Raw genomic sequence first — 72,089 nt, forward strand, 5'->3', positions numbered from 1 at the left:
CAGGGTGACTTGGATAGGTTGGGTGAGTGGGCAAATTCATGGCAGATGCAATTTAATGTGGATAAATGTGAAGTTATCCACTTTGGTGGTAAAAATAGGAAAACAGATTATTATCTGAATGGTGGCTGATTAGGAAAAGGGGAGGTGCAACGAGACCTGGGTGTCATTATACACCAGTCATTGAAAGTGGGCATGCAGGTACAGCAGGCGGTGAAAAAGGTGAATGGTATGCTGGCATTTATAGCGAGAGGATTCGAGTACAGGAGCAGGGAGGTACTACTGCAGTTGTACAAGGCCTTGGTGAGACCACACCTGGAGTATTGTGTGCAGTTTTGGTCCCCTAATCTGAGGAAAGACATCCTTGCCATAGAGGGAGTACAAAGAAGGTTCACCAGATTGATTCCTGGGATGGCAGGACTTTCATATGAAGAAAGACTGGATGAACTGGGCTTGTACTCGTTGGAATTTAGAAGATTGAGGGGAGATCTGATTGAAACGTATAAGATCCTAAAGGGATTGGACAGGCTAGATGCAGGAAGATTGTTCCCGATGTTGGGGAAGTCCAGAACAAGGGGCCACAGTTTGAGGATAGAGGGGAAGCCTTTTAGGACCGAGATGAGGAAAAACTTCTTCACACAGAGAGTGGTGAATCTCTGCCACAGGAAACAGTTGAGGCCAGTTCATTGGCTATATTTAAGAGGGAGTTAGATATGGCCCTTGTGGCTACGGGGGTCAGGGGGTATGGAGGGAAGGCTGGGGCGGGGTTCTGAGTTGGATGATCAGCCATGATCATAATAAATGGCGGTGCAGGCTCGAAGGGCCGAATGGCCTACTCCTGCACCTATTTTCTATGTTTCTATGTTTCTATTAAGACAGAGATGTAATGTAAAGATTTTTACTCCTCATGTACGTGAAGGATGAAAGAAATAAAGTCAATTCAATTCAAAGTGAAATGATCAGCAGCTACTACACACAGTGGTCACAGTACCTCCTGTACCTAATAAAGTGGTCACTGAGTGTATGTTCATGGTCTTCTGCTGCTGCAGCCCATCCTCTTCAAGGTCTGACGTGTTGTGCATTCAGAGATGCTCCTCTGCACACCACTGTCATAATGTGTGGTTATTTGAGTTACTGTCATCTTTCTGTCAGCTTGAACCAGTCTGGCCGTTCTCCTCTGACCTCTCTCATTAACAAGGTGTTTTCACCCACAGAACTGTCACTCGCTGGATGTTTGCAGCATTGCATTGGAACTGCTGTATCAGACCATGATGCAACTGGTCAAGATGCTTTATAGGAGTTCGGCAGAGTGTTCAGTGACATCAACTTTAAAGTCAGCATCTTTAAATTCCTCAGTGTTACTATTTCGGAGGACTTGTTCTGGGCCCAGCACATAAGTGCAATTGTGAAGAAAGCACGGCTGCACCTCTACTTCCTTAGGAGTTTGTGAAGATTCAGCATGACATCTAAAGCTTTGACAAACTTCTATAGGTGTGTGGTGGAGAGTATATTGACTGGCTGCATCACAGCCTGGTATGGGAACACCAATGCCTCTGAATGGAAAATCCTACTAAAAGTAGTGGACGTGTCCCAGTCCACCATGGGTAAAGCCCTCCCCACCACTGAGCACATCTACACAAAGTGCTGTCACAGGAAAGCAGCATCCATCATCAGGGATTCCCACTACCCAGGACATGCTCTCTTTTCATTGCTGCCATCAGGAAGACGGTACAGGAGCCTCTGGACTCACACCACCAGGTTCAGGAACAGTTACTACCCCTCAACCATCAGGCTCTTGAACCGAAGGGGATAACTTCACTCAACTTCACTTACCCTATCACTGAAATGTTCCTAATCCTATGTGCTCACTTTCAAGGACTCTTCCTCTCATATTCTTGATATTTATTGCTTATTTATTTATTATTATTGTCTTTCTTTTTCTATTTGAACAGTTTGGTGTCTTTGACACACTGATTGAATGCACAATTTTTTGTGTGGTCTTTCATTAATTCTATTATGGTTATTATTCTATTATGGATTTATTGAGTATGCCTGCAAGAAAATGAATCTCAGGCTTGTAAATGATGACATACACATACTTTGATAATAATTTGATAATAACTTTGTCCTTTGACGTGCCAAACCTCCTTAACCTAAGAAAGAAAGACACTGGTGCACTTTCCTTATGACTGCATCTATGTGCTGGGCCAACACGGGATAGCGTAGCAGTTAGCAAAACACTGTCTCACTACTTTTCTCTCTTTATTATTTATATTTCTTACTGCAACTTATAGTATTTGTATGTATCGCAATGTACTACAGTCGCCAAACATTAGATTTCACATATATTGGTGATAATAAACCTGATTCTGATTTTGATTACAGTGGCTTCAATTCCCACTAGATCCCAGTGGATGGTAGGGCACTGAGGAATGTGGTAGAGCAAAGGGATCTAGGACTATAGGTCCATAATTCATTGAAACTTATTTCACAGGTAGAAAGAGAGCTTTTGACACATTGGCCTTCATAAATCAAAGTACTGAGCTGTTACGTTGAAGTTGCATAAGACGTTGGTGAGGCCTAATTTAGATTAAATTAGATTAGATTATGAAGACACGCAGTCCTCTTTTATTGTCATTTAGTAATGCATACATTAAGAAATGATACAATATTCCTCCGGTGTGATATCACAAAAACACAGGACTGAAAAACAGAAACACTGAAACACAGACTGAAAAACTAACAAAAACCACATAACTATAACATATAGTTACAACAGTACCACAATACCATAACTTGATGAAGAACAGGCCATAGCACAGTAAAAAAGTTCAAAATCTCTTAAAAGTCCCACATCTCACGCAAACGGGAGAAGGAAGAAAACTCTCCCTGCCATGCCTGACCACAGTCCGACTCTGAGTTGTCCAAAAACTTCGAGCTCTGACACTGAGTACCGAGCACCATCTCTATCTGAACACTTCAACCTCAGCCTCGGTTGCCAGCAGCAGGCAAAGCCAGGGATTTTGGGGCCTTCCCTCTGGAGATTCTTGATCGCACAGTTGCAGCATTTCAGAAATTTCTCCAGATGTTCCTCTGCTTCTCACGTCTGTCTTCATCAAATCAGAATTGTGCACGGCATTTTACTTACAAATATGATACCATTTCACCAGAGAGGCTACACGCGCTGCGTCGCGTCGCCATCTTCTCCTTCTGCCTCCAATACTTTGGAGTATTGTATGCAGTTCTACCTACAGGAAAGATGTAAATAGGGTTGAAAGAGTACGGAGAAAACATACAAGGACTTTGCTGTGTCTGGAGGACCTGAGTCATAGATTAAATAGGTTAGGAATTTATTCCTTGGGATGTAGAAGATTGAGCGGAGAGTTGATAGAGGTGTACAAAATTATGAGGGGTATAGTTAGGATAAATGCAAGTGGGCTTTTTCCACTGAGATTGGATGGGACTACAACCGGGGGTCTTGGGTTAAGGGTGAAAGGTGAAATGTTTAAGGGGAACATGAGAGAAACTTCTTCACTCAGAATGGTGCATGCAAGATCGACTTCAATGTTTAAGAGAAGTTTGGATAGGTACATGGATGTCAGGGGTATGGAGGGATATAGTCCGGGTGCAGGTTGATAGGACGAGCAGCTTAAATGGTTTGGTACAGACTAGATCAGCTGAAGGGGCTGTTTCTGTGCTGTACTTTACTCTGACTTTATGACACTGTCTGTCCATTCTGCCCCATACCATGTGAGTTTCCTCCAACATTCTAAAGGACATGTGAGTTAGTAGTTTAATTGGTCACATGGATATAAATGGGCAGTGTGAGCTCGTTGGGCTGGAAGAGCCTGTAATGAATAATGAAAATGAATCAATAGATAGATAAATAACAAGAATTGGATGACACGGGGCTTGTTGAGCTGGAAGGGCCTGTTTCAGCATTTGGAAGACCGGTCATATGGATTTCCCGGCTGCTAAAGGGCACATTTCAGCAAGGGAGATTAGGCTGAGTACAGGGCTACGGTAGGGAACTTTGTCACATGGTGTGAGCAGAATCATCTGCAGCTTAATGTGAAAAAGACTAAGGAGCTGGTGGTAGACCTGAGGAGACTTAAGGCACCGGTGACCCCTGTTTCCATCCAGAGGGTCAGTGTGGACATGGTGGAGGATTACAAATACCTGGGGATACGAATTGACAATAAACTGGACTGGTCAAAGAACACTGAGGTTGCCTAGAAGAAGGGTCAGAGCTGTCTCTACTTCCTGAGGAGACTGAGGTCCTTTAACATCTGTCGGACGATGCTGAGGATGTTCTACGAGTCTGTGGTGGCCAGTGCGATCATGTTTGCTGTTGTGTGCTGGGGCAGCAGGCTGAGGGTAGCAGACACCAACAGAATCAACAAACTCATTCGTAAGGCCAGTGATGTTGTGGGGATGGAACTGGACTCTCTGACAGTGGTGTCTGAAAAGAGGATGCTGTCTAAGTTGCATGCCATCTTGGACAATGTCTCCCATCCACTACATAATGTATTGGTGGGCACAGGAGACTCATTCAGCCAGAGACTCATTCCACGGAGATGCAACACAGAGCATCATAGGAAGTCATTCCTGCCTGTGGCCATCAAACTTTACAACTCCTCCCTTGGAGGGTCAGATACCCTGAGCCAATAGGCTGGTCCTGGACTTATTTCCTGGCATAATTTACATATTACTGTTTAATTATTTATGGTGCAACTGTAACAAAACCAATTTCCCCCGGGATCAATAAAGTATGACTATGACTATGACTATTTTGCTGCCATCTGTGAACTCAGTTCGTGAATGTGTTTAAAGACGGTTGTTCAGATACAACCCTGCCGTAACTTGGCGATGATCTGTACTTCCATACTGAATTTATGTATTTTTATACACTTGTCTTCTTCTAAATTTTGGATTCTATTTGCTTATTAGATTAGATTATGAGGACATGCAGTCCTCTTTTATTGTCATTTAGTAATGCATGCATTAAGAAATGATACAATGTTTTTCCAGAATGATATCACAGAAACACATGACAAACCGAATGAAAAACTGACAAAAACCACATAATTATAACATATAGTTACAACAGTGCAAAGCAAAACCGTAATTTATTAAGAACAGACTATGGGTACGGTAAAAAAATCCCAAAGTCTTTCGAAAGTCCCATCATCTCACGCAGATGGTAAACCTCCAGTGCTGCAAACTTGCCGATGCAGCACCCTGGAAGCATCTGACCACAGTCCGACTCCGAGTCCATCCAAAAGCTCCAAGCCTCCGACCAGCTCTCCGACGCTGAGCACCGAGCACCATCTCTGCAGAGCGCTTTGACCCCAGCCCTGGCAACAGGCAATAGGCAAAGCCGAGGATTTGGGGCATTCCCCTCCGGAGATTCTCGATCGCACAGTAGCAGCGGCAGGAAAGTGGGCATTTCAGAAGTTTCTCCAGGTGTTCCTCTGTGCTTCTCACGGCTGTCTCCATCAAATCAGGATTGTGCACGGCCCCCTATACGATATATATTATATATTGAGATACAGTTCAATATAGTCCCTTACAGCCCTTCAAGCTACGTCACCCAGCAATCCCCCGCTCTAAAGCTAGCCTAATCACAGGACAATTTACTATGACCAATAAATTTAACAACCAGTACATTCTTGGATTGTGGGAGGAAACCGGAGCACCTGGAGGAAACCTATGTGGTTTTGGGGAAAATGTGCAAACTGATTACAGACAGTGGTGGGAATTGAACCCAGATCACCGGTACTGTAATGTGGTGTGCAAACCACTACATTAGTGTGCCACCCATAATGGTAGAATCACAACGTTATAATAGAAATCGGCAATATGCACAAAAATAGAGTGGGCGTTGGAATGTTATTTTAGGAAAATCTTACTTTAGTGTGAATATTTGGAGAACTTCCCAAAAGTCCCCGCAGCAGGCTGGTCCTGACATTTAATTATGGGGGTAGGGCTGTGTGGTTTTGTTTCAGAGGATGTGTTTAATTATCCACTTTGCCACACATTTGTTCTCAGGGTGGAGGAGCTGCGTTTTAATTGTAAGGTAAAAAGAACTGTTTGTTCACAAGAACACAGATGAATAACTTTACCAGAAGCAAGATTTCCTGAAGATTTGCAAAGAAAAGTTAACTGTGCAAACTCTTCTTTGATGTTATGCTTCGTAACTTTTGTTGGTTCTGGTCCTGTACTCGCTGGAGTTTTGAAGAATATGGGGTAAATCTCATTGAAACCTATTGAATACTGAAAGGCTGGATAGAGCAGACATGGAGAGGATGTTTCTTATAGAGGGGGAGTCTAAGACCAGAGGGAACAGCCTCTAAATTGAAAGAGGTGCCTTTAGAACAGGGATGAGGAGGAATTTCTTCAGCCAAAGAATTGAATTGAATTGAATTTAATGATTTTTATTGTCATTATACATGGGTACAATGAAACTCTGTTTGGCTTCCTCTCAGGTAATTAAATAAAGTGGTAGATAAAAACAAGACAGTAATAGAAAAACAGTATTAAATAGATCAGTAGCAGAAAATAAGTAGCAGCAGCACCAGAATATCACAGCAATGCACAAAGTGCCGTTAGTGCAAGTATTTGAGTCCTTGTGTGTGCATGTGTGTGCTCACAGTTTCAGTCATTGTTCTGTGGGAGTGGTGTGATGGAGGCCACAGCTCTGGTATAGAAGCTGTTCCTCAGTCTATTTGTTCTGGCTTTTAGTGTCCTGAACATTTTGCTGGGCGACAGCGGGTCAAACAGGGAGTGGCCAGGGTGTGTGATGTCTCTGGTTGTGCTGCTTGCTTTCCTCCTGAGTCTGCTGGAATAGATGGTGTCCAGTCCTGGGAGCTCCATCCTGACAATCCGCTGGGCCGCCTTCACCACACGATGCAGGTCTTGTCGCTCAGTGGCTGTGCAGCTGGCATACCACACTGTGGCGCTGTTGGTCAGGATGGTTTCAGTTGAGCTTCTGTAGAAGTTAAGCTGCAGCTTTTGTGGGAGTTTGGCCTGTTTCAGCTTTCTGAGGAAGAAGAGTCTTTGTTGTGCCTTTTTTACAAGCAGCGAGGTGTTGGTGGTCCATGTCAGCTGTTTTGACAACATAACTCCAAGGAACTTTAGGTTTTCCACACTTTCCACTACCTCTCCATGTACATGGAGGGGGGTGTGTACTCTGTCCTTCGATCTCCTGAAGTCAACGATCATCTCTTTTGTTTTAGAAGTGTTAAGGACCAGGTCGTTGCCCTTACACCACTCGGTCAGATGATCCACCTCAAGCCTGTAGGCTGTTTCATCCTCGTCCGAGATCAGGCCAACCACTGTGGTATCGTCCGCAAATTTAATTATGGAGTTGGAGGTGTAGATGGGGGTGCAGCCATGTGTGAAGAGTGTGTAGAGCATAGGGCTCAGCACACAGCCCTGCGGGGTGCCTGTTTTTAAGATGAGAGTGGTGGAGGTGTGCTGACCAATTCTGACTTGCTGTGGTCGGTCTGTGAGAAAGCCAATGACCCATGAGCATAGGCAGGAACCAAGGCCAAGAGTGTTCAGTTTGCTGACCAGTTTATGGGGGATGATTGTGTTAAGTGCAGAACTGAAGTCCGCAAATAACATCCTCACGTAAGCGTTCAGTTCCTCTAAGTGAGTCAGAGCAATATGGAGGGCTGTTGTGATTGCATCCTCTGTGGAGCGGTTTGCCCGGTAGGCAAACTGGTGTTTGTCCGGATCAGGTGGGACTATAGCCTTAATGTGTGAGCGCACAAGTCCCTCAAAGCAGTTCATGGCTATGGGTGTCAGCGCTACAGGGCAATAGTCATTCAGGCACTTCACAGCTGATTTTTGGGGCACAGGGATGATGGAGGAGGTTTTAAGGCATGTTGGAACAACAGCTCGTTGCAGTGAGAGGTTAAGTATACTTGTAAACACTTCAGCAAGCTGGTCGGCACATGCTTCCAGTACCCGGCCGGGCACTCTGTCTGGGCCAAAGGGTGACAGGTCTGTGAGATTCATTGCTACAGCTGGTTATGGAGGCCGAAGCATTGGCTTTACTTAAAGCAGACATTGATAGTAAAGGCACCAAAGGTTAAGTGGAGAGGCGGGAGAATGGGGCTGAGGGAGATAATAAATCGGCCAAGGTGGAATGGCAAAGCAGATAAAATGGGCTGAGTGGCCTAATTTTGTCTTATGTCTTATCGTCTTCTGGTCTTATAATGAGCCAGGCCACTTATTCACTTCCTCTCTAAGACTGCCCGTTGCTGTGTATGTACATTTTTCAAAGCATTAAGTTCAACGTTCGAAGCAAATTTATTATCAGAATACGTTTATGTTATGGCGGCCGGTGGTGTAGTGGCATCGGCACTGAACTTCGCGGCGAGTGGTCCGGTGTTTGAATCTGGCCAGCTCCTTGCAAACTCTCCATCCGTGCTGGATTGAACATCGACATAGCAACTCAGCCTCATAAAAAAATGGACAAAATGCTAAAGAAACGGCAAGGTTTCCACCCAATGCTCCTCAAGGCACGGAGAGGAATAATGCTTATGTCACCATATATGTACTGTCCTGAGATTCATTTTCTTGCAGACATTCACAGCAGCACAAAGAAATACAGTAAGAAACTGCATACACACGAAGACTGTTAAACGACCAATGAGCAAAAGACAAACTGTGCAAATATAAAATAATTTTTAAAAAACAGATAGACAAGACTGACACAGGAATTGTAGAATCCTGGAAAATGAGTCCATAGGGTTGTGGGGTCAGTTCTGTGCTGAGGTGAGTGAAGGTATCCACACTGGTTCAGGGTCCTGATGGTTGAAGGGTAGTAACTATTCCTGAACCTGGTGGAGTGGGACCTAAGGCTCCTGTACCTCCTTTCTGATGGCAGCAGTGAGAAGAGAGCATGGCTTGGCTGGTGGGAGTCCCTGATGATGGATACTGCTTCCTTGTGGCAGTGCTCCTTGTAGTTATGCTCAATGATGCCTGTGATGGACAGAGCTCAGCATTTCGCAGTGGTTGGCCAGACTATGGTTGGAGTTTTCAAGAAGATGTGAGCAATGACACTGCCTGTTTTTTTTTTCCCCAGTTGCATAGCCAGTGTAATTTTACAAAATATCTTAATATCAGACGTGATCAGTTATCACTAGCATATAGCAAAGATTGTGATGAAGTATCCATCTAGTGCACTTCCACCAATGTGTTCAGAAATTAAGTGTCACCCCCTGAAGAGTCATCCAGATCCTGATCGACGGTGTGGATCTGTTGCTCTTCATCCTTGTTTGCCTCAAAAATGTGATATTGGGCAAGAACATAAGACAGAGGAACTAAACATGGTAATGCAGTCTTCAGTCCTGTTCCACCATTGAATAAGATTAAGCCTGATCTTATTTTGGCCACAACTCTAAGGCCATAAGACATAGGAGCAGAATTAAGCACTTGGCCCATCAAGTCTGCTCCGCCATTTCTTCATGGCTGATCCATTTCCCTCTCAACCCCATTCTCCTGGTTTCTCCCTGTAACCTTTCATGCCATGACTAAGCAAGAATCTATTAACCTCTGCTTTAAGTACACCCAATGACTTGGCCTCTACAGTCACCTGTGGCAACAAATTCCACAGATCCACCACTCTTTGGCTAAAGGAATCCTTCCTCATCTCCGTTCTAAACAGTCTAATCTGAGGCTGTGCCCTCTGATCCTAGACACCCCCTCCATAGGAAACATCCCCTCCACATCCACTCTACCCAGGCCTTTCAACATTCAATCAATTTCAATAGGATCCCTCCCCATTCTTCTAAATTCCTGTATCTCTAAATAAATAAATATGAGGCGTGTTTGAAGTCTCTGGGCTTGTAACTGCTGAAGAATGATGAGGGATCTCATTGAAACCCATCGAATTTTGAAAGGCTTAGGTAGAATGGACATGGAGAGGATGGTTCTTTTAGTGCGAGAGTCTAAGACCAGAGGACACAACCTCAGGATACAAGCATGTCTCTTTAGAACAGAGAGGAGGAGGAATATCTTTCGTCAGACGGAGGTGAATCAGTGGAATTCGTTGCCACAGACGGCTGTGGAGAGCAAGTCATTGGGTATATTTAAAGTGGAGGTTGACAGGTTCTTGATAGGTTACAAGGAAACGGCAGGAGAATGAAGTTGAGGAGGATAATAAATCAGCCATGATAGAATGACAGAGCAGCCTCAATGGGCTGAATAACCTAATTCTTCTCCTAAATTATATGGTCTTGAATTCCCTCCCTCTAATTCTCTGCCTCACACATTGCTCCTGCAGGAAGTTCTTCAAACCTCACCTCACTGATTAAACATTCAGTCATCTGCCCTGAAGTCTCTCCCTCTCTGTGGCATGTGTCATATTTTGCAATGATTTTGTTCAATGATGCTCTTGTTAGTTTCCATGGGTTACTTCATTACTTTTAAGGAATCTTTTAAAACTAGCTGCCGATGTTTCAAGAAGGAGCAAACATTTTACTAGTTTAACCATAAGACCATAAGACATTGGAGCAGGTTGAGAAAAACACTTCTCTGTTCTCCAATAACTTTCATGTTTATAAGGGAAGAAAAACAATTATGTTTTTAGAATCAGAATCAGGTTTATTATCATCGACATTTGTCATGAAGTTTGTTGCTTTGTGGTACTGCTGTTAGCACGTGGCCAAGTGGTTAAGGCATTGGACTAGCGATCTGAAGGTCGTGAGTTCGAGCCCCAGCCGAGGCACGTGTTGTTCCCTTGAGCAAGGCACTTAACCACACAGTGCTCTGCGATGACACCGGTGCCAAGCTGTATTGGCCCTTGCCCTTCCCTTGGACAACATCGGAGTCGTGGAGAGGGGCATGGGCAACTGCCGGTCTTCCATACAACCTTGCCCAGGCCTGCGCCCTGGAGAGTGAAGACTTTCCAGGCGCAGATCCATGGTCTCGCAAAACTAATGGATACCTTGTTAGCCATGGCAGAATTAAAATATTGCAATGCTCTGGGGTGTGGGAGGGTCGACAGCCCGTCCCTGCATTTCTAATGACCAATGCTGTTTATTGTTCTGGTGTTAAAATGCTTTTCTGGGATTATGGTGGGAAGTTCCAGTTCATTTATTGTTAAATTTTAGCTTGAGTTAGACAGTTATTCACTTGTGTATTTGTGGGTCACCCTAATCGGGTATAAGACTGAGCTGTTCTCTCTCCAGGTCATGGTGTTCAGTCTGTTTTTGTGTTAATCACAAAAAAACTGTTGTTCAGTTTAACGAGCTTCCTCTTTGTCATTATGAATTAAATGCTCGCCGCATTGGTGTCAGGAGTGGGGTCTGAAATTGACAACGAGATTGAAGCTACAACATCGAATAGAGTGCCTTAAGACCTGGGGAATAAGACGAGGGACTGAGCAGTATGCCTCCCCTGCACGCCGGGCTCGTGAAGACGCTACCCGGCAGAGGACCTGGGATCTGAGTATTGTGCTTTCCCAAGGAGCCTAGACAGCGCAAGTGTCTCCAGGCTCCCCAATCCGGGGGACACGGCAGAGCACATCACCAGCCTACGTCATGACCTGCACCAGGGAACCCAAGATCCCATACTCATGAGAGGATGGGCACCATGACAGATGCCGCTGGAGCAAAAGGGAGACCAATGGGCCTCGACCATTAGCACCACAAAATCCACCCTGAAGCTCTTCAGATACAATGGTACCAGCCGCCTGGAGCCTCATCTGGCGCAAGTCAAACTTGCCGCTTGGCGTAACGGGTGGAGCCCCTTCGCGACAGCAGTGCACCTTCTCCTGGCACTGGAGGGGGATGACCTGTGGGCCCTCCTCACCCTGAGCAGTGTCACTACAGGGCCCTTGTAGTGTCACTGGAGCGGCGTTTCGAGCAGAGGCCGTTGGCGCTAGTAGTGCAGCAGAGAGCGGGGTATGGGAGAAAACTTGGGTGCGCTCACAGCAGATCTCCATCACTGTGCTCGGCAAGGCTACCCCCCATTTTCCTCCCACGGCCCAGGATGAGCTTGCCCTCCACGCTTTTGTAAAGTTGCTGACACCGGAGCGCTGTTGGCAGCTTGTTGGCCTGACATCATCATTATCACTGGCCGAGGCGGAGAGGGCAGAAGTCCCAGCATGCCGCGAGCCCGGGCCTGTGTCACCGAGGCAGAGGAGGGTACATATGAGGAGGAGCCCATGAGACAGGTCCGATCAGACTGCGTCGCAGGCCGCAAAATGAGCTCTGCTACTGGTGTGTTTTGCAGGCCATCTTTTTCCCGGGACACCACGCCACAGCTCGGTGCAGCACACCCCACAGCGACCCGATGGAACCAGGGGCAAGCAGGAGTGGCGGCTCCTTAGGTGACAGCCGGCGGCAACCTCCCCACCGTGGACACAGCGAGCCAGTGAGTGACCCTGTGCTGGCCCGGGTACAGGGATGGCTGAGTGTGTGACGATGGCCGGAGTGGGCAGTGAGTATACTGGCCGTGGGGATTGCTGGAGGGGTGTGATGGGCTGCTGTTCCAGTGGTGGCAGTCACCCGATGGTGACAGACATCTCCTGCAGCGGGGTTCTGCGCCATGCTGCTGCGGCCGGTGTCTGGGTGTGTGGGGCCCGGCCATTTCGGGGTTACAGACTTTGGGCAGGCTGCGTGAACCCTTCTACTGGCCTGGGTACGGGCAGGATGTGGAGCTGTTCATGCACTGCTGCAATGCTTGCAAGTCCCAGAAGGGGACCAGGCTGCCAGTTTAGGATGCCAATGCAGCAGAGGCCCCAGTATGGGCCTACTGGCCCTCCCGGAAGAAGGGACTATTCTCCAGGCTGGGAAGCCACTGGGAGACGTGCTGTACTGCACCTCTGATGTGGTATAGTGGGTGAGATGGTCTGAGTGGCAGCAGACAGTCGTGCTGTGCTGGGACTGGCTGGGCCCATGTCAACCCTTGGCCACCTCCGACCCAGTGAGGCTGAAGGAAGAAAGTAGCACTCTGGGTGCCCTGTCTCTTGTCTCAGCAAACTGAGCCTCCCCCTGTGCGGGGAGTCCTCCAGAAACCCCCAGCGCCCCAGCCGGCAGCGTTGACCACCACCAGGACTTTTGGACTTTGTTATGGATTCTGGTTGCAATGAACGGCTGACTTCTCATGTGGGTGCAGTGTGAGGGTCCGGAGGGGGGCCTGGTTGACAGCCTGCCCCTGTGCTGTTTATTGTTCTTGTGTTAAAGTGCTCTTGTGGGATTACGGTGGGAAGTTCAAGTTCACTTATTGTTCCATTTTATCTTGGGTTATACAGTTATGTACTTGAGTACTTGTAGGTCACCCTAACTGTAACCAGGGTGCGTGATGATCACCTACGCAGTCTGTATGAGACTGAGCTGTTCTCTCTCTGGGTCATGGTGCCCGGCCTGTTTTTGTGCTTATCACAAGAAAATGGTTGCTGAGTTTAGTGAGCTTCCTCTGCTGATATTATGGACCAAATGCTCACCACAATATGGAAGAAATTGGCAAACTCAAATGTTTCAAGGACAGTGGAAGCAGACAAACCAATTATCTTTGTTCTGCCATGTGCTTGGGAATGGAGGCTGCCATTATGTGGATCTGTTTTATGTTCCTCCATTTTGTGAGCTGACGTTGCTTGGCTTGATCAGAGTAGACACATTGATGCTTCAGGTCATTTACTGGACTGGGAATAATTTCCAAATAAGAAATTACTTGTGAGGTGTTCTTTGATATAGCATGCAGGTTTGCGAATGTTGGGGCCCTGTGCCTGCCCTGAGTGATTGGAGATGGTTACTGAGAAGAACAAGAGCTATAAATTATCAGTTGTCACTTCTGGATCAGAGCCAATAAAAGGTGTTAAAGGTCAATCATGTGACATATAGCCTGTGACACTGGAATGCAACTTTTGAATTGGTAAGGAAAGTAGAGGTTTTCAGATACATGATAAGGATAACTCTCTTCAGAAACCCACCGTCACAAGGAAGAACCCCAATGCCAGGAGCTGGGAAAACAGAAGATCGATCATCTGGCCAACGGAGGTCCCCCTATTTCAGCATTATAAGTTGGAAAAGTGGTCTGAGTGAGTAGACCATAAGACAATAAGTCATCAGAGCAGAAGTAGGTCTTTTGGCCCATCGAGTCTGCTCTACCATTCAATCATGGCCGATCCTTTTCTCCCCTCCCAAGCCCCACTCCCTGGCCTTTTCACCGTAACCTTTGATGCCATGTCCAATCAAGAACCTATCAAGCTCTACCTTAAATACACCTAATGACCTGACCTCCACTGCTGCCTGTGGTAACACATTCCACAAAGTCACCACTCTGGCTAAAGAAATTTCTCTGCATCTCTGTTTTAAACGGATGCACCTCTATCCAGAGGATGTGCCCTCTTGTCCTAGACTCATCCACCATGGGAAACACCCTTTCCACATCTACTCTGCCCAGGCCTTTCAACATTTGAAAGAGTTCAGTGAAGTCCCCTCATCCTTCTAAATTCGAGCAAGTACAGACCCAGAGCCATCAAATGTTCCTTGTATGATAACCCTTTCATTCCCAGAATCATCCTTGCGAACCTCCGCTGAACCCTTTTCTAGCAGTCCTGTATCCAATCTCATCTCTCTTTTATTTTTTACATACGTGAAAAAGCTTTTACTATCCACTTTAATATTGTTTGCTAGCTTGCTTTCACATTTCATCTTATCCCTCCTATTGATTCTTTCAATTGCTCTCCGTAGGTTTTAAAAGCTTTCCAGTCCTCTATCTTCCCACTAATTTTTTCTTTGTTGTTTGCCCTTCCTATTGCTTTTACATTAGTTTTGACTTTCCTTCTCAGCCACAGTTGTACTGTTTTGCCAAATGAGTACTTTGTTTTGGGAATACATCTATCTTGCACCCTCCTCATTCTTCCCAGAAGCTCATGTTATTGCCGCTCTGCTGACATCCCTGCCACCAGCTCTTTCCAATTTACTTTGGCCAACTCCTCTCTCATACCAGTGTCATTTCCTTTACTCCACTGAAATACTACTATGTCAGACTTTACTTTCTCCCCATCAAATTTCAAGTTGAACTCAATCATATTGCGATCACTGTCTCCTTAGGGTTCTTTTACCTTAAGTTTCCTAATTGCCCAATTACATTACTTAACACCTAATTCAGTATAGCTGATCCCCTAGTAGGCTCAATGACAAACTCCTTTAAAAAGCCATCTCATAAGCATTGAGCAAACTCACTCTCTTGAGTTCCGTTACCAACCTGGTTTTCCCCGATAGACCTGTATGTTGAACTCTCCCATGACTATCATAATATTGCCCTTTTGACACGCCTTTTCTATTTCCCGTTGTAATCTGTGGTTCATATCTCATCTACTGCTGGGAGGCCTGTATATAACAGCTATCAGGGTCCTTTTACCCTTGCAGTTTCTTAACTCAACCCACAAGGATTCAACATCTTCTGATCCTATGTCATATCTTCCTACTGATTTGATGCCATTCTTTACCAGTGGAGCCACCCCACCACCTCTGCTGACCTTCCTATCCCTCCGATATAATGTGTAACCTTGGACATTCAGCTCCCAACTACAAACATCCTTCAGCCATGATTCAGTGATGGCCACAACATCATACCCAACAATTTGTAAAAGTGCAACAAGATCACCCACCTTATTCCTTATACTCTGTGCATTGAGATATAACACTTTGAGTACTGTATTTGCTACTCTTTTTGATTCTGCATCCCTAGTGCACTGGTACTCACCCTGCTGGCTGCAATTTTGTCCTATCATCTGCCTGCCCTTCCTGACAGGCCGACTGCGTGCTATATTTACTTTTTTACCATCTGTCCTATCCTTGGCACGTGGCCAAGTGGTTAAGGCATTGGACTAGCGACCTGAAGATCGTGAGTTCGAGCCCCAGCTGAGGCAACGTGTTGTGTCCTTGAGCAAGGCACTTAATCACACATTGCTGTGTGATGACACTGGTGCCAAGCTGTATGGGTCTTCCCTTGGACAACATTGGTGTCGTGGAGAGGGGAGGCTTGCAACATGGGCAACTGCCGGTCTTCCATACAACCTTGCCCAGGCCTGCGCCCTGGAGAGTGAAGACTTTCCAGGCGCAGATCCATGATCTCACAAGACTAACAGATGCCTTTTTGTTTTATTATCCTGAGTCCCTTCATTTTGGTTCCCATCCCCCTGCCAAATTAGTTAACCCCCCGCCCCCCTACAGCTCTAATAAATCTGCTATGAGAATATTGGTTCCCATCTGGTTCTGGTTCAGGTGCAACCCTTCCCTTTTGTACAGGTCATATCTCCCCCAGAGGTGATCCAAATGATCCAAGAATCTGAAGACCTGCCCCCTGCACCAGCTTCACAGCCACACACTTATCTGCCAAATCGTCCTGTTTCTACCCTCACTGGTATGTGGTACAGGCAACAATCCAGAAATTCCTTCCCTGGAAGTCCTGCTTCTCAGCTTTCTACCGAGCTCCCTAAATTCTCTTTGCAGGACCTCTTTGCTTTTCCTTCCTATGTCATTGGTAGCAATATGTACCAAAATTTCTGGCTGCCCTCCCTGCCCTTCCAAAACGCTGTGGATGTGATCCGAGACGTCCCTGACCCTGGCATCTAGGAGGCAACATACCATTCGGGTGTCCCGTTCATATCCACAGAATGTCCTAACCTAGTGAGTTTCCTAACCTAGTTCCCTTAATGAACAATCAACAGTGCAGTTCATAAAAATTACTATAAATCGCAATAAAATGAAATAAATAATGGAAAAGAAGGTTGTTTTAGCTGGGGGTGGTAATGAGATTAAGCTCCCGCTACCTATTAAATGCTCCCAGTGGCGTGCACCTCAAATAGTCTCTGACAACCAAGTGCAGCTCCTGGCCTTCACGTGTGGCTTAGGCTGCTGGAGCCTGAAATCCCATAGCATCGGACAGGTGGGGCTCATCAACCGTAGTTGGCAGCTCTTCTAGGAGAGGGAAAACTCTGATCTCAAACTCCAATATCTTGCAGTTATACACACTCATGGGAAGGCTTTGGTGCATCCGGCGGTGAAAATTCAGAGTTGAAGTCCGTAAGGCTCAACATTTGCTGGCAACTCCTGCGATGCTGTTGGTGCCAAACTGTATCAGTCTCTGCAGTTCCTTGGGGTTCATCAAATGCATGGAGAGGGTGAGCTTGCTATATAGGCAACAGCTTGTTCTCCATATCATCCTGCCCTGTTTCGCGCATCTAGATAGCTAGGACAACGTTCTGCATCTGCTTTCAATCCTGTGCAGGGAATTCTGACTGTAGCAGTGAGAGACTGAAGATGTGTTTGAACACTCTCACAGTTTGATGTGCACAGGTTTTCACTACCTCAACTGGTAGGTACTCCAATGTGAGGGTTCACTCTCTCCAAATTTCTACAGATGTACAGTGGAGAGCACGTAACTGGCTGCATCACCTTCTGGTATGGTGTGCGGGCTACTGCACAGTATCGAAATAAGCTGCAGAGAGTTGCAAACTTAGTCAGCTCCATCATGGCACTAGCCTCCATATTAACCAGTCCAAGGAACAATGATTCAAAAAGGAGGCACCATCATTAAGGACTGCCATCACCCAGCTCATGCCCTCTTCTCAATGCCACCATCAGGAAGGAGGTACAGGAGCCTGAAGGCACACACTCAACAATTCAGGAGCAGTTTCTTCCCCTCTGCCATCCAATTTCTGAATGGACATTGAACCCATGAACACTACCCCATTACTCATTAATTTCTATTTTTGCACTACTTGTTTAATTTAGCTTTTTAATACATTTTACTGCAATTCACATTTTATTTCTCTATTATTATGTATTGCATTGTACTGCTGCCGCAAAGACAACTAATTTCACGCATATGCCAGTGATAATAAACCTGATTCTGGTGTACATTAAAACGTACAGTGAACTGCGTTGTTGGCGCTAACAACCAGTGCAACAAAGAGTGTACGGGGAGCATTCCGCAGGTGTCGCCACACATTCTGGTGCCAACATAGTGTGCCCAGAATGCCTGGCAGAGCAACACAGAATACAACAAAACAACAGTAGCCTTTCCTTCCTCCCATCCATGTTCCACTCAGTTAATAATCTGATTCCATAAGTATATAAGAAATAGGAGCAGAAATCAACGCAAAAATCTATCCAACCTTGTCTTAAGTATATTTACTGAGCTAGCCTCCACTGCTTCATTGGGCAGAGAATTCCACAGATTCGCCACTCTCTGGGAAAAGCAATTCCTCCTCATCTCCATCCTAAATCTACTCCCCCGAATCTTGAGGCTATGTCCCCTAGCTCTAGTCTCACCTACCAGTGGAAACAGCTTTCCTGTCTCTATATTATCTCTCCCTTTTGTAATGTTATATGTTTCTATAAGATCTCCTCTCAGTCTTCTGAATTCCAGTGAGTATAGTCCCAGGTCACTCAATCTCCCCTCATAGTCTAACCCCCTCATCTCTGGAATCAACCTGGTGAACCTGCACCACCTCCAAAGCCAGGATATCCTTCTTTAAGTAAGGAGACCAGAACTGCACACAGTTCTCCAGGTGTAGTCTCACCAGTACCCTGTACAGTTGCAGCATAACCTCCCTGCTCTTAAGTTCAATCCCTCTAGCAATGAAGGCCAATTTCCCATTTGCCTTCTTGATAGGCCGCTGCACCTGCAAACCAATCTTTGAATAAAATTGGTTTGAATAAACTTTATTAAGATATTCTATGTTCTATGTTCATGGAAAGGCGGGCATTAATAGATAGATTTTGGAAAATTAAATTTGAATTCCACCAAACCTTGGTGTATTGGGAAAACATGTTGGTGCTTGTTATTTAACCACACTATAGTTCCTTTTCAAAAATACTCAGAATATTTATACACTGTTTCATGTGTAACAAAAAACAGATGGTAGATGTGTGCAACAATAATTCCAGGTCCTTCTTGTGGCTACACAGCAGGAAGATGTTATGTTTCCTGCACAGCTGTTGTATATTAGACCCAGGATCGAACTTCAGAGATGTTGACACCCAGGAACTTGAAACTGTTCGTCCTTTCCACTGCTGATCTCTCGATGACGACTACACTTCAATGACTGTAGCTCGTCAGCAGTTTGAGGAGAGTTAGTGTCTCACCAAAAACTAGCAAATTTCTACCGATGTACCGAGAGCTTTCCAACTGGTTGCCTCACCGTCTGGTATGGAGGGGCCACTGCACAGGAGTTGCAGAGGGTTGAAAACTCGGCCAGCTCCATCACGGGGACGAGACTCCCCTGCATCAAGGGCATCCTCAAAAGATTCTGCCTCTAAAAGGTGGCATCCATTATTAAAGCCCCCCCAATCAAACTTTTCTTGTCTGCAAGGCTTTCAGTGCAAATTTTATTGTTTGCCCAATTCGATTTTTTTCCTCTTCTGCACAATGGGTGTTTGTTGTCTTTTTTATGGGAGTTTTCTGTTTTATTTGTTTTGTGGCTGCCTGTAAGGAGACAAATCTCAAAGTTGTATAATGTACACATACCTTGATCATAAATGTACTTTGAACCCAGGACATGCCTGTTCTCATCACTACCATCAGGGAGCAGGTACAGGAGCCTGAAGACAACATTTTGGGTACAGCTTCTTCCCTTCCTCCACCAGATTTCTGAACGGTCCATGAATACGTGAACACTGCCTCACTATTTTTGCTTTCTTTTTGCACTACCTACTTAATTACTTTTAAAAATATAAATATATCTTACTGTCTTTATAGTTTGTTTTTATGTATTGCAATGTACTGCTGCTGAAAAACATAGAAAACCTACAGCACAATAGAGGCCCTTCAGCCCACAAAGTTGTGCCCAACATGTCCCTACCTTAGAAATTACTAAGCTTACCTATAGACCTCTATTTTACTAAGCTCCATGTACCTATCCAAAAGTCTCTTAAAAAACCCTTAAAAACAACAAATTTCACGACATAGGTCAGTGATATTAAACCTGTTTCTAACACATGAAGATTTGGCCATTAACACTGATTCCCTTCCTCTCATGCCCCTTGTTTTTATTGAGTTAGGCTGATGAAACAAATGTGGGCTGCTTGTTTTATTGCTGAGTCTCAAGAACCACATCCTATTCACCAACCTCATCCGGTCTGCCACCAACCTCCTCATCATCAGCCAGAAGATTAATTTGTGCCCCGTCAGCTTTGCATGTCTCCAGTTTGCTTCTGATCCAGAGCATTGCTTGGCTCAGAGTCACGGAATCCTACAGAGCGGAACCAGGTTCATCACCTTACCACAATGACCTTCTTTCATTGCTGTAGTTTAAATGGTTCTATTTAATATCAGGGAATTTATACAGTATGCAACCTGAAATTCTGACTCTTTGCAGACATCCTGGAAACAAAAAGTCCCACAGAATGAATGGAAAAAAAAATCAGAACCCCAAAGCTCCCTCCTCCTCCCACCCACAAGGAGCAAACCTCTCCCTCCGCCATCTTACGCCCAAAGAAGCACCGATTTCCCCCCACCACATGCAAACCATAGCAAAAGTCCCCCAAAGAGACTCTCATCTGGAGCCCATCAAAAACTACAGACCATAACCCAACACTTAGGTATGTCAGACAGGCTCTCTCTCTCTCTCTCTTTCTCTCCCCCTCTGAGGGAGTGAGAGGTTCCTCCTGCAACAATGAGACCAGAGACTAATAACTTGTTCCGATGTTACAATCTTCCGTGTTGCTTCTCCAAGTCCCCTGTCTCACGGACCAACCAGCCATCAAAGGAGGGAGAGAGACAGATAGTACAAGTACAGAGACCTTCTTCTGACAGCAGCACGCACCACATTTTGCAAAGAACTGGGTTGTCTACGGGGCTGCTTCCCAAAGGCGCACATCTTTCAGGCCGTTCCTGGGGATAGCAAAGCGTCAAACTGCACAGCAGCTCTGAAAACCCACTGCTTGCAAAGAACTGTAGTTTGAGCAGTAGATCACAGACTCTGACCGAACCCCAACCACTTTGAAAAGTGTAAAAAGACACGAGGGAAGAAGAATAAGCTGTTTCTTGGATGAACTGGAAGAAATCGCCTGGGTCTGCAAAAACCGCTGGCACCATCTTTAGTAACTCTATTCTTCAAGAATATTATGGCAAGCGCTGTGACTGAACCCAGATGCGGAGGAACGGCAGACTACCACGTCGAGACGGACGCAACAGGTTATACATAGGAATTCCAACAGAACATCGGTGACATGACTGAATGACACAGTGAGACAAATCATTCTTCACACGAGAACCCCACCATGAGCCCTAACCGGGGGTCCAGATTATATAATCACAGAATGCAGAAAGCCCATGCCAGTCACAATTAACTTGACAAGATTAAACAGAGGGCACAAGGGCTTAACGATTCTAGTTAAGACAAATAATTAACAAATCGAGGTGCTTGAGAAATCCAGAAGCCCAACGCTCTATGGCAACCCACAGGGCTCATGACAAAGACCCAATCTTCAGACCCCTCTGTGAGTTTTATTCATGTTACATCTATGATCTGAACAGCTTTTCGATAGTCCCTCAAACTTCAGGCCTTCCCGCATCCTCTCACTGACACCACAAGCGGGGCTATGACTCCTGGGTATCAGGAAAGTTCAGATATGAGAAAGATGAGGAGGAGTAGCTTATACAATCCCTCAGGCCTTTAATAAGGTCCAATTAACATTCAATAAGGCCACAGAGTGTCTGATCTTTCCCTCAGCTCCACTTCCTGTTTCCCAGAATCCTTTATTCCACTGTAATCTAAAGTTGTGTTTACCTCAACCTTGACTATTTTAATGATACAGCCCCCAAAGTCTTCATTATCACCTTCACTGTACAGAAGCCTGAAGACCCACACCGCCAGGTTCAAGAACAGCTACTTCCTTCAACCAGTCAGTTCTTGAACCAACCTGCACAACCCTAATCTGTACTTCAGTATCGAAAGACACATAAAATAGAGTCTCGTAGAGACCAATCCCTGAGGACAGTGGAGAGTCGGGGTGGGGGAGGGAAAGATGTGTCTGGTGGTAGGATCCTGTTGAAGGTGGCATTGGTTATGGAGAACAATGTGCTGGACGCACAGTCTCATAGGGGTGATCGGTAAGGTGGTGGTAAAATGGGGTGAGGGTAGATGCCTGGAAAACGGATGAGTTCCGAGTGAGGATAGCCTTATTGCAGAGGAAAGGAAACACCATTACTTGAAGAAGGATGCTCTGGAAAAGAAAACCTTATCCTGAGAACAGATGAGGTGGTCACACACAAGTTTCTAAAGATGTACCGTGGCTGCATCACTGTCTGGTATGTGCGGCAGGGGAGGGTCACTGCAGAGGATTGAAAGAAGCTGTAGAGAGTTATGAACTCAGTCAGCTCCATCATGGACACTAGCCTCCATAGTATCTAGGACATCTTCAAGGAGCGGGGCCTCAAAAAAGGCAGCATCCATCATTTAGGATCCCCATCACCCAGGACATGCCCTCTTCCTTCAGGAAGGAGGTAGAGAAGCTTGAGAACAGACCACTCAGTTATTCATGAACAACTTCTTCCCCTCTGCCATCACATTTCTAAATGGACATGGACACTACCTCACTACTTTGTTGCACTGTTTACTTAATTTAACTATTTACATATGCACTCATCTTAATTCACAGTTTTTTTATTGTTATGTAATGCAATGTCGTCATCGTCGTCGTGGCTATCTCTCGAGGTCGAGGATGATGGTCTTTGTCCTAAAGAAGTGGCCCACAGAGTGAAGACGCCTGTGCGTGTATTTGTTTAACGTGTACTTGATGTTGCACTCCAAGAAGCACACGATACTTCACAAATCAACCAACTGATTCCACGACGATTGGAGCCGATGGATTTATTGCGGCCTTCATCCGCCTTCACAGCTGTTGAGTTCGAAGTAACTTCATCCGTCTGTTCCACCGTTGAGGTCTTGGTACAATGCAATGACCGCTACCGCATAACAACAAATTTCACAACATATGCTGGTGAAATTAAACCTGATTCTGATTCTGATGGAGGAACTGAAAAAGGGGAATAGCATTTTTACAATTGAGGTATAATCAAGACAGCTGTGAGAGTCAGTAGGTTTATAAAAGATATCAGTCTAACAGAGAAGTGAGTATCATTTAATTCTTAATTCATTCCTTTAATTCAATCTTATTGCCTGATATTTTTTGTCCTCTCCATCTTGGTCCTTATCCCAACAGGAACAGGAAAAGGCAGGCAGGTAGGTGGAGATGAGTCCATGGCCAGATCAGCCATGATTTTATTGAACGGCGGAGCAGGCTTGACGGACCAGATGGCCGACTCCTGCTCCTATTTCTTATGTTCTGTTACCTATCTACTATGTCCAGGTGCTTCATAATTTTAACTCGTTAAGCTCTCTTATGCCAAGGAGAACAAATCCAACATATGTAATGAAATTTCAGCATCCCTGCAATCACTATAGTAAATCTCTTTTACATTATATCTAAGGCTAATCATCATCTTCCTTCATCAGGTCAGTAGCTTCCTCTCAGTTTTCAGTAGTGACAGTTCATGACAGTACTCAGTCATGCAAGTCCCGGTTGCAGACTCTGGAATACGGTCGTACTCAGAAGGAGAAGGGTTCATCATTGCTGTTTCCATAACAATTTTGTTTTATCAGTCAGGTTTGCTCGCGCTTAGCTGAATCCCTGAACCTGGATGACTGGTGGACCGCTTTGTATCTGGCATCTACCCTTTGACCTGTTTGGCATGGTTGACCCTACCAAGAGCCAAAGCCCTGACAACATCGCTCTCCAGGTCGTTGAGCCACGCAAGCCTCCAAACCAAAAGACAAGGTTGTGGTCCTCTTCGAAGATCTGAGGCCAACGTTTCTCCCAAAATGCCCAGAGCTCAATTCCATTAACTGGAAAATCATAACAATTTGTAAAGCAGAATTTTAGAAATTACCCTGAGATCTCTGTTATTTGTCAGACTAATTTGTCTTGTTATGAATCATTCCTGGACGTCTTGAGAGATGAGATAAGATGCTAAGTAATTACTTATCTCTCTCATACTCCGTTTTCATGCTTGTTATCTTCTTCCTCTTGCTCCGAGTGTCATTATCGCATATAACAAAGCAGTAATAAGAGTTAATTAAACAAGATGGTTGCAGAGCTGCTGTGAGCGGGGAAGCGCAGTGTCCATTTAATGAGGTATAATGTAGGGTATGTCTGTTTGATTTGACAGTGAACAGTGCAGAATATTTTTCAGGACTTTTTCTGACCCTTCTGAGCCTTATTTGCATTTAGTAAGGTCCCAATTTATCTGATCTTCACTCTCAGCTTCCGTTTCTTGGCTGCTCTGTTAATAATTAAAGTCTTCAAGTTCATTGTCATATTCACAAGTACTGGTGCAATGAGATACTTAACTGCAGCAGCATCACAGGCACAGAAGCACCATTCTCCAGAAAAAAAACATGAATTAAGCATAAAGCACACAATTAGAATTTTTAAAAATCTATCTTAGTGCAATGTGATTGAAGTTCAAACTCCAAAGTAAATTTTATTACCAGAGTACGTATACTGTACGTCACCACATACAACCCTGAGATTCATTTTTCTGTGGGCATACTCAACAAGTCTATAGAATAGTGACTGTAAACGGGATCAGTGAAAGATCAACCAGAGTGCAAGAGACAACAAACTGCGCAAATATAAATAAACAGCAATAATTAATGAGAACATGAAAATAACAAGATAAAGGGTCCTTAAAGAAGGATCATTGGTTGAGGGAGTATCTTAATGGATGGGCAAATGAGTGTACCTATCCCCTTTTGTTCAGGAGCCTGATTGTTGAGGGGTAGTAACTGTTCTTGAACCTGGTGGTGTGAGTCCTGATGTACCTTCTTCCTGATGGCAGTAGTGAGAAGAGAGCATGACCTGTGTGATGGACGCTGCTTTTCTACGATGGTGTTTCAGGTAGATGTGCTCAACGGTTGGGTGGGCTTTACCCGTGATGTACTATGCTGAACCCACTACCTTTTGTAGGATTTTCTGTTCAAAGTGTGGACCCTTTTCACTGGCCCGTATGCAAACTTGATTCATTGGTCGGCTCTGGTAACAGCCACTTGACAGTGGTGAGACGGCCAGCTTTCAGAAACAATGTATGTCTAGGGTCGGTATGATTTGGGGGTCAACCAAACAGGAATGTTGTGATGTTTCAAATAAAGAAACCTCAATTTGAGTGAATGCCATGTAAATAAGACCATAAGACGTAGGAGCAGAATTAGGCCATCTGGCCCATCGACTCTGCCATTCAATCATGGCTGAGCTTTTTTTTTTATCTCATCCTCAATCCCAGTTCCCGACCTTCCCCCCACCGTAACCTTCGATGCCATGTCCAATCAAGAACCTATCAATCTCTGCTTTAAACGATCTGGCCTCCACAGCTGCGTGTGGCAATGAATTCCACAAATTCACCACCCTCTGGCTAAAGAAATTTCTCCACATCTCTGTTTTGCAGGGGCGCTCCTCTATCCTGAGGCTATGCCCTCTTGTCCGAGACTCTCCCACCATGGGAAACATCCTTTCACATCTACTCTGTCTAGGCCTTTCTACATTCAAAAGGTTGCAATGAGATCCCCCCCTCATCCTTCAGAATTCCAGCGAGTACAGACCAGAGCCAACAAATGTTCCTCATATGATAACTCTTTCATTTCTGGAATCATCCTAGTGAACCTCCTCTGGACCCTCTCCAATACCAGAACATCTTTTCTTAGATGAGGAACCCAAAACTGTTCACAATGCTCAAGGTGAGGCCTCATCAGTGCCCTATAATGCCTCAGTGTCACATCCCTGCTCTTGTATTCTAGACCTCCTGAAATGAATGCTCACATTGCATTTGCCTTCCTCACCACTGACTCAACTAGCAAGCTAACCTTTGGGGTGTTCTGCACAAGGACTCCCAAGTCCCTCTGCATCTCAGATTCCTGGATTTTCTCCCCTTTTAGGAAATAGTCCGCACATTTATTTCTACTACCAAAGTGCATGACCATGCATTTTCCAATATTATATTTCATTTATCACTTTCTTGCTCGTTCTCCTTATCTGTCTAAGTCCTTCTGCATCCTACCTGTTTCCTCAACACTACCTGCCCCTCCACCAATCTTCATATTATTTGCATACTTGTCAACAAAGCCATCTATTCTATTATCTAAATCATTTATATACAGCATAAAAAGAAGTGGTCCCAACACTGACCCCTGTGAAACACCACTAGTCACTGGCAGTCAACCAGAAAAGGATCCTTCTATTCCCACTCACTGCCTCCTACCAATCAGCCAATGCTCTAACCATGTTAGTAACTTTCCTGTAATACTATGAGCTCTTAACTTGGTAAGCAGCCTCATGTGTGGCACCTTGTCAAAGGCCTTCTGAAAGTCCAAATATACAACATCCCCTTTATCTATCTGACTTCTAATCTCCACAAAGAATTCCAACAAGTTTGTCAGGCAGGATTTTCCCTGAAGGAAACCGTGCTGCCTTTGTACCATCTAGTCCTGTGTCACCAAGTACTCCATCACCTCATCCTTAACAATTGACTCCAACATCTTCCCAACCACCACTGTGGTCAGGCTAACTGGTCTATCAGTTCCTTTCTACTGCCTTCCTCCTTTCTTAAAGAGTGGAGTCATATTTGCAATTTTCCAATCCTCTGGCACCATGCCAGAGTCCAATGATTTTTGAAAGATCATTTCTAATGTCACCACAATCTCCAATGCTGCATCTTTCAGAACCCTAGGGTGCAGCTCCTCTGGTCCAGGTGACTTATGTACCCTTAGGTCTTTCAGCTTTTTGAGCACCTTCTCTCTTGTAACTGTAACTGCACCCATTTCTCTTCCTTTACACACTACAACATCAGGCACACTGCTAGTGTCTTCCACAGTGAAGACTGACGCAAAATACTCATTTCGTTCATCAGCCATCTCCTTGTCCCCATTATTATTTCTCCTGCCTCATTTTCCGGTGGTCCTATATCCACTCTCCTTCCTCTTTTATTTTGAACATACTTAAAAAAGCTTTTACTATCCACTTTTTTCCTTTCTAATGATTTTTTTTAGTTGCTCTCTGTTCTGTAGGTTTCTAAAAACTTCCCAATCCTCTATCTTCCCATTAATTTTTGCTTTGTTATATTCCCTTTCTTTTGCTTTTACAATAGTTTTGACTACCCTTGTTAGTCATGGTTGTACTATTTTACCATTTGAGTATTTCTTCATTTTTGGAATACACACGTCCTGCACCTTGTTCATTTCCCCAGAAATGCACACCATTGCTGCTCTGCTGACATCCCTGCCAGCTGCTCCTTCTAATTTACTTTGGCCAACTCCTCTCTCATACCACTGTTATTTTCCTTACTCCATGGAAATTCTGCCACACCAGACTTTACTTTCTCCCCATCAAATTTCAAGTTGAACACAACCATATTGTGATCACTGGTTCCTAAGAGTTCTTTTAATTTAAGCTCCCTAATCGGCTCCTGTTCATTACATAACACCCAATCCAGTACAGCTGATCCCCTAGTAGACTCAATGACAAACTGCTCTAAAAACCTATCTCTTAGGCATTCAACAAACTCACACTCTTGAGATCCATTACCAACCTGATTTTCCCAATTGACCTGGATGTTAAAATCTCCCATGAGTACCATAACATTGCCCTTTTGACTCACCTTTTCTATTTCCTGTTGTAATCTGTGGTCCACCTCCCAGCCACTGTTGGGAGGCCTGTATATAACTGCCATCAATGCCCTTTTACCCTTGTAGTTTCTTAACTCAACTCACAAGGATTCAACATCTTCTGATCCTATGTCACATCTTTCTACTGATTTGATGCCATTCTTTACCAGTAGAGCCACACCACCCCCCCTGCCTACCTTTCTGTCTCTCCGATATAACATGTAACCTGAGACATTTATCTCCCAACTACAACCATCCTACAGCCACAATTCAGTGATGGCTACAACATCATACCTGGCAATCTGTAATAGTGCAACAAGATCATCCACTTATTTTCTTATACTACGCGCATTTAGATACAACACATTGAGTACTGTATTTGCTATCCTTTCTGATTCTGCATCCCTCATGATTTGATACTCAGTCTGTTGGCTGCAACCAAGTCCCATCACCTGTCTGCCCTTCCTGACAATCTGACTGCACACTATCTTTTTTACCATCCATCCTTTCCTGACTCCCTTCACTCCAGTTCCCACCACCCCCCCCCCCACCAAGTTAGTTTAAACCCTCCCCAACCAGTTCTAGCAAACCTGCCTACGAGAATGTTGGTCCCCCTTGGGTTCAGGTGCAACCTGTCACTTTTGAACAGGTCATACCTCCCCCAGAAGAGATCCCAATTATCCAAGAAGCTGAAGCCCTGCCCCCTGCACCAGCTTTTCAGCCACGCATTTACCTGCCAAATCATCCTGTTTCTACCCTCACTGCGCAAGTAGCACAGGCAGCAATCCAGAAATTACTACCCGGGAGGTCCTGCTTCTCAACTTTCTACCGAGCTCTCTAAATTCTCTTTTCATAACCTCATTGCTTTTCCTTCCTATGTCATTGGTACCACTATGTACCAAGACATCTGGCTGCTCCCCCTCCCTCTCCAAAATGTTGTGGATGTGATCTGAGACATTCCTGACCCTGGCACCTGGAGGCAACATACCATCCGGGTGTCTTGTTCACTTCCACAGAATCTCCTGTCTGTTCCCCTCACTATCGAGTCCCCTATCACTACCACTCCCTTCTTCTCTCTCTTTCCCCTCTGCAACACGCTCAGTGCGTGTAACCCGGTCACTGTGGCATTCTCCCAGGAGTTGATCCCACACAAAAGTATCCAAGGCACTGTACTTGTTTTGAAGGGAATGGCCACAAGGGTGCTCAACTCTAACTGCCTATTTCCATTTCTCCTGACGGTCACCCAGCTACTCACCTCCTGCAACTTCGGGGGTGACTACTTCCTTGTATCTTTGATCAATTGCAGTTATGTGCTGGGTCCAGGACATGGTGGTCGTGGTCATGATGTTGCTATAATAAGATTATGGTTAGGGCTGTGCCAGTTGGTTCAACAACCAAATGGGTGAAGGGAAGTAGCAGCTCCTGAACCTGGTGGTGTGGGACTTAAGCATTCTGTACCTCCTGCCCAGTGGTGGCCGTGGGAAGATGGCATGGTCTGGATTGTGGTGATGGTCAGCTTGATGCATCCTCTCATTAATAGGGCATTTTCACCCACAGAATTGCCACTCAGTGCATGCTTTGTTTTGTTTTTTGCACCATTCACCGTAAACTCTAGAGACGGTTGTGTGTGAAAATCTCAGGAGATCAGCCGTTTCTGAGATACTCAAACTACCAATCAAGATGGTACCTGGATTTGGATTTGGACTGTGGACTATGGACTTTTTTCAGTCCTATAGTTTTAATAATCTGTGTTTTTGCCTGTTTTTTTTATTTTTGTGTGGGCGAGGGGAATTTGGGGATCGATGTTGTGGCGTTTTTGTACTGAGGGAAGGGATTGATGATCATGCTGTCATTCCTCTTTTTCTTGGTTTCATGGCTATCTGGAGAATAAGAATCTCAGAGTTGTATACTTTGATAATAAATGTACCTTTGAACCCAGCCTGGCACCAACATTGTCAAAGTCACTTAGATCACATTCCTTCCCATACTGATGTTTGGTCTGAAGAACAATTAACCTTGGGCCGTGTCTGCATGCTTTTTTGCACTGCGATGCAGCCACATGACTGGCTGATTAGATATTTGCATTAATGAACAGGTGTACGGGTACACCTCATAAAATGATCACTAAATGTAGTTTTTCATAAATTCCATTGCATTTCTTTATTTTTTTGTAAATGTCTGCAAGAAAACATATCTCAAGATAGTATATGGTGACATATACTTCTTCTTCTTAAGCCCATAACCCCGACTGGGGCATAGGCTGCCAGCAGCAGTTCGCCAGAGTCCTCTGTCACAGACCAGTCATTCAAGTCCAGGTGTAACCCATCTATATACCTTCGTAGTGAAGATCCTTCAGCTCCCAGGGATGAGGTCTTTGGAGCCACTGATGGTGTTTCTGTAGCTCTAGGGTTGCTAGTTCCATGCCAACCCCTCCTCCTCTCGCAGCTGGGCTTGGGACCATCCATGGCGGATATATACATACTTTGATAATAAACTTAATTTAAACTTTCAACTTTGGAGTAAAACTGGATTCAGCTGAAATCACAGCAAAGTGTATGTTTGAGACAGCAGGTGTTTTCTCTTCCTCTAGTCACTTGGTTCCAAACTCTGGCTGTTCAGGTATCAGATCAGATCAGGTTCATTTATTTATCACATGTACATTGGAACTCATAGTGAAGCGCGGCGTTTTGTTCTAGTGTCATTTTTACAGCTACCAATGAGCAGAAGTTACCTGAAGTCCCAAATCATCAGTTTCAAGGACAGCTACTTCCCTTCGACCATTCAGACTTACCGGATACTATGTGAGACCACACTCAGGTTGGAGGAGAACCACCCTACTTTCCACCTGGTTAGCCTCCAACTGATGGCATGAATATCGATCTCTCGAACTTCCGGTAATTGCCCACCACCCCTCCTTCACCATTCTCATTCTCATTTCCCTCACCTACGTTATCCCTTTGCCTGCCCATCACTTCCCTCTGGTGTTCCTCCCCCTTCCCTTTCTTCCATGGCCTCTGTCCTCTCCTATCAGATCCCCACTTCTCCAGTCCTGTATCTCTTTCATCAATCAACTTCCCAGCTCTTTACTTCACTCCTCCCCCTCTCCTGGTTTCACTTATCACCTACCACCTTGTACTTCTTCCTCCCCTCCTCCCCCCACCTTCTTACTCTAATTTCTCCTCTTTTTTTTCCAGTCCTGATGAAGGGTCTTAGCCCGAAATGTCAACTGTTTACTCTTTTCCACAGATGCTGCCTGACCTGCAGAGTTCCTCCAGTATTTTGCGCGCGTTGCCCTGATACGATGTGTCTATAATGTTGCTGCACTAAGTTATTCATTGCACCCGTGCATACATGTAAGCATTTTTTTTTGTGATATGTACATCAAAACAGGCAGCGAAATACATTGTTTGTGTCAGTGACCAACACAGTCCAAGGATTGTGCTGGGGGCATCTGGCATCAACACAGCATACTCACAACTCACTATTCCTTACCCCAAACCTTGCATCTTTGGGATGTGGGAGGAAATGAAAGCACCTGTCAGAAACCCACGCAGTGACAAACAAGGAGAATGTACAAACTTCCTGGGGAACAGAAGAATGAGGGAAGATTTGTTTGAGGTATACAACACCATGAGAGTATAGATAAGGTAAATGCAAGCATACATTTTCCACTGAAGTTGGGACTACAGGTCCATAATTCATTGAAAGCCGCGTAACAGGTAGATGGGGTCATAAAGAAAGCTTTTGGCATATTGCCTTCATATATCAAGGTACGGAGTACAGGGGATGGGGTGTTATGCTGAAGTATAAGACATTGGTGAGGCCTAATTTAGAGTATTTTGTGCGGTTCTGTTCACCTTCCTACAGGAAAGATGTAAGTAAGATTGAAAGAGTACAGAGAAAATTTTCAAGGATGTTGCCAGAACTGGAGGACCTGAATTATAAGGAAAGATTGAGGGGAGATTTGATAGAACTATACAAAATTATGAGGGGTATAGATAGGGCAAATGCAAGCAGGGTTTTTTCACTGAGGCTGGATGAGACTAAAACTAGAGGTCATAGGTTCAGAGTGAAACATGAAATATTTAAGGGGAACCTGGGGGATATCTTCTTCACTCAGAGGATGGTGAGAGTGTGGAACGAGCTGCCAGCAGAAGGAGTGGATGTGGGTTTGATTGCACCATTTTAGAGAAGTTTGTATAAGTGCATGGGCAGGAGGGGTATGGTCCAGGTGCAGGTCAATGGGACAAGGCAGAATAATAGTTTGCCACTGACTAGCTGAGCCGAAGGACCTGTTTTTGTACTGAACACTCTATGACTATGATTCTAGACTCAAGGGGCTACTGATGCTGGGACCTGGAGCAAAGACAAACGATAGCTTGAGGAACTCTGCGGGCTGAGACCTGATGTGGATTCTTGACCTGAAATGTCGACCATTGAACCCATGGGAGCTGAGTTCCTCCAGCAATTTGTTTTTCTGTCCTCATCACTGTCCCATCTGAGGAGTGATTTCAGTGAGACGCTCTTATCCTCTTGTGCAATTATCTTGATGTTGGGCTATGTACAGGAAAGGAAATGAGGCACATCTACTGTTTATTGTGTACTTACCTAAATAATGAGTTACATATGGGGAAAAACATCCGTGTGGCATCCCTGCCATTTCTGTGTGTATAACCTGGATATTGGGAAAATTCTCATTAGGGAAATACCATCACAACTCCAGCTAAACTCAGACAACAGGAATTCTGCAGATGCTGGAAATTCAAGCAACACACATCAAAGTTGCTGGTGAATGCAGCAGGCCAGGCAGCATCTGTAGGAAGAGGTGCAGTCGACGTTTCAGGCCGAGACCCTTCGTCAGGACTAACTGAAGGAAGAGTGAGTAAGGGATTTGAAAATGGGAGGGGGAGGGGGAGATCCAAAATGATAGGAGAAGACAGGAGGGGGAGGGATGGAGCCAAGAGCTGGACAGGTGATTGGCAAAAGGGGATACGAGAGGATCATGGGACAGGAGGTCCGGGAAGAAAGACGGCGGGGGGGAACCCAGAGGATGGACAAGAGGTATATTCAGAGGGACAGAGGGAGAAAAAGGAGAGTGAGAGAAAGAATGTGTGCATAAAAATAAGTAACAGATGGGGTACGAGGGGGAGGTGGGGCCTTAGTGGAAGTTGGAGAAGTTGATGTTCATGCCATCAGGTTGGAGGCTACCCAGACGGAATATAAGGTGTTGTTCCTCCAACCTGAGTGTGGCTTCATCTTTACAGTAGAGGAGGCCGTGGATAGACATGTCAGAATGGGAATGGGATGTGAAATTAAAACGTGTGGCCACTGGGAGATCCTGCTTTCTCTGGCGGACAGAGCGTAGATGTTCAGCAAAGCGGTCTCCCAGTCTGCGTCGGGTCTCGCCAATATATAAAAGGTCACATCGGGAGCACCGGACGCAGTATATCACCCCAGTAGACTCACAGGTGAAGTGTTGCCTAGCGAGCAACAACCCTATAGAATGAGTAATTCAGTGACTAAAGGGCTGACGAACACAGAGGTGTGTATTGGCGATGTAATACGGCTGTGTGAAGCCAACTTGATAGTGAACCTTGAAAAAAATGAATTCAGCCACACGAGGGTCACTTACCTGGGAATTGTGGTGACACAGGGGCAGCTGGCAGCGATGCAAGCTACAGTGCAGGCTATCTCTGACATCCCAACCCCGACAGACAAGAGGGCCCTCAGAAGGCTCTTGGAGATGGTGGGGTACTGTAGGAAGTTTTGCAATAACTCTGCGGTTACTACCCCTCCCCCTCCTACTAAGCCCTTGTGAGAGAAAACTAAGTCGGAATGGGACGACCCTTGTTATTGTGGTCCGGGACAAAACCAAATGAGAGGTTACATTGATCGCAATTCATCAGTGTTTTTGGCCACTATGAAGTTTGCTAAATTGGAGCCTGGTCTAAGGGATTATTAATAACACATATAAAAGGAACAGAAAATGTGATGGCTGACTGTCAGGTGTTGACAACTTCAAATTCGCTGTATTAGCCAAATAGCTGATAAAGATGTGTATTTGTGTGTATCAAATAATGTATCCATGTTTGTAATTTTTACCCCGGTAAAAATCCTTAAAGGGGGGAAGTGTGACAAGAATACACATAGATTAAGATGTTAGCTGGCCTGTGCTGGCACCAGTGGGATCAGCAGTTGGTCTGCCACCTGTCTTCAGGAGAGAGAGAGATAAGGAAAACAATGGAGCAGCATTTGGAGATGTTAATGAAGGGACGGGAGAGAGTAACAGAAGGAGAGAGCTGTCAAGATCGGTTCCCCCTTTGAACCCTGAACTGTTTGAAGTGATGGACAGGCGATACCCCAGCAGGGGGATAAAAAGGGACAGGTTCGCTAAGGCAGGACACACACACGGCACCCGAGGTAACGAGACCCTGGAAGCGGTGCGTCTCTCACAAGTCGGTGGGAAGTTTTACAAGGCCGGTTGCGGGACAAGCCATAGATGCACAGGGTGGAATGGCACGATCGGCGGGAACCTGGTGTGTGTCTACCCTTGCCTTGGTGCCGGGTTCACCACAGAGAAACGATCGTATCTGGAAATGGAGGGGGTCACGGTCGGTGACCTCAGATGACATCACAAAGGGCTCGCCCGAAAGCTGACTGCGAAGGTCTGTGTGGAAGCTGTTTTGAATATTCATTCGTTTTTTGCTCTCTCTCTCCTTCCCCCACACTGTCCATCTCCCACGGCAGCGATTACTGCGAACTGAACTGAACTGAACTAAATTGAACTGAACTTTGTGTCACTTTGAAACTGGTCATTTACCCCTAGACAACGATAGAACTTGATTGATCCTGTTATCCTAATTCTGTGTACATGTGTGTTTATCATTGCTGAACTGTTGCATTTATTATCCTTTTGATTAGAGTACTGTGTTGCTTGTTTCTTTAATAAAACTTTCTTAGTTCTAGTAATCCAGACTCCAACTGAGTGATTCATTTCTGCTGGTTTGGCAACCCAGTTACGGGGTACGTAACAACTCAACTTCTGGAACTTACCCCAATCAGCTTTTTCAAACACCCACTTTGGGGTTCCGCCACCTGGTCTTACTTCAACTCTTTCACCCACTGAACACAAAACTGGGTAGTGATCACTGCCTACTGTTGAAGCAGTCCAAACTCCCCAGTTACTAACTCCAGCCAAGGTATTAGACACTAACGTAATATCTAACACTGACTCAGTTCTTGTTGTTATGTCTATCCTTGTTCCTCTGTCATCATTCGTATACAACAAATCCCTTTCTTCCATCAAATCTTCTATTACCTTTCCATTTGAATCAGTAATCGGATCTCAAAAGTCCTGGGTATGACTCTAAACTGCAATTGGTGATGAGGCTCTGATTGTGGACTTTCAGAGCTTTGGGGAAAGTGGAGTTACCCCTTTGTCATTCATTGCTCCCAGGGCCACTCTGACCCGGAACGCTAGCACCTGCAAGGGTTCCTGCTCAGGATAGGAGCGAAGGCGAACGGCAGATCCGGCAGGTTCAGTAACTGAACTTATGATGGAGAAGGTGGATGGGCTAGGACCTCAAATGTCAACAACTATAGTATAGTATAGAATATATGTAGTATAGTATAGGTGTCAGAAATGGGCCAGGTAAGTTTGAGGGCAGGGTGGAAGTTGGAGGCAAAGTTGATGAAGTCAACATGCTTGGCATGGGTGCAGGAAACAGCACCAATGCAGTCGTCAATGTAGTGTAGGATAAGTTTGGGAGTGATACTGCTGAAGGCTGGGGCACGAACATAGACTGCTCCTAGTAGCTGACAAATAGTTGGGCACCATGCGAGTGCCCATGACTACACCTTCTGTGTTAAGGAAGTGGAAGGAGCCAAAGGAGAAATTATTCAGTGAGGACCAGTTCCGCAGACAGAGGAAAGTGGTGGTGGAGGGGAACTGGTTGGGTTTGGTGTCCAGAAAGAAATGGAGAGCTTTGAGGTCTTCCTGATGGAGAATGGAGGTGTGTGGGACTGGACATCCATAGTGAAAATGAGATGATCAGGTCAAGGAAACTTGAAGTCATTGAAAAGTACAAATGCATGTGCAGTGTCATGGATATTGGAAGGAAGGGGGGACCCAGCGGGGATAAAACAGAGTCAAGGTATGCAGTGTGACGAGAATACACATAGATAAGATGTTAGCTGTCCTGTGTGATCAGCAGTTGGTCTGCCACCTGTCTTCAGGGGGAAGGAGAGATAAGGAACAATGAAGCAGCATGTGGAGATGTTAATGAAGGAGCCATCAGTCTGGGTATTGCCAAGATCGGCTCCCCCTTTGAACCCTGAACTGTTTGAAGTGATGGACAGGCGATACCCCAGCAGGGGGATAAAAAGGGACAGGTTCGCTAAGGCAGGACACACACGACACCCGAGGTAACGAGACCCTGGAAGCGGTGCGCCTCTCACGAGTCGGTGGGAAGTACCGGACAACGCACAGGGTGGAAAGGTACGATCAGCGGGAACCCGGTGTGTGTCCGCCCTTGCTTGGGTGCCGGGTTCACTGCAGAGGATCGACCGCATCTGGAGGAGGGGTCACAGTCGATGACCTCAGGTGACATCACAAAGGATCTGCAGAAAAGCTGCTTGTGAGCAATTACCGCCGGTCTGTGAGTGGAAGCCGTTTCTGAATGATCAGTCGTTCCCGTTCTCTCTCTCTCTCTCCCCCCCCCACGTTGTCCATCGCCATGGCAACGATTACTACGAACTGCACTACTAAATTGGACTGAACTTTGTGTCACTTTGAAATTGGTCATTTATCCCTAGACAACGATAGAGCTTGATTGATGCTGTTATCTTAATTCTGTGCACATGTGTGTTTATTATTGCTGAACTGTTGCATTTATTATCCTTTCGATTACTGTGTTGCTTGTTTCTTTAATAAAACTTTCTTAGTTCTAGTAATCCAGACTCCAACTGAGTGATCCATTTCTGCTGGTTTGGCAACCCAGTTACGGGGTACGTAACAGCAGGTATAAGTTCGGTGGGGCAGGAGCAAGCAGAAACAATTGGATTACCTGGACAGATTGGTTTATGGATCTTGGGTAGGAGGTTGAAACGGGAGATGTGGGGTAAGGAAACTATGAGGTTGGTGACAGCGAATGGGAGATCACCAGAGTTAGTCAGGTCAATGATGGTGTGGGTCAAAATGACCTGGTGCTCTTTAGGGGGGTCCTGTTCAAGGGGTAACTAAGATGAGGTATCTGTTGAATGGCCTCAGTAGAGTAGATATGGAGAGGTTGTTTCCTATGGTGAGGGAGTCTAAGACCAGAGGACATAGCCTCAGAATAGAGGGGCATCCATTTAGAATGGAAATAGAAATTTCTTTAGCCAGAGGGTGGTGAATCTGTGGAATTCATTACCACAATTAGCTGTGGAGGCCAAGTTATTCGGTATATTTAAGGCAGAGGTTGATAGATTCTTGATTAGTCAGGGCATGAAGCGTTATGAAGAAGAAGGCAGGAGATTGGGACTGAGCGGGAAATGGATCAGCCATGATGAACTGGTGGAGCACATTCGATGGGCCAAATTACCTAAATCTGCTCCTATATCTTATAGTCTATATAGAGAGAGCAGGGGAGGAGAAAGAAAGGATAGAGATAAAGGAAGGGAGGAGAGTGAAAGAAAGAAAGAGAGAAAGGAAGAATGGAAAAAGATGGTTATCCTTTAGCATTGATCAGCTGATAGAAGTTGTGAGACTGACTATCCTTTGAATACTGTGGTTGTCATGAGCTACGATAAGCCTTTGGCAATACTCAACCTTTACTGTTGACTGACCTTTGTCTATGTTTTACCTTCAGCCATGCTTGATGTTTTAGGAAGGAATCAAGCAGAATGACTGTATCCCACAAACCAGATGTTGCCCACGTACAGAAAGACTCACACCTTTGACTGTACCAACAGCCCAACTGACATTGACATTTTCCAGTCTGCTTGACTGGGGCCCATATTCTGGAGTCATCTGAGACAAACAACTCCAATTGTTGGTATCAATGACTTGCAGGGGAAGATCCAGCATGGAAACAGTTCCTTCAGCCCCTCGAGTTTGCATGTACCATCACCCACTTACACCAATCCAACACCGGTCCCATTTTTTATTCTCCCACCCACCCCGACCTCCCCAGATTCCACTCATCACCTAGTGGCCAATTAACCTACTGACCCTGCTCACCTTCCGACCATGGAAGGAAAGCGGAACTTCCAGGGGAATTCCTGGCAGTCACGGGGAGTACATGCCAAGTCCACATCAACAACAGATGACCATAAGACCATAAGACCATCAGACAAAGGAGCAGAAGTCGGCCATTCAGCCCATCGAGTCTGCTCTGTCATTTTATCATGAGCTGATCCATTCTCCCATTTAGTCCTTCTCCTCTGCCTTCTCACCGTAACCTTTGATGCCCTGGCTACTCAGATACCTATCAATCTCTGCCTTAAATACACCCAATGACTTGGCCTCCACTGCTGCCCGTGGCAACAAATTCCATAGATTCACCACCCTCTGACTAAAAAAATTTCTCCGCATTTCTGTTCTGAATGGGTGCCCTTCAATCCTTAAGTCATGCCCTCTCGTACTAGACTCTCCCATCATGGGAAACAACTTTGTCACATCCACTCTGTCCATCCTTTTCAACATTCGAAATGTTTCTATCAGGTCTCCCCTCATTCTTCTATACTCCAAGGAATACAGTCCAAGAGCGGACAAACGTTCCTCATATGTTAACCCTCTCATTACCGGAATCATTCTAGTGAATCTGCTCTGTACCCTCTCCAACGTCAGCACATCCTTTCTTAAATAAGGAGACCAAAACTGCCCACAGTACTCCAAGTGAGGTCTCACCAGCACCTTATAGAGCCTCAACATCACATCCCTGCTCCTATACTCTATTCCTCTAGAAATGAATGCCAACATTACATTCGCCTTCTTCACTACCGACTCAACCTGGAGGTTAACCTTAAGGGTATCCTGCACGAGGACTCCCAAGTCCCGTTGCATCTCAGAACTTTGAATTCTTTCCCCATTTAAATAATAATCTGCCCATTTATTTCTTCTGCCAAAGTGCATAACCATACACTTTCCAACATTGTATTTCATTTGCCACTTCTTTGCCCATTCTTCCAATCTATCCAAGTCTCTCTGCAGACCCTTTGTTTCCTCAGCACTACCGGCCCCTCCACCTATCTTTGTATCATCAGCAAACTTAGCCACAAAGCCACCTATTCCATAATCCAAATTGTTGATGTACAATGTAAAAAGAAGCGGCCCCAACACGGACCCCTGTGGAACACCACTGGTAACCGGCAGCCAACCAGAATAGGATCCCTTTATTCCCACTTTCTGCTTCCTGCTAATCAGCCAACGCTCTATCCATGTATGTAACTTTCCCATAATTCCATGGGCTCTTATCTTGTTAAGTAGCCTCATGTGTGGCACCTTGTCAAAGGCCTTCTGAAAATCCAAATATACAACATCCACCGCATCTCCCTTGTAATTGGTAATTTCCTACTGGTAATTTCCTCAAAAAATTGTAATAGGTTTGTCAGGCAGGATTTTCCTTTAAGGAATCCATGCTTAGTTTTGCCTATCTTGTCATATGCCTCCAAGTACTCTGTAACCTCATCCTTGACAATCGACTCCAACAACTTCCCAACCACCGACGTCAAGCTAACAGATCTATAATTTCCTTTTTGCTTCCTTGCCCCCTTCTAAATAGCGGAGTGATATTTGCAATCTTCCAGTCCTCTGGAACCATGCCAGAACCTATCGACTTTTGAAAGATCATGGCTAATGCCTCCGCAATCTCCACAGCTACTTCCTTCAGAACACGAGGGTGCATTCCATCTGGTCCGGGAGATTTATCTACCTTTAGCCTATTCAGCTTCCTGAGTAGTTTCTCTGTCGTAATTGTGACTGCTCACACTTCTCTTCCCTGCCACCCTTGAGTGCCTGGTATACTGCTGATGTCTTCCTCAGTGAAGACTGATGCAAAATACTTGTTCAGTTCCTCCGCCATCTCCTTATCTCCCATTACAATTTCTCCAGCATTATTTTCTATCGGTCCTATATCTACTCTCACCTGTCTTTTACTCTTTAAGTACTTGAAAAAGCTTTTAGTATCCTCTTTGATATTATTTGCTAGCTTCCTTTCATAGTTTATCTTTTCCCTCTTAATGACCTACTTAGTTTCCTTTTGTAAGGTTTTAAAAACTTCCCAATCTTCTGTCTTCCCACTAATTTTTGCTTCCTTGTATGTCTTCTCCTTTGCTTTAACTTTGGCTTTGACTTCTCTTGTCAACCAGGGTTGCATCCTTTTTCCATTCGAAAATTTCTTCTTTTTCTGAATATATCTGTCTTGCACCTTCCTTACTTCTCGCATAAACTCCAGCCACTGCTGCTCTGCTGTCTTTCCCGGCAGTGTCCCTTTCCAGTCAACTTTGGCCAGTTTCTCTCTCATGCCACTGTAATTTCCTTTACTCCTCTGAAATACTGACACATCAGATTGGTTTCTCTTTTTCAAATTTCACAGTGAACTCAGTCATGTTATGATCACCGACTCCTAAGTGTTCCTTCACCTCAATCTCTCTAATCACCTCCGGTTCATTACACAATACCCAATCCAGTACAGCCGATCCCCTAGTGGGCTCAACAACAAGCTGTTCTAAAAAGCCATCTCGCAGACATTCTACAAATTCTCCCTCTTGAGATCCAGTGCCGACCTGATTTTCCCGATCCACTTGCATGTTAAAATCCCCCACAATTATCATAACGCTGCCCTTCTGACAAGCCTTTTCTATTTCCTGTTGTAATTTGTAGTCCACATCCCTGCAGCTGTTTGGAGGCCTATAAATAACTGCCATCAGGGTCCTTTTACCCCTGCTATTCCTTAGCTCAACCCATAAAGATTCTGCAACTTCCGATCCTGTATCACCTCTTTCTAATGATTTAATATCATTTCTTACCAGTAAAGCCACGCCTCCCCCTCTGCTTACCTTCCTATCCTTCTGATACACCCTGTATCCTTGGACGTTCAGCTCTCAGAGACATGCATCCTTTAGCCACGTCTCAGTGATGGCCACAATATCATACCTGCCAACCTGTAGCTGTACGACAAGATCATTCACCTTATTCCTTATGCTGCGTGCATTTAAGTATAACACCTTAAGACCAGTATTTGGTACTTTTCGCTTTGATTTCACTGCAACTTTATTGCACTGCAACTCATCCCAATGGCTACACATTTGCCCCATCACCTGCCTGTCTTTCCTGACATCTTTACTGCTCACTATCTTAGATTTATTTTTGTTTTCCCCTTCCTCCGCTCTGTCATTCCGGTTCCCATCCCTCTGCCAAATTAGTTTAAACCTTCCCTAACAGCTCTATTAAACTTTCCCACCAGGATATTGGTCTCCTTCAGGTTCAGGTGTAACCTGTCCTTTTTGAACAGGTCATACTTCCCCCAGAAGACATCCCAATTATCCAAGATTCTGAAGCCCTGCCCCCTGCACCAGTCTCTCAGCCACGCATTCATCTGCCTGATCCTACTATTCTTGCCCTCGCAAGCACATGGTACAGGTAGCAATCCCGAGATTACTACCCTGGAGGTTCTGCTTCTCAGCTTCCTTCCTACCTCCCAGAAATCTCTCTTCAGGACCTCCTCCTTTGTCCTATCTATGTCATTGGTACCAACATGTACCAATGACGTCAGGTTTGAAGCTCTAGTTCTCTGAGAAAGCAAATTTACAAGTCAAACTATTGTGCTTCTCTAAACATATGTTAAGTATAATAATTTCAATATTCCAAAACAAAATTACGAGCAAGTCTGCAAATGCTAGAAATCAAAAGCAACACGTACAAAATGCTGGTGGGAATCAGTAGGTCAGGCAGCATCTATGGAAAAGAATAGATGCAGGAAATCCAGTGTCACCAAAATTCTCTCTAACCTTCAACGGGAACCACTTGAAAATCAACATATTAAACTATGGTTAATTTTCATTTTCAGAGAAGATCACAACTTCACTCTATCAAACATCCAAATTTGCCACAGGGTCAGTTCAACTCGACAGCAAACTGGACCTCACATTTTGGAAACACTTTCATTCAATAAGATTTGCTACCAGTACTCCCTCTACCCAAGATCAACAAGAGAGCGGAATCTTCTGCCGTCAGACCTGCGCAGTATTTCTGACAATAATATTTTTAAAGATAGAATCAATCAAATCGATTTAGGGGATCTAGTCAAAAAAGCTTATTTTACAATTTAACTCCCACGCCGTTCACCCCGATTGTGCGTTATAACAGTCGTCCGGCAGTTCTTGCGCAGTACCAGACAGAAGCAGAAGCAGAAGAATAAACAGTCAGGCTGAGACCCTTCTTCAGGACAGGAAAGGAAGGGGGAAGATGCCAGAATAAAAAGTTAGGTTGGAGGGGAAGGAGGTTAGCTGGAAGGTGATAAGTGAAGCCAAGTGGGTGGGGAAGGCCAAGGGCCGGAGAGGAAGGAATCTGATCGGACCATAGGAGAAAGGGATAAAGGAGAAGTCCCAGGTGGAGGTGATAGGCATGTGAGAAGATGTAAACCATCAAAGTGGGGAACAGAGGATGAGGGGAGGGGTAATTTGTTTACCGGAAGGAAAAATCGATATTCATGCCGTCAGGTTGGAGGCTACCCAGACAGAATATAAGTTGTTACTCCTCCACCCTGAGGATGGCCTCATATTGGCACTAGAGGAGACCATGGACCAGCATGTCAGAATGGGAATAGGAATGGGAATAAAAATGTTTGCCACAGGGAAGTCCTGCTTCTGTCGGAAGGAGCAGAGGAGCTGGACAAAGCAGTCCCCCAATTTACGACTGGACACAATAGACAGCCACAGCAGATTCACAGGTGAGGTGTTGCCTCATCCGGAAGGACTGTCTGGGGCCCTGAATGGAGGTGTATGGGCAGGTGTAGCACTCAGGGATAAGCAGGGAGAGAATCTAAATCAGAATCAGAATGAAATTTATTATCACTGACATTTGTCATCAAAGTTATTGTTTTGTGACAACAGTGCAGCGCAATACACAAAAAAGCTATAAATTAAAATTATATATATATAACGAATCAAGAATGTCACTGGTAAAAAGCTCCTCTGTTCTTCAGGTGGCTGTTTGAAAGCAAAGGGTGGTACCATTATCATGGGAAAAGATGAGATTATGAACAGATGGACTGAGTATATTCAGGAATTGTTTGAAGATGATTGAGGTGAAAAACCAGAAATTAAGAAGAACATTGAAGGTCCAAATATTTTAAAATCTGAAGTTTGTAATGCAATAAATAAGATGAAGAAAGGAATGGCAGCAGGTCCTTATGAATTAGTAATAGAACAAATTATCACCCTTGAAGATTATGGAATTGAAAAACTTACTGATTTAATCAATGACATTGATGAGACTGGAATAATACCAGAAGAGATGAAAAAATCAGTATTTATCACTCTTCCTGGGAAAGCTGGTGCAATAGAGTGTGGATTACATAGGACCGTAAATTTAATGAGCCATATCACCAAGATTCTTCTAAGAATTTTGATGACAAGAGCTAAAAGTAAGATACAAGCCAAAATAGGCAAAGAACAATGTGGTTTTGTGAAAGACAAAGGTACAAGTAATGCAATATTACTGTTAAGGAGACTATCAGAACGAGCTATTCAAGTGCAAAAAGATTTGTTTGTTTGCTTTATTGACTACACAAAAGCATTTGATAAAGTGAAGCACAATAAGTTATTTGAAATATTACAGAAAATTCGATCTAGATTCTTAAAGTGGTAATTTCAAACACGGTTCTTAGAATGGTAAATTTGAAAGTCCAAGAGATTTATACACTCAATTAGAAGAGAATTTCATGAAGTAAAGAATTCCTCAAGACACGACGTCACTGCCGATCCCAGCCGGATCCTGCCTTGTCCGCAGGATTCACGATGACGGAAATAAAACCGTTTAAAGGCACTGACCTTTCCCTCTGGATACTAGATACTGCACAGCCTTTTCTGCTGCTTTTAGCAGAGGCTATCTCATGCAGATCACTCTCCAATAATATTGAAAAGATACATCAACAAACCTGGCAGCGATTGGTTAGATTGCCGGCCCAACACTTTTGTACCTTACAATAGAACGTAGAACTCCGTTTTAAATCAAAACAGCGTCATAAGGCAAATACGCAGCGGAGCAGAGTATCTGGCTGACGTTCTAACTGGAAAACTAAACTCTGTCTAACTCTTCTTCTTCTTCTTCTTCTTCTTCTTCTTCTTCTTCTTCTCCTTCTTCTTTGTTTTATGGTGTTTGGCAACCAGTTTTTCCGTGCATTACCGCCACCTGCTAGACTTGTGGTGTTCCAACCAAATATGGCCTGGAGTTCTCTACCTTAGACAGTCTAGTTCAGCCTACAGTTCTCTGTTAGCATCACTCTGTAGTTGCAATTCCTCGTGAATGCTTAATGCGCTCATTAGATAATGCTGCAATCTGCTATTCTTCCCTAATTTTGTCACGTTTTTATGTAGTTGCATTACCTCAATTTCATTGATTTCATCCACATCACTTGTAAGACTAAAATCATCTTGTTAAAGAATAGTAATTATCGTACGTTATACTTTTAAAATTGCTGTTTTTCCAAGTCTATCTGCTTTTTCAGGTTTTCCTTTTCTTGGATCGTAGCCTGCAGTTGCTTACTGAGACCTAAGAGTTCTTCTTCATTTGCTTCCATGTTTTCATTTTATAATCTGAACGTAGATAATTCACTTTGCAACAAATTCCTTTTCCTTTTGTATCCTTGTAATAATTTCCTCCATTTTCCAATCTCTTTCCAACTCACTGTTGTTCTTGTCGGGTACTTCTATTTGTTGTTGGAGTTCTGCACATTTACCCTGGGCTTCAACCATCAAATCTGAGGATGTTCCTTAAGTTCTGAAACATATTTCTTAAATTCTTGACCATTTGCGATAAATATACTGCCATTAAGATTCCATCTCCCCTGCCTGTGAACTGTTGGATCCTCCATTCAGCGTTTCTTTGACTTCTTCCCACCTAATTCCTTTAATACCAAGATACTTTTCTGCAGACTTGACGATAATTTTAATTTTCTCAGTTCTTTTCCCTGTTTGTGCTGAACAATTAATTGCATCCACCATAAAAAGTACGAAATCCTTTCTCCTCATTTTGGTCTCGGCCCAAAACGTCGACTGTACCTCTTCCTAGAGATGCTGCCTGGCCTGCTGCATTCACCAGCAACTTTGATGTGTGTTGCGTAATAGTGTATCCTTATTTTTCATATTACAGCCCTCACAATTCACCAGTTTATTATTTCCTGTATTTGTTTGCTTGACAGCCTTTTTTCAGTGAATTCTTTCACTGCCTCTGCATAACTGATTCCTTGAGTTAACTTTACATATTGTATCTCAGCCGCCTTCTTGCTATAAATGCACCTTCGATAAGCTGCGCTGTGTTTCTCGCCACAATTGCAGCATTTCAGCCTAGCTCCCGCTTCACATTTCCCATATTCATGTTCTCCAGCGCATCTCCCACATCTTTGTTTTCCTCTGCAGACCGCCGCAATGTGCCCAAATTTCTGACAATTATAGCATCTTAAAGGCAGTGGTATATATATTCTAACCTCATAACACATATGCCCTAAGTAAACGCTAGTCGGCAATCTTTCTTCGTCAAAGTTAATCATTACCAATAAACTATCACACTTTTTCCCATTTCTTGTAACTTTCTAACGTTTGGCCTCAATAATTTTTGCTCCTTTTATGTTCTGTTTAATCTCATCCATAGTAACTTTTGTTGGTATCCCCGAAATAACTCCTCTAGACCACTTTCTATTGTTGGGTATTGAGTATTGTACTTCTTTGCTGTCTATTTTACTTAATCTTATCACTTTGCCTTGCTGAGCACTCTCCCGACAAATCACTAATAGCGATCCATTTCGTAAAATCTTTGCTCTTTTAATCTCGCCTATAATTTTGTTGAGCATCTTTGTCAAACGAACCAGGTTCCAATCACCAAAAGACACCCCGTCTTCGCTTAGTTTTATAATTGCTTTAATCTCATCTTCTTTCCATTGTTTTGCTGTCCTGTTTTGATCATCTGCTGACTCCTCAGAATTTGATATCCCATATCTCTGCTTTCTTTTCTTCCTCTTTCCATTCCGTTCCTCTTTCCCGCCGACCTCCATCTCTAGTTCACTTCCACTCTCGCCAAAAACTTCCTTCAACAGCTTGGCTCTTTCCTTGATGTTCTCGCTCTCCGCCATTTTCCAGTCAGCTGTCTCAACCCACTGCTTCCAACACACACTCAATCTCCTCTCGACTCCTCCTGACCAGCCACCGCCAACCAGCCCAGCTCCAGCAAACCACCTTAAACTGCATCACCCCAGGGGTCTCCTTTTATACCTGTGGTGAACACACACGTGACCTCACATTGGCAGGAAAATTACATCGGGTGACCTCAAAAAGACCATTACATCATGCTCATCGGCTACTCAATTACATCATGGTCATAAGACAGTCACAAGATATCCATGAGGTATGTAACAAAGGTGATATCCAAAAAGAAGGAGAATCCTATCTGCAGGCTGAGAATAAACAGGGAAGACATAAAGACATAAGTACAGAACTTTTGTTACTTAAGAAACTGGGTGACATCAGATGGCAGGTGCGAATTGGACATCAAAAGAAGAATAGGGATGGCAAAAGACACCTTTACGAGAATGAAGAGTATACTGACCAATACTAAACTAGGCATGACAACCCGCCTCAGAGCACTGAAATGTTACGTTTATCCAGTTATGTTATATGGATCAGAATGTTGGACAATATTTAGTAACATGAGGAAATGAATTGTAGCAGCAGAGATGTGGTTTTTGAGGAGGATGCAAAGAATATCATGGACGAAACAAATATCTAATGAGGATGTCATGAACAGAGCAAACACAAAAAGAGAAATAATGTATGAGATCATGAAAAGGCAACGTAACTTCATTGGACATGTGATTAGGAAAGAGGAATTAGAATGCATGGTAATTATGGGAAAGATTGAAGGGAAGAAAGTAAGAGGAAGGCAAAGACATGATGATGGAGACAGCAGCCAAAGAACTGGAAATGAATACCAATGAATTGATCCACTTGACCCGAAACAGGAGTGTGTGGGCCATGGCAGTCAAAGCTCAAACTGGGCACGGCACCTGATGATGATGATGATGAATCGGATCCCCCCATATTGTGTTGAGAGCATTGAAATCTGCACTCCACACTACTTAATGTCTGTTTTGTTCTTGTATCCTTAATAGGCTGTCCAAATCCAACCTTTTACATGGATTGTAGTAGTTAATTATAACCACTCCCTCCCCTCTCTCCCACACTTACACCACTATGTATTCCTGATCATCTCCTTTTTCCAGTACCCTATATGGTATACTTTGCTTGATTAACATAGCACAACCTCCTCCTCCCCCTAGATTTCTATCTTTCCTTATCATTGTATACCCATATACCACAAAGTCTAAAGTTGGTTTCAACCAAGTTTCCTGAATACACACTACAACCATTTCTTTAATAAAGTGCTTGAATTCCTGGCTATTGGCCAGTAAGCTCCTTGTATTCCATTGTAAAAGAATCACCATAATTAGTATTAACCAACACAGGACACTTCCTGGCTTGACTAATTAGTGAGGTTCTCCCTCACTTCCTCCCATGTCAGTCCTACTAACCCTAAATGGTTTACTGCTGCTTTTACCACCAGTTGAATTTTGTCACTTTTTGACTTTACCTCAACCGTACTATTAATCACCCCTGCAATGAATGTTACTAGAGCCTTTTTGTCTACATAAATCCTGTCATTTGTTCTTCATTGCATCTCTCGCATCCCTATTGCTCCCTGTTCATTAGGAGCATTATTCTGTTCTCTTGACATTCTTACAGCTTCTGCATAAGTGATCTTTCTTCTCACTCTTATTTCTTGAATTTTAGTCTCCTGTCTCACAACCTCACACCCACTATATGCAACATTATGAGCTCCTCCACAATTGCAGCATTTTGGTTGCACTCCTGTTCTGCACTTTCCATATTCATGATCACCCCCACATCTAGCACATTTCCTCTGCCTTTTACAGTTTTTAGCCACATGTCCAAACCTTTGAAAATTATAGCATCTCAGTGGCTTTGGCACATACACCCTTACTGGGTAACTCATGAAACCCAGGAACACTTTCCTTGGCACTCTTTCTTCTTCAAATTCAATCAATACTGATTCACTTTCCCTTTTCACTCCCTCCTTTGTTGTTTTCAGTCTTTGAACATTCATTACTTTTCCTCCTTTGATATTCCTCTTTAACTCGTCCATATTTATACTCATTGGTACCCCCGTGATCACTCCTTTACATCCACTGCCATTTTGTGGTCCCACCCTCCCTGTATATTCCACCTTGCATTTTTCTATCTCTTTTAGATTGAGTGCTTTCTCAAGTTGTTCCTCATTCGCACATCTTACCAACAGGTTGCCATCATTAAGGACTTTTGCAAATACTACTTCCCCTATCTTATTAGCCAGAGTTGTTGTGAACACAAATGGGTTAATTTTCTTCATGTGTCCCTGAGCCTTCTCATTAAGCCTAATTATGACAACACTTTCTCTCTGAACTTGTTCATCTTCCTCACTTCCAGAGCTCTCTCCACTGTCATTTCTTATTCTTTTATTCCTTTTGTCTCAGTTTTTATTCGTCCATTCCCTCACTATCTCCTCATTCTCTTTATTTCTCCCTTCACAATAATCCATCTCTCCCCAGCTGCCTCCCTCTGATCCCAAATCCCTATCCCGCTCCTCCTCCACTCTCTTTCCATCAACCCCGCCTCTCGCCTTGTCCGCCATTACCGGACCCGCACGACCCCCTCCCAGCAATTCCCGCTCCTTCCCCACTCTCTTTCCCTCAACAAGTTCCGCAGCCACGTTCACGCATGCGCCCTCACTATAAATAACAACAAGGAATATATGCAAAAAATTAAATGAGTAGTGCAAAAAGAGAGGAAATGGAAAGCAAGGCTTTCTTGCTGTTGGGAAAGGTAGCGCAGCAGTTAGTCAACATCTTGGGCTGTTGGGGTTCAGAGTTCAATCCCAGCATCCTCTGTACTTCCTCCCCATGGAATATATGCACTTCCTCCAGGTACTCCAGTTTCCTCTCACAGTCTAAAGGCATAGTATGTTAATTGGTCAATGTAAATTGTCCGGTGATTAGGCTAAGGTTAAATCGGGGATTGCTGGGCAACATGGCTGGAAGGGCCTGGTCCATGCTATATTTCTAAATAAATAAATAAAGTAATGAGGTAGTGCTCAATAGTTCTTTGTCCGTTCAGAAATCTGACGGCAGAGGGGAAGAAGATGTTCCTAAATAGTGAGCAAACACGAGGAATTCTGCAGATGCTGGAATTTCAAGCAACACACATCAAAGTTGCTGGTGAACGCAGCAGGCCAGGCAGCATTTGTAGGAAGAGGTACAGTCGATGTTTCAGGCCGAGACCCTTCGTCAGGACTAACTGAAAGAAGAGCTAGTAAGAGATTTGAAAGTGGGAGGGGGAGGGGGAGATCTGAAATGATAGGAGAAGACAGGAGGGGGAGGGATGGAGCCAAGAGCTGGACAGTTGATTGGCAAAAGGGATGTGAGAGCATCATGGGACAGGAGGCCCAGGGAGGAAGAAAGGTGGGGGAGGCAAAAACCCAGAGGATGGGCAAGGGGTATAGTGAGAGGGACCAAGGGAGAAAAAGGACACAGAGAGAAAGAATGTGTGTACATAAATAAATAACGGATGGGGTACGAGGTGGTGGTGGGGCATTAGCGGAAGTTTGATATTGAGTGTGTGTTTTCAGGCTCCTGTACCTCTTCCCTAATGCCAGTAATGAGAAGAGGGCATGTCCCGTGTGGTGGGGTCCTTAATGATGAATGCTGTCTTTGTTGGGCACCACCTTTTGAGGATGTCCTCAATGGTGGAAAGGCCCATGATGGAGCTGCCCGAGTTTGCAACATCCTTTAGTTTTTCTCAGTCCTGTGCATTGGCCCTTCCATGCCAGGTGGTAACAGAAACAGTTTGAATGCTCTGCGCCATACATCCGCAGGAATTTCTGGTGATATACCAAATCTCCACAAACTGCCAAACACTAGGCGTGTCTTCTTCATAATTGCATCAACTCATGCTCTCAGTATTATTTATTTACATTTTTATTTATCATTTACACAATTTGCCTCTTGCACATTGGATGTTTGTCAGTGCTAGCTATGTTTTAGTTTTTCGTACATTCTCTTGTATTTCTTTATTTTCCTGTAAATCGGCTGTGACCAGCTTTGTGGCCTCACTTCCGTGAACTTTTGTTCTGAAAGCTATTTGCTTATGTTAAGTGTTTGCACAACTTGTTTTTTTCCCCCTCTGCACTTGTGTGTTCGACAGTCTTGTTTTGTTTTAATTAGTTGTATTGGGTTTCTTTGTGGCTGCCTGTAAGAGACGAATCCCAAGGTTGCACATAGTATTCATATTTTGGTGATAGATGTACTTGGAACTTGAAATGTCTGCAAAAAAATAACTCAGGTTATTGGTGGCATATACATACTTTGATAATAAATTTACTTTGAACTTTCAAATTTAGACCCAGGATGGTTCTTCAGAGATGTTGACACCAAAAAACTTGAACCTGCTCACCCTTTCCAAGCTGATCCGTTGATGAGGAATGGTATCAACTCCTTGGTCCTACTGGCGTTGGGTGCGAGGTTGTTGTTGTATCACCACTCAAGCAGACAATCTATCTCACTCCTGATGAAGGGTCTTGGTCCATAACATCAGCTCTTTATTCATCTCCATAGCGGCTGCCTGACCTGCTGAGTTCCTCATTTTGTGGATAATACTCCAGATTCCAGCATCTGCAGAGTCTCTTGTGCTTGTCTCTCTTCTGTTTGCCCCCTCGTCACCATCTGAGATTCTGCTGGCTACAGTTGTGTCATTGGTGAACTTATAGATGGCATTTGTGCTGTGCCTATGATCTAAGACTTGTGCCCTTTCCAACTCTATAAACCCACTGACACTCTTCACTTTGTGGCCAAGATGTCAGAGGAAATTTTGCATTGGTTTGTCAACATAGTGGTGTAGACTTCAGAAGAGGACACCTCAGGTCCATGAGCTTTGATTTATGGAAAGGCACAACTCTAAACTTCTCCCACTGCACTAATATGTTGGCAATCAACAGCAGAGCTTTTCCGAGAATTTAGCTGACCTCACCAGAGGATCAGAGGTGTGGAGGGTTAACAACTTTAAATTCCTGGGTGTCATTATCTCAGGAGACCTGTCCAGCACATAAGTACAACTGCAAAGAAAGCATAGCAGTGCCTTTACTTCCTTAGGAGTCTGTGGGGGTTCAGCATGGCATCTAAAACTTTGACAAACTTCTATAGTTGTGTGGAGGAAAGTGTGTTGACTGGCTGCATCACAGCTTGGTATGGAAACAGCAATGCCTTTGAATGGAAAATCCTACAAAAGGTAGTGGATTTGGTCCAGCGCACCATGGGTAAGAGCCTCCCAATCATTGAGCACATCTACATGAAATGCTGTTGTAGAAAAGCAGCATCCATCATCAGAGATCCCCACCACCCAGGCTGTGCTCTCTTCTCACTGCTGACATCGGGGGGAATGTACAGGAGCCTCAGGACTCGCACCACCAGGTTCAAGAACAGTTACTACCCCTCAACCATCAGGCTCCTGAACTAAAGGGACAACTACACTCACTTGCCCCACAACTGATGATTTCACTTTAAGGATTCTCATGGTCTCATTATTTATTGCTATTTATTTATATTTGTATTTGGATAGTTTGTTGTCTTCTGCACTCTGGTTGACCTTTCATTGATCCTGTTACAGTTGCTGTTCTATAAATTTGCTGAGTATGCCCACAGGAAAATGAATCTCAGGGCTCTGTATGGTGACATATATGTACTTTGATCATAAAACTTACTTTGAACTTTGAACTTCGATTTATGGAAAGACACAACTCTAAACTTCTTCCACTGCACTAATCTGTTGGCGTTTAACAGCAGAGCTTTTCCAAGAATTTAGTGAACCATCTGGCTTGTTTATATCCTGATTTCAAAAACCAGCAGCAGAGACAGCTACAGCAAGTGACAGGCAGACAGAAAGGAGATGGAAGGGGAGATGTACTCAGAGGTAGAAAGAGACTGGGATAGAGACACACTGAGATACACACAGAGTAGGAGATAAGGAGAGAGAGAGAGAGAGAGAGAGAGAGAGAGGGAGAGAGAGAGAGAGGAGGGCAATGATGGGGTTTATTAAATCAGAATTAGAAGCCATAACAATCTATAAACTACAAAAATAATTGTGCAAACAACAAATGAGTAATGAGGTAGTGTTCATGGGTTCATGGGTTCATGGGTCACACACAGATCTGACAGCTGAGGGGGAGAAGCTGTTCTTAAATTGTTTACTGTTGGTCTTCTGGCTCCTGTTCCTCCTTGTTGTCGGTACTAATGAGAAATGTGTATGTCACTGATGAGATATGTTGAAGTTCCAGTATTCAGATTTCTCTCCCCAATTCCCCACTCTCTTTCTCTCTCCCTCTCTCTAGTTTTCTCTCTCTTTCTCTCTCCCTCTCCCCTATCTCTTTTTCTCTCATACCCCTCCATCTCTCTCACTCCTATCTCTCTCCCCCACTCTCTCTCTTCCCCCCCTTCTGTTCTCTTTCTCCCCTCTCTCTCTCCATCACTCTGTCTCCCTCTTTCTCTTTCTCCTTCTCTCTCTCTCCTCACACTTTATAAATTCTCCATATCTTTCCAAACTGAGATAAAGATGGCACGGTTTTTAAAGCTGCCGTTGATATTGCATCTACCCAAACAGTAATTCTTCAGCATTGCAGACCACTTACACACATGGACAAAATTGACCGAACTTAACTCTTCCATCTCTCGTAATGTGGCCTTCACTAGCAGTGCTGGTATTCATGGACGACTCCTTGTTTACCAAGGACGGGGTTGGTGGGCAGTCTGCCTGAGCCATTGTTTTTGCCATGGTTTGTCACAACAGGGAAGTGAGGGAGGCCACTCCAGAGGGTAGCTAACAGACACCACATTGCTGTGGGATTCCAGCAATAAATAGCCATGGTCGGTCACCCTCCCTACTGAACTTTGCTTTAACAGCTGTAAGAGAGTAGGTTTTAATGACCACCTTAATTTTGTTTTTATTTGTTTAGAGATTCAGCACAGTAAATGGCCCTTCTGGCCCAACGAGCATGTGATGCCCAATCACACCCATGTGACCAATTAACCCACCGAACTGAAAGTCTTTGGACTGTGGGAGGAAACCGAAGCACGTGGAGGAAACCCACACAGTCGCAGGGAGAAGGTATGAACTCCTTACGAGCAGAATTGAAGCAACACACACAAAACGCTGGGGGAACTCAGCATGTCAGGCAGCATCTATGGAAATGAATAAGCAGTCGACGTTTTGGTCTGAGACCCTTCAGCAGGACTGGGAAGGAAGGGCAAAGACGCCAGAATAAAAAGTTGGGATGGGGAAGAGGCTAGGTGGAAGGTGATGATAGGTGAAGTCAGGTGGCTGGAAAGGTCAATTATTTTTCAATGTTACAAGCTAATTGATTTTAGCATTATGCTACTGTGCTGTCTACTGCAGGTGGTTCGGAGAGATTGACCTGGGATTTCAAGTGCACCAGATGTGTGTGTCAGGGGGCTGGGTCAGGGTTGGGAGTACTGGACATGTTTGAGATCTATGTGAGTTTTGAGGTCAAATCTAGATGTGAGTAGAATGGGTGGAGAGGAGGGAGGGAACCGGCAGGCATTGCCTGAGCAGGCCTGAGTTGGCTCAGTGATGTGCTAAGTGGGTGTAGATTGACGGTTCCTTAAGGTTTTTATAGCTGGGGGTGGTAATGGGGACTAGCTCCCACTACCTATTAAATGCTCCCAATGGCGTGCACCTCAAACAGTCTCTGACAACCAAGTCCAGCTCCTGGCCTTCACATGTGGCATAGCTACTAAGCCCAGCGGAACTGTTCCTACTGACAGGAGAAGGGGGCAAAGGCGGATTACTGGCACCTTAAAATCAGTCGCTTTGGGCAGATGGGGCTCATCACTCATGGTTAGCAGGCCATCTAAGAGAAGGAAGACTCTCATCTTAAAGTTCTGATCTTTATAGTCATACCCACGTATGGGGAAGGCTTCGAGAGTAAACCCCGAGGGAAGATCCTGGAGCTGGAGATACTGAGGCAGTCCTATGTTGAGTTCAACACCGACTGGCAACTCCTGCAATGCAACTGGGTGCCAAACTGTATCAGTTTCTGCAGTTTCTTTGGATTCATCAGCTGTGAGGAGAGGGGGAGCCTGTTGCGTGGGCAACAGCTTGCTCTCCATATCATACTGCCCTGGCTTGCGTATCATGTAGACTGCTCAAACACAACATCCATGGTTGACTGCGTCCAATAGAGGGCCTCAGCAGCAGGCTGAGATGTGATGTGTGATCGAGCATGCTGTTATGACTCATAGTTGGCTGGGGTGGAGAACAGGCAGTGAGATCAATTTGATTCCATCATGTTCACCTCCCAGCCACTGTTGACATATGGGGGCATGGTGGCATAGCCAGCTGTTAGATCGGGATTCAATTCTATGAGGATCTTATACTTTCTCCCCGTGACTACGTTGACATCCTCAGGGTGTTCTAGTTTCCTGCCACATTCCATGACATACAAGTTAATTATTAGTATTACTATGCTGCCGCCAGAAGCATGGCCGTAATTGTGGGCTGCGTTCAGCACAATCCGCAGACTGGGATGGCTGTTGATGTAAGATGGTGCCTCTTGCTGTATGTTTCAATGTACAGTACTGTACAAAAGTCCTAGGCACATATATACGTAGCTAGGATGACTAAGACTTTTGCACAGTACCGTAGTGGTTTTATGTATTGCACTGAATGGTTGCTTCAAAAAGAAACCTGATTCTGATGTGGGTCTCTGTTGTGGACTGAGTGTGGGAAGGAGGCAGGGAGAAATTTGAGGTTTTAGATTATGAAGACACGCAGTCCTCTTTTATTGTCATTTAGTAATGCATGTATTAAGAAATGATACAATATTTCCTCTGGTCTGATATCACAAAACACAGGACAGACCAAGACTGAAAAAACTAACAAGGCCACGTAATTATAACATATAGTTACAACAGTGCAACAATACCATAACTTGATGAAGAACAGTCCATGAGCACAGTAAAAAGTTCAAAGTCTCTCAAATGTCCCAAATCTCACGCAGACGGGAGAAGGAAGAAGGTCAGATCCAGACTGGAATGGAATGGGCTGGGAGGAGGGAGGAACTGGCAGGCATTGCCTGACCAGACCTGAGTTGGCTCGGTGATGTGCTAAGTGGGTGTAGGTTGAGGGGTCCTTAAGGTTGTATAGCCGGGGGTGGTAAAAACTAGTGGGAAATCAATCAAAAATTAGTGGGAAGATAGAGAATTGGGAAATTTTTAAAAACCTACAGAAAGCAACTAAAAGAATCATTAGAAAGGAAAAGATGAGATACGAAAGCAAGCTAGCAAATAATATCAAAGTGGATAGTAAAAGTTTTTTCAAGTACGTAAATATATAAGAGAGATGGGAGTGGATATAGGACCACCAGAAGATGAGACAGGAGAAATAATAATGGAGGACAAGGAGATGGCAGATGAACTAAATGAGTATTTTACGTCAGTCTTCACTGTGGAAGACACTAGCAGTGTGCCAGGTGTTGTAGTGTGTGAAGGAAGAGAAGTGGGTGCAGTTACTATTACAAGGGAGAGGGTGCTCAAAAAGCTGAAAGACCTAAAAGTACATAAATCACCCAGACCAGATGAACTGCACCCCAGGGTTCTGAAAGAGGTAACGGTAGAGATTGTGGTGACATTAGAAATGATCTTTCAAAGATCATGATGCCAGAAGACAGGAAGATTGCAAATGTTACTCCACTCTTTAAGCAAGGAGGAAGGCAGCAGAAAGGAAATTATTCACCAATTATGGAGAAAAGTAAAAGTGGCAGGCCGACAAATCCAGGGCAAGCATTAAAAAGGGCCACTTTTCAGCATAATTGTATAAGGGCTAAGAGAGTTGTAAAAGAGCGCCTGAAGGCTTTGTGTGTCAATGCAAGGAGCATTCGTAATAAGGTGGATGAATTGAAAGTGCAGATTGTTATTAATGATTATGATATAGTTGGGATCACAGAGACACGGCTCCAGGGTGTCCAGGGATGGGAGCTCAACGTTCAGGGATATTCAATATTCAGGAGGGATAGACATGAAGGAAGGGGAGGTGGGGTGGCGTTGCTGGTTAAAGAAGAGATTAACACAATAGAAAGGAAGGACATAAGCCGGGAAGATGTGGAATCGATATGGGTAGAGCTGCGTAACAGTAAGGGGCAGAAGATGCTGGTGGGAGTTGTGTACAGGCCACCTAACAGTAGTAGTGAGGTCGGAGATGGTATTAAACAGGAAATTAGAAATGTGTGCAATAAAGGAACAGCAGTTATAATGGGTGACTTCAATCTACATGTAGATTGGGTGAACCAAATTGGTAAAGGTGCTGAGGAAGAGAATTTCTTGGAATGTATGCGGGATGGTTTTTTGAACCAACATGTCGAGGAACCGACTAGAGAGCAGGCTATTCTGGACTGGGTTTTGAGCAATGGGGAAGGGTTAATTAGCAATCTTGTCGTGAGAGGCCCCTTGGGTAAGAGTGACCATAATATGGTGGAATTCTTCATTAAGATGGAGAGTGACATAGTTAATTCAGAAACAAAGGTTCTGAACTTAAAGAGGGGTAACTTTGAAGGTATGAGACGTGAATTAGCTAAGATAGACTGGCAAATGACACTTAAAGGATTGACGGTGGATATGCAATGGCAAGCATTTAAAGGTTGCATGGATGAACTGCAACAAATGTTCATCCCAGTTTGGCAAAAGAATAAATCAAGGAAGGTAGTGCACCCGTGGCTGACAAGAGAAATTAGGGATAGTATCAATTCCAAAGAAGAAGCATACAAATTAGCCAGAGAAAGTGGCTCACCTGAGGACTGGGAGAAATTCAGAGTTCAGCAGAGGAGGACAAAGGGCTTAATTAGGAAGGGGAAAAAAGATTATGAGAGAAAACTGGCAGGCAACATAAAAACGGACTGTAAAAGCTTTTATAGATATGTAAAACGGAAAAGACTGGTAAAGACAAATGTAGGTCCCCTGCAGACAGAAACAGGTGAATTGATTATGGGGAGCAAGGACATGGCAGACCAATTGAATAATTACTTTGGTTCTGTCTTCACTAAGGAGGACATAAATAATCTTTCAGAAATAGTAGGGGACAGAGGGTCCAGTGAGATGGAGGAACTGAGCGAAATACATGTTAGTAGGGAAGTGGTGTTAGGTAAATTGAAGGGATTGAAGGCAGATAAATCCCCAGGGCCAGATGGTCTGCATCCCAGGGTGCTTAAGGAAGTAGCCCAAGAAATAGTGGATGCATTAGTGATAATTTTTCAAAACTTGTTAGATTCTGGACTAGTTCCTGAGGATTGGAGGGTGGCTAATGTAACTCCACTTTTTAAAAAAGGAGGGAGAGAGAAACCGGGGAATTATAAACCGGTTAGCCTAACGTCGGTGGTGGGGAAACTGCTGGAGTCAGTTATCAAGGATGTGATAACAGCACATTTGGAAAGCGGTGAAATGATGGGACAAAGTCAGCATGGATTTGTGAAAGGAAAATCATGTCTGACGAATCTCATAGAATTTTTTGAGGATGTAACTAGTAGAGTGGATAGGGGAGAAACAGTGGATGTGGTATATTTGGATTTTCAGAAGGCTTTTGACAAGGTCCCACACAGGAGATTAGTGTGCAAACTTAAAGCACACGGTATTGGGGGTATGGTATTGATGTGGGTGGAGAGTTGGTTAGCAGACAGGAAGCAAAGAGTGGGAATAAACAGGACCTTTTCAGAATGGCAGGCGGTGACTAGTGGGGTACCGCAAGGCTCAGTGCTGGGACCCCAGTTGTTTACAATATATATTAATGACTTGGATGAGGGAATTAAATGCAGCATCTCCAAGTTTGCGGATGACACGAAGCTGGGTGGCAGTGCTGGCTGTGAGGAGGATGCTAAGAGGATGCAGGGTGACTTGGATAGGTTGGGTGAGTGCGCAAATTCATGGCAGATGCAATTTAATGTGGATAAATGTGAAGTTATCCACTTTGGTGGCAAAAATAGGAAAACAGATTATTATCTGAATGGTGGCCGATTAGGAAAAGGGGAGGTGCAACGAGACCTGGGTGTCATTATACACCAGTCATTGAAAGTGGGCATGCAGGTACAGCAGGCGGTGAAAAAGGCGAATGGTATGCTGGCATTTATAGCGAGAGGATTTGAGTACAGGAGCAGGGAGGTACTACTGCAGTTGTACAAGGCCTTGGTGAGACCACACCTGGAGTATTGTGTGCAGTTTTGGTCCCCTAATCTGAGGAAAGACTCCTTGCCATAGAGGGAGTACAGAGAAGGTTCACCAGATTGATTCCTGGGATGGCAGGACTTTCATATGAAGAAAGACTGGATGAACTGGGCTTGTACTCGTTGGAATTTAGAAGATTGAATGGGGATCTGATTGAAACGTATAAGATCCTAAAGGGATTGGACAGGTTAGATGCAGGAAGATTGTTCCCGATGTTGGGGAAGTCCAGAACGAGGGGTCACAGTTTGAGGATAAAGGGGAAGCCTTTTAGGACTGAGATTAGGAAAAACTTCTTCACACAGAGAGTGGTGAATCTGTGGAATTCTCTGCCACAGGAAACAGTTGAGACCAGTTCATTGGCTATATTTAAGAGGGAGTTAGATATGGCCCTTGTGGCTACGGGGGTCAGGGGGTATGGAGGGAAGGCTGGGGCGGTGTTCTGAGTTGGATGATCAGCCATGATCATAATAAATGGCGGTGCAGGCTCTAAGGGCCGAATGGCCTACTCCTGCACCTATTTTCTATGTTTCTATGTTTCTAATTATCCTGACCTCAGTGGTTGGGGAGATATTGGAGTCAATTGATAAGGATGAACTGATGGAGTACTTGGTGACACAGGACAAGGTAGGACAAAGTCAGCATGGTTTCCTTTCGGGAAAATCCTGCCTAATGAACCTGCTGGAATTCTTTGAGGAGATTACAAGTAGGATGGATAAAGGGGATGCAGTGGATAATCTCCCCTTTTATCTTTCAGGCTTTATGAAAGGGCTTGAGCTGAAGCATCGACTGTTCCCTCCACAGCTGCTGCCTGACACATTGAGCTCCTGCAGCTTTTTGTTTGTTATTCCAGATCACTGAGCAGCACAGTGTATTACAAATATGCAAAATGTAAGTTAACATAGACTTAAATTAGCATAAGATTTTCATGCCTTACACTAGAAGTTTTCACATGAGTGCAAATTAGAAGAGAGAAAACAAAGCTATTATTCGAGGCAGTGTTAGGGTTTTTCAGGTTGGCTCAGGAACCCGATGGCAGTGGGGTACGAGCTGTTGTTGAACCTTGAAGTTCTAAAGTTCAAAGTGCATTTACTATTAAAGTAGGTATACTATATACAACCTTGAGTTTTGTCTCCTTACAGGCAGTCACAAAATGAAGAAACTCAATAGAAAGACCATCAAACCCATTAAAGAAAGACCATCAAACAGCCAACATGCAGGGGGGAGAAAACAAATCATGCAAACAATAAAAGTAAGCAAATAACATTCAGAACCGAAGCTCATGGAAGTGACTCCACAGTCACGAAGCCAGGCGTCAATGCAGCCAATTCAGGAGCCCGTTATTTGCAGGCCACAGCCTCAGGTCAGCGCAGAGACGAGTAAACCTTGTCGAGCTGCGAGCTGAATTGACATGTCCCTCACCTCCAGCCCTGACACCCTGATCTTTTCAATCTAGTCCGACACTTAAGTCAGCCAAACCTCAGGTCATTTCTCGTTCTCAGGCCAGGGCCCTACTGCTTTGATTCATTCCGTACCTGACCTTTCCACACCAATTCACACCAGCACTTAAATTAGTCAAACATTGGGTCCTGTCCTTCCCTGCTGTCAGGCCCAGGCCCCACTGCCACATAAAATAGCCTCCAACTCTGCTCCAGCGACAGCCAAACACTAGCTCATCCCTGCTGTTGGACCCGGTCCTCACTGCCTCGATTCGGCCCGTACACAGCACGCCGCACCCAACCTGCACCTTTGAGACTTCAGTCCACACTGCAAAAATACCGGATCATACTGGAGGTTCAAAAGCTCAGCTCCGAAAGGGAAGTTACAGGCAATCGATTACAGAGATCATATTCAAGAAAAGGTGTGATTAATACAGTAATTGAGAGTCTTGTTTATTTTGGTTGCTCCCACAAGTCATCACCCTGTTTCACCAGAGCCATCTAAATCATATTTTCCGTGACGTGACTGTTCCATGATGCAACAGGATATGTGATTACTCTTAAAGCGTGAGTCTTCAGGCTCCTCTACCTCCCGCATTGAGAAGATGACATGATCATAGTAGCAAGACTTCTAATGAATCCAGCCTTGAATAAAGACAAAACTGACTTTATTCAAACTGTTTCTGACTACCAAGTTCAGGAACAGTTATTACCCTTCAACCACCTGGATAACTTCACTCACCTCGACTCTGAACTGATTCCACATTCTATGGACTCAGGCCGTGACGCTTCATCAGGACAAAGCGTCAGCTGATTATCCCCCTCCATAGATGCTACCTAACTTGCTGAGTTCTTCCAGCATTTTGTGTGTGTTGTTGTGGATTTCCAGCATCTGCAGAATCTCTTGTGTTTATTCAATCACAGTTTTTTTTTTCTCAAACCTGTTTTTTTGCCTTCTCCACATAATCCATAGCCTCCTTAGATACACCCAATGACTTGGTCTCCACAGCCTCCGTGGCAATGAATTCTGTAGATTCACCTCCCACTAGCTGAATAAATTCCACCTTACCTTAACTTTGAAGGGGCATCTCTATTCTGAGGCTATGTTTTCAAATCCTAGACTCTTCTATAAATGGAAGAATCTTAGCTATGTCTACTCTAACCATGAGACATAGTAGCTGAATTAGGCTATTCAGCCCATTGCTCCACATAGCTGATATATTACCCCTGTCCACTCCATTCTCCTGCCTTCTCCCTGTAACCTTTTATGCCCTTACTAATCAAGAATCTATCAACTTCTGATTTATATATACCCAATGACTTGGCCTCCTCAGCTGCCTGTGGCAATGAATTCCACAGATTCACCATCCTCTGGCTAAATAAATTCCTCATCTACTTTCTAAAGGGACATCCTTCCATGCTCTGGCTATCCTCTCTAGTCCTTGACCTCTCAATATTGGAAACATCCTCGCTATGCGCACTCTGTTTGAGCCCTTCAATATTAGTTCAGGGCTCAATAAGATAACCCATTCTTCTAAACCAAGGGCTCCCAGCCTTTTTTTATACCATTGACCAATACTGCCAGGCTCAGGTTGGGAACCCATGCTCTAAACTCTGGTGAGCCCAAAGCCATCAAACGTTCCTCATATGTTAACCCTTTCATTCCCTGACTAATTTTCATGAACCTCCTCTGGAGCCTCTTCAACACCATCACATCTTTTCTTAGACAAGGGGCCCAAAACTGCTTACAATACCACAAATATCCAGAACACACTAGTGGAGGGGGTGGTGAGACTTTTCAAGCATTTAAAAGAAGAAAGACATGTATGAAATGGTCATTAGAAGTAAACACATTTATAATGCACGTATGCTACTGAGTAACAGAACTTGAGACTGACAGCATAGGGGGACAAACTTCATCAATAGTTTATAACATAATATCCTTTCATGCAAGTAAATGCACAACAAATAACAGATCAATATAGATAGTAAAAAATAACTTTATTCCTATAGACATGTTAAACCAAATAAAACATGAAATTGCACAAGGAGTAGAAAGAAACCAACTTAAAGACCACGGCAATACTGCACAAGAAAATGATGAAGATGCAACCCACCAAAGCACTGATGGAAATACAATTATTTCAACTGCTTCACAATCAGACACTAACAGCAATAACGTAGCTCCAAATCCTCCACAGGATGCTAATGATGAAGCTGAGCTTGCAGACAAAATTATCCTAATATTAACACCACATTAACAGAATTTTATATATGGGCATCTGTTAGTCTCATGAGACCATGGATTTGCGCCTTGGAAGGTTTCCAGGGTGCAGGCCTGGGCAAGGTTGTATGGAAAACCGGCAGTTGCCTAGGCTGCAAGTCTCCCCTCTCCACGCCACCAATGTTGTCCAAGGGAAGAGCATGAAGGCCAATACAGCTTGGCACCGGTGTCGTCGCAGAGCAATGTGTGGTTAAGTACCTTGCTCAAGGACACAACACGCCGCCTCAGCTGAGGCTCAAACTGGCGACCTTCAGATCACTAGACAGACACCTTAACCTCTTGGCCACGTGCCACACAATTAACAGAAATATGGGCACTAACTCAACAATATCCTATATACCAAAACAAAATACATCATCAAAATTTGCAAAAGTTGTTAATACTATCAACAATATTATATTACCACAACTTTTAGGAAAACTTGAAACATTTGAAGAACTACACACAATAACCTTCTGTGCAGCATTAACAACAATGCAGTGCAATAGCTCCAAAATAGAGGTACTCATTAATAGAAACTCAAAACTGAATGATGAACTGAGAACACTGAAATGACATGAGAGTTTAAGAAACAAAATTGAAACCTTAAGCACAGAAATAGCCAACATAATGGAGTATAAAAGGGATAACCTGATCAAGAAAGTTAAAGAAAGGCTAAGGAAATGCTGAGGAAGTATAAGGTCCATACAAGATATAATCAACCTAACAAAAGCATGGTAGAGTTTATAGATAAACTAAAACAAAAGCAAGGTGCTTACAAAACCAAACTTCTATAATGCACCAGACAAAGAAAACAGAATTCTCAATTCAGAAACAATGAAAAAGGTTTACATAGGATATTGAAACTAAACTCGATGAACCAAAATATTACCAACACCAGCACAGAATTACCAACAAACACAGAGATAATGAACTATTGGTCTAATAACTGGTCAAACAGGGTAACACACAATTAAGAAGCAAGCTGGATTAGGGAGGAAAAAGAATGCACACACACAATTGAAGAAATGCAAATACCTGAAGTTAAAACGGATATTCTGAAAGAGGTTATAAAAGATACCCGCAACTGGAAGAATACTGGCAGTGATAATATTCATAATTATTGATATAAAAATATATCTACCTTCATATGTACCTATTAATACATATCAACAATTTTATTAAAATCTTGAAAAAGAGCCTGAATTTTTGACAGAAGTTAAAAAATATCTGTTACCTGAAGGGGAAATCACAAAAGACCCATCAAAATATCATTCTATTACTTGTTTACAAACTATATATAAAATTGTAACATCACATACTTATAGAAGAGCAGAAAGGATGTCGTAAGGGAATGAAAGAATGTAAAGAATAACTGATTATAGATTCTGTAATTCTAAATTAAGCCCAGTGGAAAAACAAATCTCCCCTGTTGCTATATTGACTGCAAAAAGGCATCTGACTCTGTCCCACACTCATGGTGTCAAGGTCTGGTCTGTGAAGTCCGCATTCTGGTTCACGGTCTGGTCCAACAATCCGTATTCCAGGTTTTCCGGTTTTCCCTTGTCCTGTTGTGTGCCTTAATTGAAGCACATGATTCTGATTTTGGGCTGGCTACATAAATAGCCCCTGGGTTCAGCTTCATTTGCTGGACTGTTCTCTTGCCTTCCCTTCACCTTCCTCCTGGAGGTTCCTCGCCTCGAGGAACCCAAGCCTCGTAATGTCCTTGCCTCGAGGAACCCAAGCCTCGTCATGTCCTTGTGTCGAGGAACCCAAGCCACGTCCAGTCTTGTAACCACGTCATGTTCTCGCCTAGATCTAGGGTCTGAGCCTGAGTCAAGACCCAGGTTCTGGGTCCTTGTCCAGTCTCTGGCTTGGAGTCCTTGTCCAGGTTCCAAGTTCCTAGTTCCTCGTCAAGGCAGTCCTAGCCCAAGTCTGTGTACTTGTCTCAGCTCCTAGTCTGCATCCAGTCCCGTCCCTATTCTAGTCCAGTTCCTAGTTTCTTCAGTGTCTGTATCTTGCATTTCGGTCCGTTCCCAGCACCACCTCCCATTATGACACATGTTAATAGAAGTTCTTAATATATATAAACTACACCCAATACTGCAACATCTGATGAACCATTGGCAGACTGTAATCACCCTATCTATTAAAAGCCAAAGATGAACGTCCTCTGTTATCAAAATAAACAGAGACATTTTCCACAGTGGCTCTCAAGTCCACCATGGTTCTGTCCAGCTTTAAACCCACTCTCTAATTTACTGAGTTTGACAAAAATTAGATATCAAATCAGAAAAAATGAAATGAGCTATACCGTAACACACCTTTTATACATGGATGATTTGAAATTATATGCTCCTTCAGCAGTTAAGCTATAGCAATTAATTCAAATAGTAGAGCAATTTTCAAAAGGTATAAACATTAACTTTGGACTGGATAAACGCAGAACACTAAACATAGAGAAAGGTGCAATAGAGCAAGTAGAATATAAAACAGAGCAGCAGGAGATCATACAACCGATGGATGAATATGAAACATTCATAAGTGAGGAGGTGCAAGTAGTCACACCAGGGACTCAGGAGACAGATACGTGGGTAACAGTCAGGAGAGGGAAGGGCAGGAGTCAGATACTAGAGTGTACCCCCATGGCTGTCCCCTTAACAATAAGTACTCCTGTTTGAGTACTGCTGCAGGGGAATGGCCTACCTGGGGGGAGCAATAGTGGCACAGAGTCTGGCCCTGTGGCTCAGAAGGGTAGGGAAAGGAAGAAGGTGGCAGCAGTGATAGAAGATCTCTATAGTTAGGGGGTCAGACAGGCGATTCTGTGGACGCAGGAAAGAAACGCAGATGGTAGTTTGCCCCTAGGTGCCAGGGTCCGGGATGTTTCTGATTGCGTCCGCGATATCCTGAAGTGCGAAAGAGAACAGCCAGAGGTCATAGTACATCTTGCTACCAACAACATAGGTAGGAAAAGGGAGGAGGTCCTGAAATACACTACAGGGAGCTAGGAAGGAAGTTGAGAAGCAGGACCTCAAAGGTAGTAATTTCGGGATTACTGCCTGTGTCATGTGCAATGAGTATAGGGATGGAATGAGGTGGAGGATAAATGCGTGGCTGAGGGATTGGAGCAGGGATTCAGATTTCTTGATCATTGGGTTTAAATTAGAATTGCTGGGGGGTGGGAGCCAAAGAGACGAGACGGAGGAAGTGGAGATTGGCTCACAAATAGAGAAAGCTTGGAGACAGTGCAAGAGGAAAGATAGGCAAGTGATAGAGAACGGATGGTTTGAACATAGAACACACATAGATCATAGAATAGTACAGCACAGTACGGACCCTTCGGCCCACAATGTTGTGCTGACCCTTAAACCCCACCTCCCATATAACCCTCGACCTTAAATTCTTCCATATACATAGAAACATGAGATGTGTCTATTTTAATGCAAGGAGTATTATGAACAAAGCAGATGAGTTCAGAGCGCCGATCAGTGCGTGGAGCTATGCTGTTGTGGCCATTACAGAGACTTGGATGGCTCAGGGGCAGGAAGGGTTACTTAGAGTCCAGGCTTTAGATGTTTCAGAAAGGACAGGCAGGGAGGCAAAAGAGCTGGGGGCGTGGCACTGCTGATCAGAGATAGTGTCATGGCTGCAGAAAAGGAGAAAGTCATGAAGGGGTTGTCTACGGAGTCTCTGTGGGTGAAAGTTAGGAACAGGAAGGGGTCAATAACTCGACTGGGTGTTTTTTATGGACCACCCAATAGTAACAGGGACATCGGGGAGCAGATAGGGAGACAGATTCCGGAAAGGTGTTATAATAACAGGGTTGTCGTGGTGGGAGATTTTAATTTCCCAAATATTGATTGACATGTCCCTAGAGCGAGGGGTTTAGAAGGGGTGGAGTTTGTTAGGTGTGTTCAGGAAGGCTCCTTGACACAGTATGTAGATAAGCCTACAAGAGGAGAAGCTGTACTTGATCTGGTATTGGGAAATTAACCCGGTCAGGTGTCAGATCTCTTAGTGGGAGAGCATTTTGGAGATATTGATCACAATTCTACCTCCTTTACCATAGCATTGGAGAGGGGTAGGAACAGACAAGTTAGGAAAGCGTTTAATTGGAGTAAGGGGAAATATGAGGCTATCAGGCTGGAATTTGGAAGCATAAGTTCGGAACAGATGTTCTCAGGGAAATATACAGCAGAAATGTGGTAAATGTTCAGGGAATATTTGCGTGGAGTTCTGCATAGGTATGTTCCAATGAGACAGGGAAAGGATGGTAGAGTACAGGAACTGTGGTGTACAAAGGTTGTTGAAAATCTAGTCAAGAAGAAAAGAAAAGCTTAAGAAAGGTTCAAAAAACTAGGTAACAATAGAGATCGAGAAGATTATAAGGCTAGCAGGAAGGAGTTTAAGAATAATATTAGGAGAGCCAGAAGGGGCCATGAGAAGACCTTGGTGGACAGGATTAACGAAAACCCCAAGGCATTCTACAAGTATGTGAAGAGCAAGAGGATAAGACATAAGAGAATAGGACTAATCAAGTGTGACAGTGGAAAAGTGTGTATGGAACCGGAGGAGATAGCAGAGGTACTTAATGAGTACTTTGCTTCAGTACTCACTAAGGAAAAGGATCTTGGCAATTGTAGGGATGATTTATAGTGGACAGAAAAGCTTGAGCATTTGATATTAAGAAAGAAGATGTGCTGGAGCTTTTGAAAGCATCAAGTTAGATAAGTCTCTGGGACTGGACAAGAAGTACCCTAGGCTACTGTGGGAGGTGAGGGAGGAGATGACTGAGCCTCTGGCAATGATCTTTGCATCATCAACGCGGACGTGAGAGGTTCCGGAGGATTGGAGGGTTGCGGTTGTTGTTCCCTTATTTAAGAAAGGAAGTAGAGATAAACCAGCAAATTATAGACCAGTGCGTCTTACTTCAGTAGTTGTTAAGTTGATGGAAAAGATCTTGAGAGGCAGGATTTATGAACATTAGGAGAGGCATAATATGATCAGGAATAGTCAGCATGACTTTGTCAAAGGCAGGTCGTGCCTTACGAGCCTGATTGAATTTTTTGAGGATGTGACTGAACACGTTGATGAAGGTAGAGCAGTAGATGTAGTGTATATGGATTTCAGCAAAGTATTTAATCAGGCACCCCATGCAAGGCTTATTGAGAAAGTAAGGAGGCATGGGATCTAAGGGGACACTGCTTTGTGGATTCAGAATTGGCTTGCCCACAGAAGGCAAAGAGTAGTTAGCAGTGTTGTGGATAATGTGGAGGGTTGTCAGAGGTTACAGTGGGACATCAACAGGGTGAAAAACTGGGCTGAGAAGTGGCAAATGGATCTCAACCCAGATAAGTGTGAGGTGGTTCATTTTGGCAGGTCAAATATGATGGCAGGATATAGTATTAATGGTAAGACACTTAGCAGTGTGGAGGATCAGAGGGATCTTGGGGTTCAAGTCCATAGGTCACTCAAAGCTGCTACGCAGGTTGACTCTGTGGTTAAGAAGGCATACGGTGCATTGGCCTTCATCAACCATGAGTTTAGGAGCTGAGAGGTAATGTTGCAGCTATATAGGACACTGGTCAGACCCCACTGGGAGTACTGTGCTCAGTTCTGGTCAGCTCACTACAGGAAGGATGTGGAAAGGGTGCACATGAGATTTACAAGGATGTTGTCTGGATTGGGGATCATGCCTTATGAGAATAGGTTGAGAGAACTCGGCCTTTTCTCCTTGGAGTGACAGAAGATGAGAGATGACCTGATAGAGGTGTATAAGATGATGAGAGGCATTGATCGTGTGGATAGTCAGAGTCCTTTTTCCCAGGGCTGAAATGGTTAACATGAGAGGGCACAGTTTTAAGGTGCTTGAAAGTAGGTTCAAAGGAGATATTAGGGGTAAGTTTTTTACGCAGAGTGTGGTGAGTGCGTGGAATGGGCTGCCGGTGACGGTAATGGAGGCGGATATGATAGGGTCTTTTTAGAGAGTCCTGGATAGGTATATGGAGCTCAGCAAAATAGAGGGCTGTGGGTAACCCTAGGTAATTTCTTAAGCAAGTACATGTTCAGCATGGCATTGTGGGCCAAAAGGCCTGTATTGTGCTGTAGATTTTCTATGTTCTATGTTCTATATAAGTATCTGGGATATCAACAAGGAACTAAAATTGATCATAGTGTGATAAAGGAAAAACCTTTGATAGAATTTACTTCAAGGCTTATGAAATTCTGCCATACAGAGATCAACAATAAAATATAACAAAGACAATAAACACTTGCTATACCTATATTAATTTATTCTTTTGTCATAATGATCTGAAACTGATCTGGAAAATTTACAAAGAAAAATAAAAATTTAAGTGCCAAATTTCAGATAACGTTATGCTTAATGTGCTTAGATTAACACTATCTGGGACAGAAAGGGGAAGAGGAATAACAGACATTAGAAATCTACACAACAGTCAGATAAAACTTCTAAGGATAGACTTTCATCAGTGAAAACAGGAATCAGCAGTCCTTGCAAGCATACGCAATTCCAATAAAAAGTATACGTCACTAAACTTAAATGAGACCACAACCCAGAAGAATGAATAAATTAGCACTACAGAAGAAAAAGTTAACCAACAGAAGTGCATGACTCTCCATCAACATCCCCACAATCTGAGCAGACTAGATGTCAACAAGGAAGCATCAAACGCCTAGCTCAGATTTGGAGACTTCTTCCCAGAAACAGAAGGGTTCCTTATGACAATACATGACCAGGTGGTTAACACACAAAAAAAAAAATCAAAAATACATAATAAAAGACCAACAGATTCAAGGTGATAAATGTAGAAAATGCCAAGAAAAACCAGAAACAATCCAACACATTACAGGATCCTGTAGCAGTTTAACTCAATCTGATTTCTTACACAGGCACAAACAAGTGGCATACATCATTCACCAAGATCTTGCTTTAAAATACAAACTCATAAATGAAATCATGCCTTACTATAAATACACTGAACTTTTGGACTAATCTCATGGTGTTTAGTATTGCGGCTTTCAGCAGATTTACATAGATATTGCTGTGTAGCCCTAATTGTTTAATACTATTGTGCAGTGCCTTTGGGATGATACTAGTTGTAGATAATACTATTGGGACAATGTATACCTTATTCATGTTCCATAGTCATTTGATTTTCTCTTTTAATTCAGCATATTCTGTGTTCTTCACTTATTGATTTCTATACATTATGTATTTTTGGAAAGGCTATATCTATAAAATAAGTTGTTCTTGCTTGTGTATCCTTTATTATTATATCTGAACAGTTACATGGATTATCCTATCTGTAATAACTGATCAGTTATAATATAATAGGTGGTATTCTGACTCTAAAACTGGATAAGGCTTGTATTTATAGTAAGGTGTGATTTCATGTATAAGTTTGTATTTTAAAGCAAGATTTTGGTGAATGATGTTTGCCACTTGCTTGTGCCTGTGTAAGTAATCAGATTGAGCTAAACTGCTACAGGATCCTGTAATGTGTTGCTGTTTTTTTCTTAGCATTTTCTAGATTTATCATCTTGAATTTGTTGGTCTTTTACTATGATATTTTTGATATTTTTTGTGTTTACCACCAGATCCTGTATTGCCACAAGGAACTTACTTTTTTTTTGTTTGTTAATTGCATAGTTTGTCTTCTCATGCACGTTGATTGGTAGTTTGTCCTTATTTATTTGCATGTAGTTTTTATTCTATTTATTTCTTGATACTTACTGTGAATGCCCACAAGGAAATGAATCTCAGAGTCGTATATGTTGACTGTTAGGGCATATTCTAGAGTTATGGTATATAGTAAATACTAATTTCAATAGCGACCCGCCTTCAGATCTGAACATGGATTGTAGATTGAATTTAAAATGCAGCTCTGGACAATGGCCTTCCTGGAGCTGCATTACGGGGTCAATCACAAACATAGAAACACTCTATCTGATCTCAGATTCCTGCAAATGCATGAATGCGGCCCAGTGTCAGTGGGCATTAACATTCATTTTGGGTGTCTGGAGTGTGGATGTGAAGATTGAAGAGTTTGAAAAGTATATGTAATACAAAGGAAGCATTGTAGGTACATTATAATTATAGAATTGGCCTCCTCTTATTTTTGATTAGCATATAAAAATGCCACGTCATGTTAGGTCAGGCAGACCTCTTCCTCAAAGAGTGTCTCGAATATGATGCCTACTGCTCATTTTGCTGAATAAAGACTTCTGTATCCACCACCCTCAGTGTCTCTCTGGTGAATATGTTTGCAGTCACAACAGGGACAGTAATCTTGCTTTGAACTTGGAACATTGATCAGATTGATCTTCTCTTGCTTCTGTTTCCAATGTTGTTTTTATTATTACACTGATGACAGCAAGCTCTGGACAAAGACTTGAACCAATGACTCTTGAGACACAACTAATGCCCCTTCTTCTTTATACCATCATTTCCCACCTGATCCCATGCCATCCACCATCACTGATCTCCCGCCATCCATCATCAGTGAACTCCCTCCTGGCGCATATCCCTGCAAGCAGCACCAGTGCTACACCTCCTCCATTCAGATTGCCAATCAGTCCTTCCAAGTGAGACAGCACTTCACCTGCGAGTCTGTCAGGGTCATCTCCTGTATCTGTGCTCCTGATGAGGCCTCCTCTACGTCAATGAGACCCAATGTAGATCGGGAGATTGATTTGTTGAGAACCTTCACTCTGTCCATAATGAGGAGGATTTCCTGTTGGCCAACCTTTTTAATTCCACTCCCCATTCCCATTCTGACATGTCAATCCAGGGCCCCAGCTACTGCCATGATGAGGCCACTCTCACGTTGGAGGAACAACACCTTATATTCCATCTGGGTAGCCTCCAACCTGATTGCATGAATATTGATTTCTCCTTCCTGTAAAAAAAATTCCCTCCCCCTCCCCTCTTATTTTATTCCCCACTCTGGCCTCTTACCTCTTCTCACCTGTGTATCACCTCCCTCCTCCTTCCCTTTCTCCTATGGTCCACTCACCTCTCCAATCAGATTCCTTCTTCTCCAGCTCTACACCTTTCCCACCTATCACCTCTCAGCTTCTAATTTCATCCCCACCTTTCCCCCTCACCTGGTCTCGTCTATCACCTACATAAGAAATTCTGCACACGACACACACAAAATGCTGGAGGAACACAGTGGGTCAGACAGCATCTATGGAAATGAAGAAACAGTCCATGTTTTGGGCCAAGACCCTTCTTCAGGGCTGAGAGGGAAGAGGGAAGACAATAGAATAAAAAGGTGGGGGAAGGGAAGGAAGATAGCTCGAAGGTGATCGGTGAAGCCAGGTGGGTGGGAAAGGTCAAGGGCTGGAGAGGAAGGAATCTGACTGGAGAGGAGAGAGGAACATAAGGAGAAAGGGATGAAGGAGGGGACCCAGAGGGAAGTGATAGTCAGGTGAGAAGGTAAAAGGCCAGAGTGGGGAGGAGAATAAGAGGAGGGGGGAGGAAATTTTTTTTTACCGGAAGGAGAAATCGTAATTCATGCTATCAGGTTGGAGGCTAACCAAATGGACTATAGGGTGCTGCTTCTTCAACCTGAGGATGGCCTCACTGTGACACAAGAGGAGCCCATGAGCTGACTTGTCAGAACAGGAATGGGAATGGAACTTAAGATGTTTAGCCACCGGGAAGTTCTGCTTTTGCTGGAAGGAGTGGGGGTGCTCGACCCCCAATTTACAATGGGTCTCATCGGTATAGGGGAGGCTGCATCAGGAACACCGGACACAACAGATGACCCCAGTGGATTTGCAAGTGAAGTGTTGTCTCACCTGGAAGGACTGTGTGGGGTCCTGATGGAGGTGAGGGAGGAGGAGGTCAAGGATCAAGTGTAGCACTTTGGCTGCCTGCAGCGATAAGGGCTGAGAGAGAGATTAGTGGGGAGGGACAAATGGACGAGGGAGTCACAAAGAAAGTGAAAGAGGGGGAAGGTAGAGAGATGTTTGATGGTAGGATCCTTTTGGAGATGGTTGAAGATGATGTGTTGGATGCGGAGGCTCCTGGGGTGGTAGGTAAAGGCAAAAGGAACTCTATCACGGTTAACGTGGCAGGAAAACGGGGTGAG

The sequence above is a fragment of the Mobula birostris genome, chromosome 5, assembly GCF_030028105.1.
Source record: "Mobula birostris isolate sMobBir1 chromosome 5, sMobBir1.hap1, whole genome shotgun sequence".
NCBI classification, from domain to species: domain Eukaryota; kingdom Metazoa; phylum Chordata; class Chondrichthyes; order Myliobatiformes; family Myliobatidae; genus Mobula; species Mobula birostris.